A 72,089-nucleotide genomic window follows, 5' to 3' on the forward strand; every position below is an offset into this window, starting at 1 on the left:
CATTCAAATTGGGACCCAACTCAGATTGGGTTCCATTGGATTTGTGCCAACCATATTGACCTTGAAGAATTTCCTGTGATAACATAATCTGGTTTTGATTGGAGTGCAAAGCAATCTTAATTTTGAATAGCCAGTGAGCTATATCTCAACTGGCCCTTCTCCCATAATGGAGTTACGAAATAATCAGTACTTAGAGTGATTCTCACTGAAACCAAGCCTCTAGCCACTATAGCTACTAAGAGCTGTATAAATTGCTTTTGATCTCATGTTAACAATTTACATTACTAAACTATTGTATTATCTTTTCATCTAGGATATATATAAAAAGGGAGACTAACCGCACAAGAAAAGCTAGAAAATAGACACACTTGATGTCATGAGAGGGGCAGACGAAATATTTGGTGAAATGTAAGGAAGAGAATTTGTCCCTAATGCTTCTACTTATGATACTTTGGTTTCTGGACATGGTAAGATTGGAAATAAAAGGAATCAGTAAAATTTTATAGTGAAATGATAACTTAAGGCATTGTTCCCAAAACTAACACCTACAATGTGCCTATTAGTGATTTTGTAAGGTGGGAAAAATGGGCCAGGCTAGTGAGCTTCTAAATGAGATGCGAGTGAGAGGGGTGTCCCCTAATTCATTAACTTACAACAAACTAATCTGTGGCTCTCTGTGACCAGAGTTGGACAGAAAATTGAAAGTATCAAATTGAGCCGAAGCAAAAAAATCATACACAATGAGAAAGGGTTTATCCCTTGTGAAAGTACCCTTTTATATATCAACAATTCTGCTTTTTCTAAACCAGGAAAGGAGGTCAATGCTTGGAGGCTGTTGAAGGAACTGTATAAGAGAAAAGAACATATGAGAGATGGGATGAAAAGCAGAACGCAGGGAATTTCTGTTATGGATAACCAACTGCTCAAGGACCAATGAAAGTATGTTTTACAGCAACATTCCAATTCTCCAGTTGGATGCCTGCCCTGAAGTAGTTCAAATATGGCATGCATTTTTGATACCTTGGTCTTGGCTTGTGTCATTCATATCTCATACCTCACTATTCACTAAACTGATTAGAGTTTGTTTCTATATGAAAATAGCATTAGATTTCAGCCATTAGCCATTATTACTGAGCATCTTTGCCAGATTATTACTGAGAATAAGGTTGAAAGCCTTCTGTTCTGGACTTGCATGTGTAAATCCTCGCTTTGAACTCAGGGGGTTCTAAACTGCATTCATAAGTTTAATCGATATATATGATCTGATAGAGAACCTTTATTTATGCACTGCAACCTATAACTTGTAGATCTTCTGGTAGCATGGGGGGCTCATTTACGTTTCTGGTCTTCTTTTTTGTCAATTTTATCATTCTAGCTCCAGTGAGGTGCCATTACTATGACTATTCTCTTTAAGTCTTGGTGCATGATTTCTTCACCATTCTTTCAACATCTGCAGAAAGTATTCTCTCTCTCTCTCTCTCTCTCTCTCTCTCTCTCTCTCTCTCACATTGTAATTTTATTTTGATACTTCAAGAAAAAACATCAAAATCTCTGTCGTGAGGTGTTTGGTTCGGTTACTAGTTGATTCCTTGATTTTTCCAGCCATTGATATGATCTGTGATTTAATTTAATTTAATTTAATTTTTTTTATAATGTAGATGTTATGTATTACAGTGGAAAGAGCCATGGTTTCTGGAGTTTGGTTCCTTTGAGTTTGGGTCTTGGAGACTTGGTGAATCCTTTCAATTTGTACTACTGAGTTGCAATGCCCAGTTACATTTAAGTAGCAATATTTTTGTAATGTTTACTTTGCAGAAGTTCTTGATCCCTTTTTGGCAATCTATAAACATGATGGCATTTCCATTTTCTGGAGTGTTGGGAAATACAGGAAAGGAAGAAATGTTAAAATACTAGTCAAACCAGAAATAGAGGTTGGTTTTACTCTTATAGGAAAGAATGAAGGCAAAATATTCATTAAGTAGAACATAAATGTCAAATCAAAGGTAATAACTTCTCACACTGTATTCTGTGACCATGCACAAAAATTAAAAGTAAAGAGAAACAGAAAATCAAGGAGCTCCTCTCATGCTCTATTCTGGCCTTGGTCTTATTTTTAGCTCTCTTGGATCCAGTGAATGCCACTTCCCTTTGTAAACTACAAAATATAATATGGAGCTCTTAGTTCCTTGTGAATGTTCTGTGGGCAAATCTTTACTATATTTTTTCTTTTTAGCACTAAGTTTTGTTTTTTCATTTCTTTTGGTCTGCTTTAAGTTATTTGTTGCCTTCCAGCATAAGCTTTACAAACATGCCCTGCTGGTTGAACTATTGGAGTGGAAAGATGGGCCCTGAAACGGAGCCACAGAAAGCCTGATTTGCTGGCATATCTGAAGTTCTGAACATTACTTCTATAATTGTAATCTCCTTGTCTTGAACTTTACAGCATTAGTTCAAAGAACACAAAAAGGGGCCAAGTTGATATAGATGTAGGATGGTGATATTCATTTGATTTTTTTCTTTATTTTGTGTCTATCAACTGGGACATTGCCACTGTTCAGGTAAATAATATTAATGTTCTGCATGACATATCAAAGCATCAAGCAATGCATATTTGTGGAAAGAAGTTTAGCCTTATTACTTCTCTTGCATTTAGTTTATTGCTTTGTTAATGGTAATATCAGGTTTAATATGTTGGAGGCTATCATGTTCTAGACAGTTTGATACTAGATCCTATTATAAAGTCTTCAGAGGAAACTGGGATATTGGGTTTCCATGGAAGAATGTTTGGAAGAAAAGGGTTCCACACAGGATAGGATTTTTTGGTTGGATAGCTGCATCAGGGATCATTCTGACGGGGGACAATCTTCTTGAGAAGGGTATGATTATAGTTAACTGGTGTTGTATGTGCTAGAAGAATGCAGAAACATGTATATTATTGCTTCTTTGTAGTTTGATGGTAAGAGAACTTTGGTCATTAGTCTTCTTCTTCTTCTTTTTGTTTTTTGTGTTTGTTTTTGTTTTTGTTTTTCGAGTTAATGGGGGATGCCAAGGACAGTTTTTGATGCTCTTCTTATTAATAAAATGATTATTTACTTATCAAATTAAAAAAAAAAAAAAAAATCAGGTCTGCCACATTTGAACGTTGATTCTATACATTCTTTCCTTTTAAAGTGTTAGATAAAACACAAAAGATTTAATTTCCATATACTAAACAATTTGTCTAATTTCTCGTTGTGAAGATATGATTTGTGCTCCTTGAATAGTAGAAGTCTGCTGTTGCATTTAGTTGGCTATAATTACCATAAAATGATTTGCATGAACAATGATGATAATTGTTTGGTGTACTATTAAGTTTTCTATTCATAAAAAAGAAAAAAGGAAAAAGAAAAAAGTTTGGTATACTATTTGATTATTGTATATACTGACGGTACATTTTTAAAGATGCTACTGTGGAAATGCATTTTGGACGGTAAGCTATACTTTTTATGTTATGCTTACACTACACAGCTTCAACTGTTTGATATCCTTACTAGGGTGGTCTAATATTTTGCTGGAGGAACATGGATCCTAGAAAGCTGGGATAGCTTTCCAGAATCATGATTCTGCCATTCTGGTAAATTCTTATTTTATTATCATTTATTTATTTTATATAAGTAAATAATCATTCATTTTAAAAGAGGAGAATGCTTGAGTTTTATTTTTCTTTATCACTTGCAGACCTTTATAAAAATATTGTTTTTAGAAACAAAAATCGTCTCCTTCATTTTATTATTTTATTTTTGGTTAACATGAAACATGCTTGATAGATACGTCAGAATCAGCAATTGCCTGCACATCAAAACCTTCAGAAACAGGTGTAAAGTTTAAAACGATGCTTCTGCTGTATCTATTCCAATATGACCAACCCACTCTTACTCTATTTGCATCTTATTACTTAAAATCCATTGAATTTTCTAAACTTGATTGAGGCTTGTAGTTGATGACAACTTATTTCTGCTGTATAATCTCACCCATATTTCTAGTTCAACAGGTAACATTCATGAATCCTCTTTAATTCATGGTTCTTGTGTGCACTTGAAGTCTGGAACACCTGAAGCCAGGGGATAGAGGGGGAAGACAATACAAAATCTCATAGATGGCCTGGGCCAGATGTATTTGACTTAGGCAGTTTCTTTCATTTTTAATCATGTTATAGTGATAGAAGACAATAACTTGTTTTGTGAAACTTTCGTTGTTCCAAATAAAAGATATGTTTTCCTCTAAACTCTTTAGGTACTATTTCTGTTCCATTTAAAATCGGCATAATCAAGAACCACGGTCAATTCTAAAATTTCTTGCTTCTGATGGGACGATAAAGGGTTTTTGAGCTTTCTTGCTATTCATTTAAAACTCCCATACTAAAAAGCATTCCTGATAGTTTATGTTAAAAAAATTTCGATCCGTTTTTGTTTTTCTGTGTATTTGTTGAATGTAAACTTCAAAACAGTGTTGGCTAATTGCACATCAAGGTCCTGAAGGAAACTTCTTGGTTCAGTACTGTGACTAAAGAAAATGAGTTCTGATTCACATAAGAGATTCTGTCCCTCCCAACATATGATACATGAAAAAAATTCCGCTCCAACTTACAGGCTCTTAATCAGTGTTTTCTTTAATTCTTGTTACAGAAAGTTAGGGTCATAAACCCTGACATAATCTTCTATAACTATTTTTGATTAGCAAAACAAATTGAAGATACAGTTTTCTTTTCTGTATATATACAATCCTGGGGTCTTTGATGAAATGCAGCAAATTAGTATTTCACCAGCATAGCCTCCATCTTCCTCGTCCTTGCGGCGTGTTTTAGTTTTTCTAGTGCAACAAGCCCAACTTGCCTGACTCTTTCTCTGGACAAACCTATGCTGAAGAGTAAGCACAATATAATTGTTAAAAAAAAGTAAGATATAAAACTAATTATTTATTACAGTTCTCATGCAAGAAGGATCCTAGAAACATAAAGTCAATAAACACAACCAATACATGATCCAACCTTTAATGTTTAGAGTCAAACATAGCAGTTAGTTAACTTGAGATAACCTTGAAACTTAGCAAAACACATTTTCACTTGAAATACTATCATGACCAAAAATCAGGCTGAAAGTTTTTCTATCAAAGAGTTTACTTTATCTGAAATTAATTGATTTGTATAGAGTTTTGTGTCTGAAACTATTGTTATTTTCTAATGTGTAATATTTTATTTTTTTAAACCAGAAAAAAAAGAAAAAAAAAGAAAAAAAAAAAAGAACCTCAATTTCAAATATATTTAAAGAATATTAATTTAAAGTATAATTACACAACTTACTGAAAGAAATAATTTGTCTTGAATTATATAAAAAAACTTGATGAAATTTTCATGTATTTGAGATAATAACATATACAATAAATCATGTTAAAGACACACACACACACATAAATGTTATTTTGTAGAATAAAAAATTATTCATATATTTAGTTTGATATCCATTAAAAAATATTTCACTGAAGGCACATGAGATATAACATAGGAGCTTACGATTAGTGTAGGTAAACATGTTTATTTTGAAAAACATTCTCATGCATCTAAAGAGTTTATAAGAAAGCATCACATCTGGTTTTACTAAGAAATTAGTACTATGTAGTTTGCAGTTACCGTTTACTAATATCCTCCCAGGTAAGACATTCATTATCTAGACCATGATAAAGACGTATAATCTCCCTTTCCCGTTCCCCAAGGGTCATATTGATGAGCTTGTTTACTTCATCCTGCAAATGTATTACAGGCAACATTTATTATTTCTTCACCATCCCAGAAACATGAATACAGAGTAAAGAGTGGTCAGAAATTCATTATTCAGGAAACAGGTTAAGCACACAAAAATACACAAAAGGTCATGAACTCAGCAGAAGGTCATCTGCGAATGTCCTGATGCTAGATGTAGCACATGATTAGTTGAGAAATGGGTTCCATCATCATTAGCCTATGCTATTTCAAGAGGTCTTTATTGCTAAAAGTCAATCTTGCCATAAACATGAGATATCACATCACAGGTATCATGAGTCCTGTAAAATTCATTGAAAAAAAAATAGCACTAAAAAATTAAAGTAAAAAAGAATAAACTCAGATTACTTAAGAAAAAAATACATAGTACAAAGTGTTTCTTGAAATCCCATAAGAAGCTCCTTAGTAAAAGCATGAGGAATGGGACTCATGGTGTCAAGACCTTGATCCGTTGGGTGACTCATTCTTCAAAATCAAGTCTTAAGATTTGAGGTGAGCCCCAAAGAACTATTTTGGAGCTAACAATAATTAATACAAAATAATTCATTTGATTTGAAGCACTTCCAAGGGAATCATTCAATGGTTTTTGGAAATACTGCCTGCTAACACACATTTGAGTCTTATATTTTCAATTAATTATTTCTTTTACCTTCAGCGCCCACTCATCTACTCCATGCCATGGGTTGTTCTCAAGGCAATTATCTGCAATGTACTGATATAGTAATAAAGAAAAAAAAGTTAACAAATAATATATACAAGAAGTGTCAAATGTTGAGGAAAAAACTTTTCACAAACAGAAATAACTTGCAACAACCAAACTTACACTATGATGAGTTTCTCCTGGAAGTCCGTTCAAAGATGGAAACACTTCCCTATCAAGAGAGAAGACCTTACTGATTGCCTACATAAAATGTCACTATACAATAAGCATGTTTATGCAACTAAACCAAGAAGCATAATGTACTAGACAATTTACAATTTTGAACATGTAGTACCTCTGTAGCATTCTTGACTTTCTTTTTTGACATGTTCAGGCATTCTGCAATTCTCTGAAACAAAGGTGGAAACAAAAAGATGACTCCCAGGCAAGGTGACAAAACTGTAAAACATTCTAGTGTGCCAAAGATTAAATGTAGTGAAAGTTGTTGCTTATCTGATAATGATAATCAACTTACATCAATTGAAGGAGTTATTCCTTTCTCTTTAAGTTTAATTTTTGCATTCTTGATTAAACCCAACCTTTCATGCAAATGAGTAGGCAATCTCAAGGTTCTGGAATTCTCAACTAATGCTCGTGAAACACCCTGGTAAGAATATCAGGTTAGCTTTCCAATAATTATTGAAGGCATTGATTTCAGAGTCATAAGCAGAAAGATATTTTACAGTAGAATGGAATTTATTGCTTTAAAAATCTCAGGTAAGAGATATCCCAGTTCATTTACTCAGTCTAAAATGACATGGGACACTTAAAAAATGAATAAAAATCCAAGCGAAAAATAAAAAAGAAGCCATTCATTTCTTTTCTAGTTCAAGAAGGTGACGTGATTAGCATTTTGCTCTCTACTAGCTCTAATACATCAGTGCCAAACACAATGGCCAGAAGTAAACAACTGGGTCAGTGACACTGAAGTAAGAACACCTCTCAATGTGAACACAGAAAAGTGGATGCAAGGATGACTTTGGATATTTCCTTGTATTTGCAGTGATAAAATGACCCAGGTCCAAAGAAATCTTGAGAAAGATGAAAAATGAGTTACGAAAAATAACCAGAGTTGATTATTCTCACATTGTCAACTTTACTAATATTTATGCTCCTTGTTTCTTTTGTGTGGGTAATTAAAGGATCACCATCTTTAGTAGCTTAATGCTTCACACAATCACACATGGTAAAATTGAACCAAAAACCAAACTTGGTTAAACTATAGTAAGAATTTTAAATACAGGGATGATTAGAAGCTGATGGCAATATGTTTGATTTTTTGCTATAGGCTACATTATTTACTAATCTTAATTGGAAAAATTAGCCTTACCTGACGTATCCACCAATAGACATAAGTTGAAATTTTGTACCCTTTTGAAGAATCAAATTTCTCAATTCCACGCAGTAGTCCAATCAAACCACCCTAAATAAGAAAAAAAAACTTTATTCTAACAGGAATCCACATTGTCAACAGTAGTTTAGTTTATGGATTCACTGATATCTTATATTTGAAATCATGCAAGAAACAGATGATCACCTGAACCAGGTCAGCCATTTCAGCACCCATGTTTTCATATCTGTGAGCAATAGACATGACCAGACGAATGTTACCCATTGCCAGCTTCTCTCTTGCTAAAGTACACTCAATCAGTTTTGACTGTAACTCAGTACGAGGAATCCTCAATGCAGTTGCAAGTTGGTCATCAGAAGGCTCACATCCTAACCTCTCCTTCAGTCTGATTGTCCCATTTCAAAAATTAGAAAGAAAGACAGTAAGAGATTTCTCCTGCCAGAAGAGTCATAAAGTATACTCTAATCTTAAATGACAGCCAGTTATGAAACCAGAAAATTTCAGGAAGGGATATTCTCTCTGTATCTTTCCCCCGACCCTCCTATTTCAAACTAAAAATTTCATAACAATTTTAAGGGGCTTCCATGAAACACACTATTACAATTGCATACTTTTGAATAAAAGGAACAATGTATTGGTATGAAAAATACAGTAAGTACAAAGGAATAATTTGAGTACACTTTGTATTGCAATGCAAATGATATGAGCACAAAAGAAATTAGCCAAATACATACTGTCAGCAGTTGTTTAACTTCTATAAGGGTGAAAGCAAAACATATCCCTAGGGTCAAATCATCATTACTTATAAAGAGGACAAAACAGATCCTTTTGACATTTGTTGATCACTTTTTCTTTTGGTGCTAGATCTCACCCATTTGGGGAGCCAGAGGCACTGCTATGCCTTTGGTTTCAGTTGTTTAACTTTAGATAAGCAAATCAACACTTTCATTATGTATCAACTGGTTGCTCTAAATGTCTTCTTCCAGCAGAATATATATTCATGTATGGAAGAACTATTAGGAATAGAAGGTTAACAGGAGATAAATAAAAACAGTTCAGCATGTTAAAATCCATCAGATTGAGAGAAAATGTTGTCACCTCAATCTGTGCTCCTCTAAGGAGATACCAGTTTTAATTTTCTTTGACAGACATACAACATCTGAATGAGTGAGTGAATATTCACTTAATACACCCTTGACATAACCCTTTGAACGATTCTGAAGCAGCTCTGGACTGATCATGGATCTCATCTGCTTACTTGTACAAGGTTGCATCATATAACCATTTTTGTTCAGATTTTTCTTCCTTGTTGTCATTCTCCTTTGCCGAGCAGATACCCCAGAACAAGTGACGGGTATTTTCTTGAGAATTCTTCCTCTTGGTGAGTCAGTTAGTACTGTCTGCTCAAAAGAAAGATTCCATTGCTTTTCCAGCATAGACTTTTGCAGCAAAAGAAGTGCCTCCACTGAATAATTGAGATCAGAACTTTCCTCTTCAAGGCTAGTGTGTCTCTGAACCCATGGCTCTTCAGCTGAAGGAGAAGAGGTAATATCCACATGTTCTTTGACAGCCTTGATAGACTGTGTTTGCCGGTTAGATGATGTAATACTGGGGCTATAATTAGATGACTTTTTGGAACTTATCACTTTCTTAGTTGAAGTGATTTGATTGTGAGCTAGTGCATGATCATTAACATATGAGAGCTTGTCTGTGAGATCAGAGTAATAGTAGGAGGAACTCAAAAGCCTCTTCCCCGCACTAAGCCCGATGACTGCAGCTGTGGCCATCATATGGCTTCTTTTCGTGTATGTAGAATTACCATCACACGTCTAACAATTTTGGAGAATCAAATATATGTAAACTTTAGTTCTTCAGTGAACTCAAATTAGAAGCCCCAACGAATTGATTATGCTTCTCCCCAAGATGTACCCCAAATAACTTTGATATTCTTCTGGTAAACCAAAATAAAAAAGAAAACAAAAAAATATGAGTATTTTATTTTCTTCTCAAAAGAAATTGTTCGCAAGATTAGTTTGGCACATTATGTAAGGAGTGTATGTGTATCCAATTCAAGCAGACCCAGTAACCAGCAGATACCTTATGCACTAAAAAAAATGTACAAGAATATTACAGCATAGATAACACTTAGTGAATTCTGATGATAAAGGATTTCATCTCCTTTTTCAAAAGAAAAAGACAACAATAACAATCAAACCTTAGTCCCAAAATTTTGGAATTTACTAAGGATTTCCCTTAAGAGACTAAGTTGGTCACATGTATTCTTGTCCATCATTCTATTCTATCTGAAGTAATACTCTTGCTATATCCATCTCTCTCATTTGTTGCAGAATTACAAGTTTCCAAAGCTCAAACATATGCAAATGACAGATTCAATTCTTAACAGAAACCAATTTTTATTTCATAGATTCAGTGAATAACTTGCGTCAGTATCAATGAAGGGTTGTTTCTATATTCAATAAGCATATTATTCCATAATATAATTATATAATAGTTTCTCTATCTGATGTTCTTTACCTCTCAACTTGTTAATGAATGAAAGGTAGGAAATCCAATGACTCATAAGACAATGAAAACAAGAAGAAGAATAAAGGTTGTAAGTTGTATTAGTTTCAAAAGAAAGCTCTATTTGGGTGTTCAAGAATGGCATACCTGAATCCAATACAGAATGAGAAAGAGAGAAACTTCCAGGTAGTTGAGAAGAAGAAGAAGAAGAATGAAGGGAATAAGAGACGGTGAACACAAAAGTAAGTAGTAATAGGAGGACAGCTAGTTATAAGCTTCAACTGACATCTGTTTCTATTTTTCTATGTATGATATGAAAGAGTCTTTGTTTCTGTGTTTTTTTAGGGTGATTTTATTTTCCAATCATATATATATATTTAATAATTTTGATTTATTATGAAAATAGAGAGAAAAATAGAAAAATGGGAGGGGTTGTGAAAGAGAGTTAGAGATATGGGAAGAAGAGATGCTATTGGCTGGAAGAGATATTAGGTCCTGCTTTGGGTGGTGCAAATTCAACCATTTTATATTTTTTTGCTCTTTCTCTCAATCCTTTTCCTCTTTTTGGATGATATTTTCTATTTTTTGGGGTTGAGATGGGGTCACTTTGTTTTACATGTAAATTTGTTTGGTGTTGGGTGAGCCACACAACACCAAACAACATAAAAACTCAATTTATTATACTCCAGAGGAAAGATCGATGAAGTGTGGGCCCCACAACCCCCCCATCTTTCATGGATTTTCAACACATCACAGCTTAACCACCCCAACAAATTTCATGCACGCACACTCTTCTTGAGTCAAGAGTTTTGGATCATCAGCTGCATCAATCCTATGGATTTTCAATAGAAAAACAAAGACACATGACACACAACAGCTTTTGTTTTTAAAAATATATAAATAATTTGATTCGAGGAAGAAATGAAATAAAAAAAGAAAAGGGACGATGGATGATTATTATTTAATTAAACATTAATTGTCGAGGTATTTTTATGCACAAATATAGCTAGGATAAAACAAATTGTTAACCACGTTGAAAGGACATCTCTATATTTGGCTCTTACTTGGCCAAACAAAAAAAATGAACTTCTCTATCCTACAACTTGATTTAGACCAAATCACAGGCATATTTAATGAGATATTTAACCAATGGGCTGTGTCAAAAGCGATGTATGTGAGAACCTATATAAAAATAATATTACTCTAATTACAACATTTTATATTAAAGTTTAAAAATCTATTTTGAGAATTGGTACAACTCTAAACTTATAGAAAGTAGTCCCTAGTCTGTATCATTTTCCAATTCTGACATTTAAAGTTCGAATATATATATATATATATACACATATATATAATTGGCCTCTTCAAACTGGGAATACACATATTTACTACTTAGGTAGACCATTCATAATTTGGATTTACATTATTCTTACAATAAGATTATGATTAGTGGATAAGTCAGACGAATTCATTCTTTATAAACTGTGTATTCTTCTGTACAGATAGTTTTAAAGCATTGTTGTGTGCAAGTAGTTTTATTTATTTTAAAGCATAGTAAACACTTTTGACTTTTATTAAAACATTATTTTCACATGAACTCACCAAATACACTATTTTTATTACAAAACGTAGGATACTATTTTTCACAATTATTGACGTCGCTTAGTGTTCTATAATAAAAATGATATCAGTATGTGATCTTGTGCCCCTCCGACAATTGTTGAGGCTAGTCAATTAAAAATTTGATCTTGATACCACAGGTAACAGAAATCATGTACAGAGCATATTTGATGAAAATAAATATCTCAATGAAACAAAAACAAAACCAGCAGTAATCAGCCATTTCTCCGTTGATGTTGATGTAATTGTTTTCCACCGTTTTGGTCATCAATTCACAGATGAAGCAGTCTTCTGTTTCCAAACTTGTCATCATCATGTAGCAAGGCAGCAAAAAAAAAAAAAAAAAAAAACACTTTTTCCCCTCCAGTTCTCAGTCCAGTTCCCAACTGTAATTCACTCGAACTAAATAAATATCACCAGCATCATCTTATTTCAAGGGATTGAAAAACTTGTTTAATTTACAACAAGAATGGCCTAGTGGATTGGAAACTTTGTAAATAACGGCTTCTCAACCAAACATGACAAATATAACAAATAATAGGGAGAGAAAAAAGGTCTATTACAATTCATACATCTCTTAGCAAGAGAAACTACAAGACCTGTTGGCTATTCCTAGATCAACTCACACCTTGTCGAAATTCTTTTCAGTAGCTGCAATGTAAATACTTCAAAAATCAGGTTAGATTCCCTCAAAAAAAAAAAAAAAAAAAAAACAATTAGTGCAACACTTAAACAACAAAACCAGGTGGTCAAGAAATATATGCAAAAATCACGGCCCTTGATGGGTCATAACTAAATGAATATTGATTGCATGCATTAAGTAACAAGAAGACAATAGAAATCATATTCATAATTATATTGCTGCAACCACAATGAATAAGCATGGTCTGATGGGGATTTTTCTAGCATAAGCCCATTAAGAAGCTGAACTATTGAGTACAACTTTCTTGCCAACTCTCAGACATGACCCCTCACAGTAAAAAGAATAAGTTGACTCAACATTAGGCAATCCTTCCAAGGTCTTTTCTTCCACGGGAAGTTGTCGGAATGCTTGTGACAGGATGATTGGCCCTACGCCCTACAACAAAATGCCAGGATCAGTTTAAATGATCAGTTCATTGCATCCCATCTATTCATCTCAGATATAATTTTGACCTTTGTATTTGTGCAAGTGTGTGTATAAATGGATAGGTAAGTATTCCTTTGTATATTTTGACTCAAATACTTCCGATTAAAACTTATGGAGAAGGAAGGAAAATACAGAATGTTGGTGTGGCTTGACAGAATCAAGTCAGGAAGTACCCCATGACATGCCATTGTTAAATGAGCTATTCCCAGGAGAGCGTGGCCCCCCAGAGTTGAAGCTGGCAGGAGGGGGTTGAACCTTCATATGATTCCATTCACCAATTCGAACATTGGTAGATCTCCCATAATTGAAACGCTGACCAGGTTGCTGCTGTCCCAAACGGCTTGGAGAATTTTGTGAGATATGAGGCATGAAATGAGAGGTCTTTGACATGGAGCGGCCATATCCAGAATGTGGATCATGAGCTGAAGGAGGGCTACCCACCTCTAGATGTGGAAATGCTTGAACAGGTCCATTTTGTCTGAAGCACATCATTGAAAACCATAAATAATATAAACAATAGAAAGGAATTTGAAAGAAAACCACTCATTTGCCCCTTAATCACCATCTCTCCCTATGGGGAGGAGGTATCTAATGTAACAGTGTATGCAAAATCTCTCTCACATACACATGGGTCCATGGATTTGGTTACTTGAGAAAATTAAATCCAAATTAAAGTGTTTTATATTTATGTACAAAATCCTCAAAACTATCAAAAGATTCTATAGTTGTTATGAAGAGTTCAATTCATTTGGTACATTAGTTCAAATCCAACGCCACACAACTAGACATATTTCAGGCTTCAACAATAAATGGAATAAACCTGTAAAGAAATAAGCTGCATTTGGGAAATTTAAAATCTGACCATGCAACCGAATGAATACTTAAACAAAACACAACTTACCTTTGTACGGACAGAATTGAGCTTGTGCTTAAGGCAGGGTTAAATCTTCCAACCCCAACCAATGGTTCTGCAGATCCAAGATGCATACTTTTGCTGAAATCAGTTGTCATTGAGCTCACATCCAAACCATCCTCTTGCAGAAGAAGTTCATCACTGAAACAGAAACATAAAAAAACTGTCAAACCAACAGTTAAACACACTTAAGGTTTTCAAATCACCAGCAAATCCAAAGTAATTAATACTTTAAATCTAGTTGAGCAGCAGGGGAGAAAACCCAATAATTCAATATGATATTGACATTGATACTCAGCTCACTCTTTGCATGCATAAAACAAAATAGTTTTATACGGATTAATACATGGAATGGATGATGATGATGATAATGACAAAACAATTTGCATTTGTCCAAAATCTATTTTTGATTTTTTGATTTTGATAAGTGATAGTTGAGAAGAAATGTGATATTGAAATTCTATCCTATCTATCCGAAAAAATAGAGTCTAGTGTAGAAGAAACCTGTAAGAAGAAATTACAATTACAGCAACAAACAGATTAAAGCCAAGAAATGATGATCGGATTGAAGTTGAAACAATCAATTTCTAGGATCAAAGAGCTCAGGAAATATTCAAAAATGAAAATTTATAACGTAGATAAGAAAAGGCTGCCTACAATGGTCAAAAGAGGATATTTATTATAGCTTTTTAAAACTCTAGAATCCTAACCCTTCATCTTACATATAACAATTAAGTCCTAAGCATCTAACTTCATTAAAAGTCACATGCTGATCACATGACCTTTTAAAATACTATTGACATGATAATAAAAAAATAGCACAAATAAATAAAAGACAAAGACTAATGGGCTTTTTTTTCCTCCCTCCCTTTGGGCTTAAATTCTCCTGATCAGTTCTCCTTGGGTTGACAAAACACTTGTCCTCAAGTTTAGCTTCAATTTTCATGATTTTTTAATCTCAAATGTTTTCCATCCTTTCTTTATTTATCATCTTAAGTACATCGCTAAATAGCTCCTTCACCTTTATATGCCAATCTCATGCATAACTAGCTTGAGATCCTTTCTTTGGTTTATACTATAAACAAGTCACATAAAATAAATTACCATCATCTGTCACCATACAACTTTGTTCCAAAATTATCTCAACTTCTTCACCCTTGCATCTCTTGAATCTTGTTGAATTGAGTCTCGCTCCATAAGTTCTTCCAAACATAATCAAATCTTGTATCTCTATCCTTCTTCTTTTTTGATAAATAATGTAAAAATTTGTATCTCTATCTTCAGAAATATAAAGATTCCTCAAGATTCAGCATTATACTGATAGAAGAATTATTAAGCATCACATCTTTCCAAGTAAAAGTATCCATCTTTACTAAAACTCTAAAAGTTCTCTTTGGAATTCATCGAACACTAGTGGGTTCTCCAAATCAACATGTGTATGCAAATCTTACATGTCCCAAAAACACACTCTTAGGATTTGCACTGAAAATTTGGTGTGCATCAATCTCTTGAATATATATATATATATATATTGAAGTACTCACCTCCAAGTCACCATCATCAAAGTAGACACAATAGATTGGTGGAGAATCCCAGTCTATGATACAAACTCTTTCAAAAATTTCATCCTTCAATTCAACTACACACACCAACTGATCCTCCAATCCGCCTTGTGCCACATGTCCTACAAGTCCATCATCATGAAAGAAGTTTCATCTTCTACATCATCATTCTCGTCCTCAAGACCACGTTCCCTTTGCAGTCACCTCCCGGAATCTCCATATGGCTCCCACTAATTCCTATCATTGAATAGCTTGTACAACTAGCGACACATTATAAGCCTCATCTCAACCATCCATGTCTGCTGGTCTTGATTTCCAATACCACACAGCCAATTATATCTTAAGTTGCAACCTTTGACTCAAATATGAATATTGTGTATTAGATATATGTTCTTTTGCTTTGACATCCCAGGAAGCAAGGACACTGCAGCATGGGTTGCACGTCCATGTTGGACACACTGGACACTGGACACACCTCGGACAATGCTGCCTGTGTGTCCCCAACGTATCCAGCCAAAAAATAATAATAATTATTTTACTAACTTTTAACTTTAATTCTTTGTTTAATATTTTTTGAACGTTAAAAATTATAAGATTTGGTAATTAATAAATGATGTTCTGATTAGTATTTGATGGGGTTAGACTCTTTAAAAAAAAAATAATAATAATTGTATTCTAAACATCATTTAATAGCCACAGATTCATTCTATTATCCACTTGCTCTTAAATTGATATCCGTTTAACAATTTATCAAATATAAATGCTTAACAATATATTAAAAATATAAATAAAAATATATTTAATGATTAATTAATATATGTATCCCCGCCATGTCATATCCTGATTTTTCAGAAATTGCCATATCGCCGGGTTGAACTCGTGCCCATGTCAGTGTTCGTGCTTCCTAGCTGATACCTCTTAATGTGATGACAACTAAGAGCTAGTGTAAAAGAAGAGTTTGATATGAAATTACAGCAAAAAACAAGATTACAACAAAGAAAATGATAATAGGATTGAAGTTGGAATATATATCAATTTCTAGGCTCAAAGAGTTCAAGAAATATTCAAATATGAAATTTCATGTAGTACATAAGGAAAGGAAGCATACAATAACTCAAAAGATGCCAGTTATAATAGCCTTTAGTGACCCTAGAATTCTAGCCCTTCATCTCATATAACAATTAAATCATAACCGTTGAACTTCATTAAAAGTCACATGCTAATCACATGACCTTTTAAAATACTAAAAAACATAATAATAAATAATAAATAACATTAAAGAAATAATAGACAACTAGACTAATGTGCTTTCTTTTAGAGGGGAGGGGGGCTTAAATTCTCCAACATCAATGAGTACATTATTTTTTGATAATAACATAAAAAAGTATCATGTCATTCATACCTTCTACAAGGATTAAATGCATCATAGTAGAAGTATATAATAGATACACAATCAGTGACAAACACCAGTAGCCTAGGCAATGGTGTTTACCCATTGGGCAGTTAGTCGTTCAAGTCTGACTTATCATGATGCTTTATTCTCTATAAGTTTTTAAAAATTATGGATAACTGGTTGTTGTGAATGTGCCCCATGTCCCAATTTTGATTGCAATATATCCCTATGTAAATAAAGCAAGTTTATGTGCAAGAAACGGATATCTCTCTAAAATCTGTAATTTGTGTATGCAAGTTTAGATTGCAATCTGAAATTTCTTTTCTCCTTACCTATAGTTGGGATCCCAATCTCCAGGATCAGGCAGAGAGAGGACAGCCTCAGGCTTGTCATTAGTTGCTCCTGCAGTTTGTGGGAACTGCACATGTGTAGAACATGGCATGCTCTGAATGGAAGAGTAACCAGCAGCAATTCCACCGCCACCTCGATGCTGCTTCCAGCTAGCAGCATTAGAATTTGACTGCAGATGTGATGGTGAACCACCAAATACTTGAGTGTTTCCTTCGGCTTGTGTAGAGATGGAGCCATCAGTAAATTGCCCTTGCCAATGAGAAGATGACGAGCACTCTTGAGATTGGGGATTTCCAGAATATCCCCAACTCTTTCTTCTATTCATCTGGCTAACTGCAGCCATCTTTCCTAAAGGTGATCCATGACTGCCTCTTGCTGGAGATGTTGGACCATAATGCCCAGGAGAGCCAGCAGAAACTTGACTATAGGAGCTTGGTGGAGTAAATTGTGAGGGGCTAGTGCCAAGGGGCAATGGTGCAAAATTTCCTGCTGAGGGACTCACACCAAGTCCATTTCCATGTGGGTATGGCATTACCCTTCTTCTTGCATCAGGACTACTTCCCAGCATTGAGACATTACCCTGTGGATGCATGTTCATCCCAGAAGGACCAACAGGTGAAAAATATTGAAACATATTACTACCATCTCCATAGCTTCCATAGCTACTACCAAGGCCAGTAGTATCACTATAGCTACCATAACTTCCAACACTGCCATAACTGTTGGCATGTGTATATGGCATCATCTGAAAGTGTGGGCTGTTATGAAGAGCAACTCTGTTCCTGCCTGGAATCTACGTGAAAGTACATATACTTCAGAGAGAATATAATGCAGTAATGCTGTATAAGACATAACAATTAGATATGAACAACCTCCAGTAATCAAATAATGGAATAATTAAAGGAACAAGAGGTTTACATTAGGAGAGAGCCCAGCAGCAAACCAATGCCCTCCGCCTGGGTGATGGTCCACATTGATGTTTTGAGCAACAGGCTAAACACACACAGATAAATATATAAACACATGGACAAGAATACTTTTTAGATGCATATTAAGCATGCTATATGAATCAGAATATGTACAAATTGCATGAGATATCCAACAGGATATGCATATTAATATTACCACATATAAATGAAGGAACTTCATAAGTCAAATAGTAAACTGCAATAAAACCTTAATAATGTTGCCAAGAGCCTTGTGACTCAATAGCATTACCTGTTCTTCTATATGAGGAGAACCAGTTTCCCCCTCCCCACTTGTTGAAACAATTGAATTATATATAAATATATATATATATATATATAACCCTTCATAATGTTATAGGAATTAGGTTTTAAATATTTTTTTTAATAAGTAGTTAGTTAGGTGTTAAAGAAGGATCTTACTTATTATTTACGAAAATGGACCAGGACTGTTAGCTCATTAAAAATATATTTAATAATTCATAATACACTAAAACATATTTAATTAATCGATGTTGAAAGTCAAGGGAGGATTCTAGAGTTTAGGAAATTAGGGTTAGGGTTTGTAAAGATTTGGGAACTTTGCTGAAATTGATTGGGGAATTAAGAACTCACAAATGTGATTACACTTGCTGGAAGTAACTACTAGATCATACTAATAGGTTCCTAGGAATCACTCATGGTGAAAGAAAGCATCACAACTTCTAGGGTTTGAGAAACTCAAAGCCAGCAATCAAATTTTGATTATACATCAATAACAAGAGTTATTATAAAGGTCATAGTTAAATTTTATTTATTTTAATAGGTATCATAGTTAAGTTTTCTATTTCCAGAAAGTACAATCACATCTGTGAGTTCTTAATTCCCAATCAATTTCAACAAAATTCCCAAGTATTTACCAACCCTAACCCTAATTTACTAAATGCTAGAATCCCTTCTCATTCTACATCAGTAGTAGACACCTAAAAGAAGAGTATAATAAATAAATGGCTACAGGGCTGGTGCATGTGTAGTTGCAGTGGGGAACACCTACATCAGTAGTAGACACCAAAAAGAAGAGTATAATAAATAAATGGCTACAGGGCTGGTGCATGTGTCGTTGCAGTGGGGAACACTTGTTGCTTTGTTACAAGACTGCTTATGCTTTGTGGAGAGAAGTTTTTAGGGTGTTTGGTGTTCAGTGGTGGTGCCATCAACAGTAGTTAACCTATTGTTTGAGTGGAGGAATTGGTTTGAGAAGTATCCTTCGGATGTTTAGAATATTACTCTGCTAGTGTGGAGACAAAGTAATAGTCCCACTTTTGAGGATAGAGAGAGATCGCTAGATCAGCTGAAATCCATGTTAATCCACACTTTGTTTGATTGGTCTCGCACAGGGGATTTCAAACATTGTGACTCTTATTTAGAGTTCCAACTCTTATTTTGTTTTTTGGCTTGATTTGTTGTAATATTTTATGATGTGTTCATCATAATGAACATGAACTAATCTTCACTTTCAATAAAATTTGAGTACTTAAAAAAAATAAAATAAAATAAAAACTGATATACCATAGCATGAAGGACCTTTCCAACCAATAAAGATCTTAAGATTGAATAATATGGTTTTTTTTCTCTCTTAATTTTTTTTCTCTAAATATCAAATTTGAAAATTAAGGTAGTTAATAATAAGGATTTATTATGATAGTATTTGTATATGGAACTAGATTAAGCATTTATTGATTTTGTATATGTATATCAGTATATGGAACTATAGAATACCATTTAAAGAAAATATGATGCGCTAAGATTCTAATGGATGGTTTAAATATATAATAGAATTTAGTTTCAATTTAAAAATATAGATTAAAATAATGAAGAGTAAAATTGTGAGGCCTCAAAAGTTTATGATGCACAATATTATGAGGTTAACTAAAAGTCAAATGACTTTGGTTTATATATATATATATTATAGGTTACTTCTATTAAATGACCCTATTAAATGACCCAAAAAAAGAAAAGCGCACACTCCAATTTTAATCATATTACTAATTCTTGGTAATGCAATCATCAGTTTGTGTTTGGTGCCACCTCACCTACAAACGAATATCTTTTAATTAAAAAATAAAATATATGCAACTAATATAAAAATGTATTATTTACTTAAATTAAAGGTAGAACATATAAAAAGTTTGAAAAAGGATTTGGAGATCTACTTAAAAATCAGACTTAAGAGAGTAAGAAAGCATATCAAAAGTATATTAACAAGTAAACTACAATAGAAATAATGATTGATAGATTAGTGCACTAATAGTGGTCCACTGTTTCACCATTGCATTGGTAGATCCAACACCACTTAACCAGTATTAAGTCTCTCCTAAAAAGTTTGTCACATGCAAGAATTTTTTCTCACGCTGCAGTCCACGCAAAGAAAACCACTTTTTTTGGAGCCTTAGTACACCCATACACTTTTTCATGGAAAAACCACCCCATTGGAACACCTCTGAATGTCTTTTTATATTATTTTTATAAATGAAAATTTTATTAGAAAATAATGGAATGCACCAAGTACATAGGACATATACTAGATGTACAATGATCAATAAAATCAATTAAGATTGAAAAAGAAAAGAATCCAGAAGCTGTCATCTATTCAAACAAGGTTCTGACAAACTGCAATTTCAAGTCTAAAATAGTCCGTTCACACCACTCAAAGTTAGCAATTCTTTCCCACCAAGGCACCAAACCTCTTGATGCTTCATGGTAAGATCGAACATCAAATTCTCCATTGCTTCTATTATTAAAAAATAAAGAGCAAATAAACCAAAATTCAACAAATGTAATATTGATTTTTTTTTTTTTTTTAATAGGTAATCAAAGCTTTATTGAAAAAGTACACTGGGTTCACGATAGTGAACAAAATGTACTTGAAACAGTTATAAACAGATACAAATGTAATATTGTTTAAAGGGTAAAAGGATTATTCATTCAGAAAAGAAAGCATAGAAGGATATCGAGAGACATCACATAGAAAATCTGAGACTAGAGTCTAGAAAAGTACTACCTCTGTCCCAAACTGTTAAATCCCTATTCCATTTTGGGATGTCCTAAAATATAGGCCTCTTTAAAAAGTTAATAAATATATTCCCTAACTTGCCCTCTACTTTATTTATCAAGTCAACACCATTCTTTCACTAGAGTTTAAATTAATGAGAAGAGTTTTGGAAACTTGTACTTTTTTATTTAAAATAAACTTATGATGTTCCCTTAAAAAAGCTGAATTTTCTAGGACCAACAATTTGAGACGGAGGGAGTGCATGAGTGGGAGGCATCGAAAATAACTTCTTTTGATAATTCAATTTTTACAACAAGTGGAAGGGGAGATCCCTCGTTCTCCTCACAAAGGAGACCAGGCAATGCCATTGAGTAACAAGGCTCTTGGCATACTGAAAATAGTTGTTACATTGATTTACAATCATATCAACTCAGGTTAAAGTTTCATGAACCAATTAACAAACTTTTTAAAGAGACCAACTTACCACGCGGGGGGTCTCAGGGGGAGGCTCATAACGGCATGTGAATGGTTCCCCAGTGACAAAAGGGTGTTTTGAAGCCTGCATGCATATAGATTACAAATTATTCTAATTTCGCAGCTTGAACTTCATATAAGAGATGACAAAATCGAGACAGTTGAAGCAAAATTCAACAACCTGAAAAGGTGACCACCGTTTTGCTGGATCAAACTCAACAAGCCCCCTCAAGAAATCAATTAAAGCTAATCGTATTTGACTTTCTGTTACAAGTTCATGATAAGACAGCCATTAGTGACATATTCTAGAGATGGTAGCAACATTTAGTGAATATATTTAGTGACTGAGAAATATATATATACTTATCAAAAAATCATGCAGTAAAAATACTGGTGTCTGCTACTTCAGACAGAAACAGAAGAGAGTACCTTTCATAACATCTTCCTCAGGCAAGTTCTTTCTGTAAGGGTAGTTTGTGACAATTGTTTCAAGATTCTTATGATTGAAATACTCCTTTCCAATCACAGGCTTTTTCATCTCTCTCTGAAAAGAAATGAGCAACACAACAATGCAACAGAAAAACATCAGAACATAAACAGAATATCTCTCCATGGAGGGGGGGATATAAGAGAAGGATTACTCTTTGTAATTATATACAAGATAAACTGATAAAGAAAGATGAATTATACAGAGATTTGATGAGGTTTTTTCTTTGATATTCATTATTTATTTATTATACCTTTCATAACATCTTCCTCAGGCAAGTTCTTTCTGTAAGGGTAGTTTGTGACAATTGTTTCAAGATTCTTATGATTGAAATACTCCTTTCCAATCACAGGCTTTTTCATCTCTCTCTGAAAAGAAATGAGCAACACAACAATGCAACAGAAAAACATCAGAACATAAACAGAATATCTCTCCATGGAGGGGGGGATATAAGAGAAGGATTACTCTTTGTAATTATATACAAGATAAACTGATAAAGAAAGATGAATTATACAGAGATTTGATGAGGTTTTTTCTTTGATATTCATTATTTATTTATTTTTATTATTATTATTAATTTTCAATTAATTTGATATTATTTTCACTTCTATAAAGATTTTTCTCTTACCTAGATAACTATAATATAAACACTTACAGTTTCATATTCTTCTTCTGTTAATGCTTGGTAAGCACTTCTGCTGTTTGTTGAAACTTCACCATTCTCTAAATTCTGGACACTCCCAATGCACTTAAAAAACTTACTTGTGTTTTTTGCCCCCTTTAATACATAATCCGGGGGTTGCCCTCTACAAAATGTTGACAATATATTAATGGCTGTTTGCTGTTTGAAACAATTGGAAAGAGATACAACAAACTAATGAAAAGTGACTAATGAAACACATTTTTGGTACGTATACACAATCTGAATTTTTTTTTCTTGAAACAGAAAAGAAGAAAATACACTTTTTATTTTTTATTTGTATTTTTTTGGATAAGTAATAAATATCATTAAGATAGCACAATTAAGGGTGCAACCCTAGTACACAGGATAAACACCTGTGCTTTGGGGGAGGGAGGAGGGGAGGAGGGGGGGTTACTTTTGAGAAGGGCCAGTTTATATAATGACAATACAAAAATATATAAGGCAATAGAAGTGCCAATATACAATTCCAAGAAAATAGTGGCCAGAGGAGAAACAGCATATCAATACCTTTCATATCTATGTTATTAAACAATTAACTACCTCAAGGCAGCAGATCCAGAAAAAAAAAAATAATGATAGGAAAAAACTCATTATGTAACTTTAACCCCTATTCTAAACATTATATACCACAGATGGAACTGCTAGTTTGAAGTAAATGATGCATAAATACCAAACTCCGGTTTAATTCTTTGATAAAGCAAATGCTGATTAAACATTTCTTCACATATGGCTCAAATATCGCAATCTTTTGGCGTGGACAGAGAGCAGTACCAAATCAAAGTTTAGCAACCCCCATCCCTTAAGGCTGAACTAGGTATTAATGCTAGTGATGTTACAGATCATCGTCGCTTCACTACTGGCTATTGTGTTCTATTCTTTCACTTAATTTTTTTTACCACACAAACAAATATTATTTATAAGTAATTTACAGAATTGAAAGCAGACAATCCATGACATTGGAGGAGGAAAATTTCCTAGATCAAGTAAAGTAGACTAATGCCTCAACAACAAGAAGCATGCCTTAGTCCAAAATTTGTTTTGGGATCGGCTATGCATCCTCAATAGAATAATAAGGGTTCTTCACTAATATTCTTTTTGCCATTTTATCTATATTTAGTCATACTCTATGTTATCTCATTCATTGACATGTCCATTTTTAGTAATTCTACTAATGTCTTCCTCAGCCTTTTTACATTCCCTCAACTTGAAAAGGTAGACTAATGACTAGATAAATTGTACAGATAATTGCTTTTGAATCACAAAGAAAAAGAAAGGGCATACCCAAGTATTTCAATCATTCGCCTAAGGAGATCAAATTCTGAAGCTCCTGGGAATAATGGCAATCCTAGAAACAATTCAGCAACTATGCACCCAAAGGACCACATGTCAATAGCTGTAGTATATCTGGAAAAAGGGTTAAGAACCAAACAGAACACTCAAAATAATAGGATGAAAGACAATGGAATACATAAGTCACACTTAAGATTTCAAATGCACCAAATACAAAATCTACATCTCTTATAAAATTATTATTAACAAATAATTATTCAATAATTAATGATAAATTATCATTTATTCCCAAAGGTTAAGCTGTCGGAGAAAAGGTGAATTCATTTAACCTTAAAAAAAAGATAATCATTTAACCAGTGTTCTAACAATTACTATCAAAAAACAAATCTTCTAATGGACTGTCAACAGAGCTTCTCAATAGAAGATCCTGTAATATTCCAGTCGACTTGAGAGTACAACCAATTGTATGCGTGGCTCGAAGCAGTCAACTCAAGCTCCAGTTGGATCAACTTGGATCTGCTTTTTGCAAATCATTAATCCAGTAAATCTAGTTGTAAGAAGTTCTACAAAATAATAGATTGCTGGAGGCTTTCCCTGATGCCACAATTTTAGTGGGTTTCCTTTAACTCAATTCCGATCTCAACTGTGGACAGTTTAGCTTAAACCTAACTGATCCAACAGAGTTGCAGCCCAGGAAGAAAGTAAACAGAGGGGTAAAACTTGGCAGAAAGTGAAATCAAACCAAAGAGACAAAACTAAAATAAAAAGTACAGCGGTAACTTCACTGAAAAGGATACTGATACCCAAGAAGAACTTCAGGAGATCTGTAGTAACGACTCTGTAGAATAAATTAAAGGCATGAAATTATAAGATCATCCTCCGCATGTTAATATTGAGGCAAAAGGCTGGGAGTAAGCATACTGTGAACCTGAATGTAGGAGTAAACAGTACGATCCTCCATGCATGCTGATCCAAAGTCAATAATTTTAATCTCTGTTGGCTTCACACTGTTGGTGTTTAATATGCACAAAAAAAAAAATAATAATATAAATATAATAGTTTTTATTTTTTTTATAAAAGAAGTATCAACTACCTAATTTGAAGAATTTAAACTATAATCAAAGGTAACATACCTAGTGCACAATAGAATGTTTTCTGGCTTCAGATCACAATGAATTATCCCAGCATCTTTTAACAGAGCCAGTCCCCGCAAAATCTATTAGAGAAAAAGAGGGGGAAGGGGGGATGCAAGATTGATGAAGAAACTTACAAAATAATCCAAAGAAGATCCATTACAGGACTAGATCCAATCCCAAGCAAGAACTGCTTTACCTGTTTAGAGAACATTTGGACAATGCTCAATGATAATCCCCTAAAATGATTTATTTTGATAAGCTCATACCTGAAAAAACATAGAATATGAAAACTGTGACCCATCAAGACTAAAACAATAATTTTTTGAATGGTGATAAAAGCTGTAGTCACTGTAACTTACAGATTTGTGTCAAGCAGTTCAAAGCAGATGCACAAATGACGCTGATGTACAAAGTAATCATAAATACGAACGATGTGATGCTTATCCTCAGGATCATACTTCTTATTCAGCTGCAAAAAACAAACATTGAGGAAGAAATTTCACTGCTACTTTTCTTTTGAAATTAATACAGAATTTTCACTACTAATGTCACTACACATGGGAAACATAAAACTAATGGAGAAAATATTTACCGTTGTCAATATAGTTACTTCAACCAGTGCCTGTTGATAGTAAGCAGGCTGATTTTTTATGATCTTCACAGCAACAAAACTGTTAGTTTCTGCAAACCAGCATTTAGCAACCTGCCCAAATGTTCCATGGCCAAGAACATCCTTTACAATGTATCTACAAAAGAGAAGGAATCCAATTAAATGGTTAATTCTGGGATGAAAAACCAAATAGATAACAGGCCAAAATTGGATTTGACAAATGCATGACAACATATATTCTATGTACGCCATATTATCTTCTTCCATTAATCTATAATCAATCATATCTGTTTGTTTCCAGCAACTCAAGTGTGGTCCCCCATTGCCTCATTAGGCAGAGACGTTAGTAGAGGAGTGGCACACATACATAAAAACTTGAGGAATTTACAAGTCTACTACAAGTATTAAGATGCCAGAACAAATTTATATTTCACTACATCATTAACAACTTCACAATGGTATCTTTAGAAACTATGCCAGCTCAAGCACTGATAATGATGCAAACAATAGCATTTCTAACTTCTGGGTATAACATTAACCATAGGAACTTGAATTCAGCCTTAGGGATGGAGATCATTCATGCTGAAAGGGCACATCAGATAATCTCAGCAGGTACAATTTCAATCCATATTCATGTCTTTTTCAAATGATATAACAGAACTATAAATAAAGTGCTTCTAGAGTCAATGTTTTACTCCCATAGGTCGTTTCCTCAGAGAGGGTGGAACTCCCAATGATTTTTTTTTTGGGTGGGGGGGAAAAAAAACCTACATAGCAAGTTTACACTTTTTTTTTTGATAGGTAATAATAGCTTTATTGAAAAAAGTACATCGTGTTCATGATAGTGAACATATTGTACTTAAAACAATTACAAACAAATCAGGATGAAGAAATAATAGATTGTAGGAAATCAAAAATGGAAAGACGTTGTGTAAAACCCCAAATCTAAGACCACTCAAACAAAGTCCCAACTAGCAAAGACTTTAAAAGATCAACAGGTCTCTCAGTGACTTCAAATGTGCTGATATTTTGCTCCCTCCAAATGAGCCACATCAAACAAGCTGGTACCATATTCCAAACATCGGAATAATGTTTTCCCAAAAAATTCCTCCATGCAAAAAGACAAGAAGCAACGGTCCTCGACATCACCCATTGAATCCCAAACATTAGAAAAGCTTCACTCCATAAAGCATGAGCAGAAATACAATGGAGCAAAAGTTTACACATTGAATATTTACAAACCAGAAACTGAGAAGACGATATTTATAGCAACAGTATGTAATCCCTGGGTGATTTGTCCTGCTTATAATTAAAGTTGAGATATATCTTGCCTAGATTGAAACTAACATAAGCTGGCATTAGCATAGTTGAACAACTATATTGAGATGCAATAAAACAATCAGCAATGCCTTCAAGCAAACAAAAATTTCAAATGCCCTTTGAAGAAATATGGCAAAAGGACAAAAATATTTCGAAAAGAATAGTTGAAATAAAGTGGATTAAATTTTTTTATTTAAAAAATAAAGGTAAGAATAACAAACCTTCGCTGTTCTGAATTGATTAAGACATAGTTTGCAGTCAAAATAAGATCTGAGTTCACATTATCGTGGCCATCATTTAGGACTCCAATGGATGGGCTAGTTAAGTATCTCTTTGGATTTAGTTCCTCTGAATACTTGAACTGTGGATTGCATAATTGGTATGTTTCAACAATGTCCTTTGTTAGTCTTGCCACCAACTGCACAAGTGAAAGCTACATGTTATCATAATATCTGCTTTGTATATTCAGATCTAGATAATCTTCTAACTATATAAACGTCATTGTGATGCTATATCAATTGAAAAATCCACCTTAAGACTGAAAAATCCACCCTTCCCCAACCCAGGCATTCTGAGTTTGAAAATTCCCTTTGTTATGTATCATAAAGCAAAATATGAATAGAAAATTTGAATTGATTGAAAACTTTGGTGTGAAATAATTTTTTAAAAGCTACAAATTGTGAGCCTTAAGTATCTCATAGACCTCTACCCCTAATATTTAGTAAAGATGAGGTTCAATACACGAATCATTGGAAGTACAGATTACTTTCAGGGTAATTGATTACTCCAATTCCATTTGACCTTTTACAAAGAACCGCTAAAAGAAGCAAGCAGCTGGTCTCCCGAACAATCCATATCCTCAAAAGTTTGCCTATTGCGCTCCCTCCATATACACCACATCTAGCACAGCAGAACTAAATTCGAAATGTCTGATAAGTGTTTCCCCAACCAATTCCACCGACTAAAAAGAATATCTGGTACCATTCTTGGTAAGACCCATGAAACCCCAAAAGATCTAAAGATAAAACACCATAACTAATGAGCCTTTTTTTTTATACAAGATAGAATTCTACTCTAGCCTAATTCTAAGTGTATATGTGTGTGAAGCTCTCTCCTGAAGACTTGAACCCCGGCCCTTGCCCCCCACACTCTACAAACACTTATACTTGTAGAGTGACCATCGCATCAAGGGTGTGCGGTAGTACCATAACTAATGAGCCTTCTCACAATGAAGCATTAAATGATCCACAGTCTCCCCACAACGACACATGACACACCAGTCAACAAAAGAAAAACCCCTACTTCTTCTTCTTTTTTTTTTTTTATTATTTTTTTTTTATATGTAACGAAAAATTTTATTAAGAAAAACAAGAAGAATGCGACAGAGCCATACTCCATACAAGAATAGTATGTAAGAAAAAAGACTTAATTTCTAGCAAGGACCGCTCATATCCCCCAAAGCATCTAGCATTTCTTTTACTCCAAATACACCACATCAAGCAATGCGGCACAAGTCTCCAAAAATCTATATTACAATGCCTCCCGAATTTACCTTGCCAAGACTCAAACGACTCAAACAACTCAATTAACTTATGAGGCATAACCCAATGAAGTCCAAACAAACAAGACTCCAAAGACCATAGCTCAAATGCTATGCGGTCCATAGCAATGAAGCAGAAGATGATCCACAGACTCCCCACACCTCTTACACATGTAACACCAATCAAATTGTCACCTGTGAGAATCTTACCCAAGCTGTGGTCCAATCAAAAAAAATAAACTCGCCAAGAGGCCTTAACTCTCCAAATACCTTTCCAAGGAATGATGGCGAAGAGGGGACCTCGCAACTCATTATAATGTGAACGGATATCAAATTCCTCATTCTTCTTCAATTTCCATCTCATGCAATCCCCATTTTCAGTCAAAGGGGTATTAGATTCCAAAATATGAAGGAAATCCACCACTAAATCCAATTCCCAATCATTCGGATCCCGAATGAAATGTACTCTCTAGTAGTCGATATCATTGACTTACTTGCTGCTTGGAAAAGCAATACTCCGCCCCCCCCCCGCCCCCCCCACCCCCCCCCCCCTCCCCCCCAAAAAAAAAAAATGGTGAGGTCAGTGTGAAGGTAGAGTACAAGGCTATGGCCTATACAGCTAGTGGGAAGTTATGGGTAAAATCTGTTTTTGAAAATAGGATTTTTCAGTAGCAAGCATACTAAGAATCTAAGATTTTTGAATGATAATCAGACAGCCATATATTTTAAGATAGGACTAAATATATTGAGGTTGATAGTCACTTCAAGCAAGAGATAGTTATGAGTAAGTAGACTGTGGCCGGTGGCCCTCAATGGCAAACAATTGGGACAAGTTTTTATCAAAGCCCTTTAGATCTACATAGTAAAATGGACTCATATTATGCATTCCAAGGAATAGCGTTAATGGAAGATGAGGCCACAAGGACCTTAGAATTAGACACCAAGACCCTTTTTTTTTTTTTTCCTAGGCCCAAGTACACAGGGAGTATACCATGAACACTCAAAAGGAGAGAAGAAAGAAAAAAAATTAACCAACAGACAAACTGTCCATAAACTCTATAACAACTGAAATTGGACAGAAAGTTGAATAGTAAATATCTCCCACTACATGCTATCTTTTTTAATGCAATTTAATTTGAAAACCGTGTCTTAGGACCTTGAAAGGACTTCAAATTTGAAAATTTCCAGATGGTAATATGGTTTCCAAAGAGTATATAAAGCCTAATAGTTCCTTTTCATGCAACTTCTCTAGACCCTTAACCAGTTACCCAAAAAAAAGGCATTCCATTAGGATTCCTGCCAACCTATCCCAATGTTTGCAAAAAAGGAGATGGGGGAAGAGGAAAGAAGAAGGGAAGAAGTGAAATAAACTAAGGTGGACAGATATACAATACATTCGCGCCACCTCTTCCCCTTTCCTCTTCTCCTTCCATCTCCCCCTATCCAAGCAAACCATAAGCACTGGTAGCCAGAGAATTTTTATTTTATTTTTTATTATTACAAATAAGTTACACATGCATCCAATGGGTTTAAAATCCACAACCTCACCCTCCATTTGAATCATAGCTCATTGGAAAATCTATAAACTTAGTAACAACAACAAGGAGATGCAACCAAATTAATTGGATATATAAAAAGAAGCACCGGTACCAATTACCAACAGCAGATTTCAAAGATCAAAGGGCAATAAAATCTAAAAAGAAGAAACAACAGAAAAATCAAAATTTATCAATTCCACCATCCTGGGTAAAGACTGTACCAATTGCCTTTTAATTCCAATATTTCATGCCTACCTTCACTAGTCTTGTATCTACAGGTTTGGTTCAAAGGGACTTCTTGCGGGAAGAGGGAAAAGCAATGGTATTTCATATATTCCTAGTGAACACATTTCTATTGAAGTTAGGGAGGTTCCTTGAAATTTCCATACAACTTACCAAGGAAGATATTATGCTACCACATGGGACTTCAGGTAACAAACAATTTCATTATAGAATGGAGGGTACAAATAGGTGTGTTTAATGAAATTTTTGAAGGGAGAAATATACTTTTAATTAGTTTAGCAATTCTTGAAAGGTATTCTTTTGTAAGGAACTGTCTAAGGTACAATTTTTATGAGGAATTATTGGTGTGGATATTCTTTTCTTTAGTTTAGCTTTTCTGTGGACATCATTGATGGAACAGGGGCAGAAGATAATTAAAATTCAAAGTTGGATTTGAAGTGATTGGCAATTGATGATTTTACTGATAAGCTTTGATAGTAAAATCTTCAATTGATTGATGTTGCAAAGGATATAAACTAGCAACAGGTCACTTTAGGATTATTTGCATCCTTTCCAAGACATTGCATGAACTTGCACCAACTGTAAGAATTTACTCTTCCCCCTTTAGTCAATACAGTTGCTCTAAACCCAAGCTGACTACCATCTCAAACCTTCCGTATACTTCTTTCGTCTTTCAAGAATACTTCAATTTAATGAGAAACGCTTGAGATAGGAAGGGCTGGATTGAAAGATCTTTTCTTAAACATCCGTACATGTTGAGGGAATCATGCCAAGTGAAGTGGCCTTTGTTACTAAGCCCTTTTCAGAGTTTTTGAATTTTTTTTTTTTTTTTGCTGGGAGAAATTATTTAAATTAAAATTTTTATTGAACTGCATTCTCAAAAGGAAATGTCTTTAGCTGCATTACATCCTTCTTTCCCCTTTGCCATTTTTGAACAAGTATTTTGTTCCTTAACAACTATTTTAAAGTGGCAGGCAAATATCATTACTCCAACTAAAATTTTGTGAATTGGGACATCTTAAGCCCTCCCCATAAGACTCACTCCTCCAAAATCTAATACCAATGCAGGCTCCAAATTATAACCACATAAAAACTCCAATTTTCCCCCATATTTCAACACCCAAAACTCAAATTTCAACATGCAAATTGCAAACTTAAAAATTGAAGCTAAAATAACTTGCAACAACAGCAGCATAACACAAAAACAAAACAAAACAAAAAAAGAAAAAAAGAAGAAGAAGAAGAAAGCCAAAACACTTACAGGTCTCCGCACAACAACACGCAAAGCTTGGACCTTGTTCACAGTATCATAAGGACTAAACGCCAGCTGCCTCGGCCGCCAACTCAACCCGGCTGCAGCCGCCATCGCCACCGCTGATAAGTCATCGGCACCACCACTTCCGCCACCCAAATCCTTACCCTCATTGCTAGTGCTCACCTCATCCATGACCCAAATTCAGAAGCCCTAAAATCAAACTCCCACCTTCAAATTTACCTCACACAATACCTTCCACATCGATTCTATCACACCCCTTTTTTTCACACACAACACAACAATGAAAGCACAACCAAAAATAGAAATCCCAATTCAATTACCCGATCACCGATCGGACCGACCCAAAAACCCGATTGTTCAATTGGGGCTCGAGCTTTTTTTTCAATTCAACGTTCAAAACCCCAACCGATTCCAATCCCATCCTTCTTCATTCACAGAATCGATCACAGCTTTCCAACTCTCAAATCATCAATGACCCAGATCATAATCTATCAGATTGATTGTAAATTTACTATCTTTTTTCTCTTTTCGAAGCTCTCAAACCCACAATCAAAAATTGCAATAACAACAAGATAATGAATTGGAGATCAATAACACAGATATATATAATAATAATAAAATACAGAAAAACTAAGTAATAGAGAATGATGGGGTTAAGGAAATTTGGATAGAGTGAGAGAGTGTGAGAGAAATTGTCGTTGGAGGAGACAGACAACTTCTTTGTAATTGTTCGTCCAAATAGGAGTTTCACATTTGTTATTTTATGGGAAGTTGGAAACATACATAGTACATACATATGCCTCTCTCTCTCTCTCTGTTTATGTTGTTGTTGTTGGCATAAAAAGCACTTCTTATTAATCTATTCATTTTTTTTTCCTTAAAAATTGTACTACATGTCTTACCTCACGCAATTCTGACCGTCCGATTTTACAATCACAAGGCCATGTCAGCTTTAAAGTAAATATACTAATAATAATTGATGGATAAACTCTTTTACCTTATTTTTTGGGTTTCATTTCTTTATTTTTAATTTTTTGCTGTATTTAATTTAATTTTAATTGGGTAATAACAATGTAAAGTCGTATCTGAAGGGTTGCGTTTAACGTGCTATGTACGACTACAATATAATTAAATTCAGGACAAGTTCACGACAAAAAAAAAAAAAAAATACAAGTTCAAATTGTACACTATAATTTCAGTTCATTATTTCTTGTGGTAATAGTAAACATAATGTCTTCTTGTCTTAAGCAATGATGATTTAAGTGTTCAAGTTACTGATTGTGAGCTTGACCAGATCCTGAAAGTTTTGCTTTTTTCTCTTTCTTTTTTTTAGAGATACCATAAATTTGAATTCTTAAATGTCCTGTATTGATTGCTTTTATTAATAAGTCAATATATTGATTATTGACTTACATGAGAATAGAAAATTGATAATTATATATCTTAAGAACATTGGTTTAAGAAGTATTTTTAAAAACCTTTTATGAAAAAAGAAAAAGTAACACATTGTTTTATACACATTTTTATAGTTCCCATAAGTGGTATTAAAACTTTCTTAAAACAATTTAGTAATAAATGTCTTAATGCATCTGTTAATAAGACTCATACCTACAGTGATATTAATCAACAATTTGCATCGTTTATCATAATGTTCTTTCAAGCATTATCGGACTTATGATATGCATAAGTCAAAAGAATTGAGTTAAAACTAGCATTGAGAAGACATAAACAACATATAGCTTTTTCAGCTTGATGCATGCTAGACGACATGTTGTGCATCTCTACATATATGCCAGAAAGTGCAAGTTGCCGTTACAAGGTTGATTCATTAGTATCAAGAAAAAAAAGCTACATGTTTTGTTTTGAGTAATCATGCGAGTTGACCATGTTTCACTAATGTAAATTTGTCTTAATGTTATTGGTTAGCAGTAAAGTTAATTACTAATTGAAAGTTGTTAACACTATATATAGCGGTAGATTTTGAGTTTGTTAGAGTAGTTTTCATTTTCCTACCTTTGTTTTCAATGCGTATAAACAGAGATCCTCTTGTACAATTATTTGATCAAATTCTACCATTTTTTCCTCTATTCCTTTATTCAACTTTTGTTATGGTTTTCAGAGCTCTTTTGAGCCTCAATTTCTTTTCCATTCATGGCCATCACTTCTGCTCAATGTCTGGACTATGTGCAACACAATCGTTCTCTCGAGGATCTTGAATTCATTCCCCAAGTAGATAGCTGCTAGTGTAATTTACATAAACACAACTAGTGATTTGTGGCTTGATCTTAAAGAAAGGTTTGCTTAAAGCCATAGGCCAAGGATCTTTCAAATCCAAAAGGCCATTTCAACACTCTCTTAAGAGCAATCTACAATCAGTGCATATTTCACAAGGTTGAAAGGCCTATGGGAATGGGATGGTCATTCATCGGTAGGTGACCAAGTCTTTTTATAGCAATAACTCTCTAGACTCTAGCCTCAAGTTCCAAATCTATTGAAACTTTCCCCAAATTCCTCCTAAACACCAAAAAGTAGTGTTGGGATCATCAACCAAACCCTAGTTGATCATCAAGCCTGGTGCATGCATGTGGTATTTTTTGTCCTCATGCTTGTTTGATAAATTCCAATGATAGGAATTTGCTTGTTCCTATCCTAATCAAGAGGAAAGCAATTCTGGTAGTTCTTTGAGAGAGAGTAGTGAATTGTACATTAATCTTCATTAATTCCTACTTCTTAACAGATTACTCCTATATAACAGAATGACCATACTATAGTTACAATGATACAAGACTATAACTACCTCTAACTAACTAACTACCCATTTAATCACATGACACAACTATAACTAACTGCACAATCCACAATTATAACCACTAACTTCCCAACTTATGCCTTGCTACTATCTAGCTTACAACACAGCAGCAGCACAGCTGCACAACAACACATGATCATAGCAACAGCAACTCCTGATCACAGAAGCTCCTAGTCCATTCCTCTCCAATCATAGCAATACTTAAATCCTTCCTATCATTCCATCCCCCTTTAAAAACCTTGTCCACAAGGTAGAATAAAGAAGAAGTTGCAGCAACTAACAGGGTAAAGTGAAGTAAGAGGAGTTAAAGCATCTTGCCCACAAGGTGAGGAAACTAAAGTTGAAGCTTGTCCAAAGATTCCCAAGTAGCACACTCTGGGGACTAACCATGCCACTAGACTACCCCTCAGTGATTGTTCTACTTCTGAGTTGTTTAGACCTGTGTTGCAGAATGGCAGTAGGCTTAAAATTGAGATAGCCTTTAGAATCCATAGCTGGAAGAGTGGGAATGGGAGTAATGTGAGCACCCAATTTAGGCTTAAGGCGAGAGACATAGAGCATTGGGTGAATCAAACAACCAGGGGATAAGGCCAGCTTGTAAGCCACCTGACCAATTCTCTGCAAAATCTAGAAGGAGCCAAAATACCTTGGAGACAACTTGTGAAACCCTTTAGAATTGAGGAACATCTGCTTATATGGTTGAAGCCTAAGAAAGACCCATTCACCAACTTGGAAAGACTTGTCAGACCTATGTTGATCAACTTGAGTTTTCATCCTGACTTGAGCTACAACCAAATTCTGTTTGAGAATGTCCAAAAGAACAGTCCTATCATGAAGCACAACATCCACTGCAGCAACTTTAGTAAGATTAGACACATAATCCAGGACTCGAGGAGGGGGAAAACCATAAAGAGCCTTAAAAGGGGACATTTTAGTAGAGGTATGATAGTTGGTGTTGAACTAAAATTCAGCCAAATACAACCATAAAGCCTAAGTATGAGGCCTGTCACCTACAAAAACCCTCAAATACTGCTTTAAACTTCGATTTCCTACCTTAGTTTGCCTATTAGACTGAGGGTGATAGGCTGAGGACATAGCCAACTCAGTACCTTGGAGCTTGAACAACTCTTTCCAGAAGGTAGAGGTGAAGGCAGCATCCCCATCACTCATAATGGAGCTGGGTAATCCATGCAACTTAAATACACCAGCCATGAAAGCTTGAGCTACCTTAGCAACAGTCTAAGGATGTGACAAGGGCATGAAGTGTACAAATTTAGTAAGCCTGTCAACCACAACCAAGATGACATCATAACCTTGAGATTTTGGGAGACCAATAATGAAATCCATGCTAATATCTAACCATGGTTTGGCAGGAATAGAGAGTGGCTACAATAAACCAGCAGGTTTAATAGTATCTACTTTGATTTTTTAACAAGTCTCACAAGTTCTAATATGCTCCTTGATGTCTTTCTTCATACCGTATGAACAAAAATCTTGCTGTACACGATGCACAGTCTTCAAGTACCCTGAGTGACCTCCCAATGGACTATTATGAGCATGCTGAAGGACAAAAGGTTTCAAAGGTGAGTTGGAACTCAGAAACACTTTATCTTTATAAAGCAATAGGCCATTCTAAAGAGAAAAGTGAGTATTAGATGGGGTAGTAGCTGCTAAGTTAGAGAGTAGCTGTTAGTACTCTGAATCAGTCCTATAACCATCCTTCAAAACATCCAACCAAGTAGGACAAGGAAAAGAAACAACGTACTGCTGAGCATTCTGATTTTCTACCATAGAAAAGTCATCAGACAAATCATCAAGGCCCTCCAATCTTCTAAATAGTGCATTTGTGGCCTTGTTTTCCTTACCCTTCTTATATTCAACCAAAAAATAGTACCCCAAAAGCTTGGTAATCCTTTTTTTTTTTGAGCAAGAGTGCCTACTCTCTGCTCCAAAAGAAACTTCAAGCTCTGCTGGTCTGTTTTGATGATAAAAAACTTGCCAACCAAATATGATCTCCATCTCTTCACTGTAGTGATTGATGCCAGGAATTCCTTTTCATAAGTGGATAAATGCAAACTCCTTCTTTAAGGGCTTGGCTGTGGAAAGCCAAAGGCCTTTGATCCTACATCAAAACAGCTTCACTGTCAAGTCCTGAAGCATCACACTCCACTACAAAGGTCTTAGAAAAATCAGGAAAAGTAAGGACTGGTGGATTAGAAACAACCTGTTTGAGAGCTACAAATGCTTTCTCAGCTTGTGGTGACCAATGAAAAGCATCCTTTTACAACAAAGCAGTCAATGGAGCTGCAATAACACCATAATTTTGAATAAACTTCCTATAGTACCCTGTCAGTCCCAAGAAATCCCTTAAAGCCTAATATGTCCTAGGAATAGGCCATTATTGCATTGCCTTAGTTTTCTTTGGATCAATCCTCACCCCTTAAGCAGAGATAAGATGGCCTAAATACTCCACCTCTCCACAACCAAAGATATACTTAGATTTCTTGGCATACAATGGGTTGGAAAGTAGAACAGATAATACCACCCTTAAGTGAACAATATGATCTTCCAAAGACTTATTGAACACCAAGATGTCATCAAAGAAGACTAGGACAAACTTCCTCAAATAAGGTTTAAAGATATGATTCATCAATGATTGGAATGTTGAAGGGGGCATTGGTCAAACCAAAAAGCATAACAAGAAACTCATAATGCCCCTCATGAGTCCTAAATGCAGTTTTATCAATGTCACTCTCCTTCGTTCTAATTTGATGATATCCTGATCTAAGATCCAACTCAAAGAAAATGGCAGCACCACACAATTCATCTAACAGTTCATCAACCACAGTAATAGGATACTTATCCTTTACAGTAGCTTTGTTTAAAGATCTATAATCAATGCACATACCCCAACTCTCATCTGCCTTTCTAACCAACAAAACAGGAGAAGAGAAAGGACTTTGGCTAACTCTAATAGAACCAGTTTCAAGCAATTCATGCACAGTTTTCTCAACTTCAGATTTGTTAGGGACATATTTTATGTAATTAGCTAATCTTTTGACAAAATGCATTTTACTTGTAATTGGGTAGATCTAGGATGGGTTTAAGATTTCAAGAAACATGTTGTTCAAGTCAAGTGTTAAAGCCATGAAAATTTGACTAAGAAACAAATAAAGAAGAGCTGTTCATTAAAGCTCGACAACAATCTTGACAGAAATACTTTTATCGAGATTTAGTCAAGACTTATGAAATCAAAAATTCCAGATCTGATTTTCAGCCCATGCAGAAATATTTGTATATGGTTTCTTTTCTCACAACCCTAGACATATTTGTATAGACAGAAAGTGACCTAGTGCCTTGTTCTCTAAAAAAGAAGCAACTATGTCTTTGCACCATTGGGTTTTGTAACCAAGGAGCTTCCTGATCTTTATCGTTGATGAATTGAAGAACTTTCCAGCCAGCATGTTCTTCAAGTTGCTAGTGTCAGTGACATACTTAGATCCGTGCATTATTGGTTAGTTACGTATTGGGATTTGTGCATTGAATTGAAAGATTGCCACTACAATACAAGTTCAATTGGGTATTGGGGTAAAAGTTCAACTGTAGGTTGTTATTTTGGGATAGGTCAAAAGGTTTGGTAAGATTCTTTATACTTGTAACTGCTTGTGATTGATAATAGTGGATTATTGGGAGTAGTGACTTGAAAATCACTCGGTGGGGTTTTTACCTTAAAGGTTTTCCCCATTCGTAAACAAATCACCTGTGTCAAATTTATTTTATGTTGCATTTAAATAATTTGGTGATTTGTTTGTGCTGCTACGCTATTGTATGAAATTTGATCTAATTAATTAACTTAGGTAATTAATTAATTAATTGTAAGGGGTCAATTTATTTTAACCCAATAAGATTTTTGATAAAAAGAATACCTGTAAGGCCTTTCACAAATGGGTGAGGTACCTTCCTTCAAAATAATATGATGTTCATGCCCTCTTAGGGATAGTAAGACAACTAGTACCTCACAAACCTTAGCAAACTCTAGGAGTAAATCATTAATGGCTGAACACTGTTGTATAGCTGGAAGTGGAGAAGAACAGGACACAATCTGCAATACCAAACCCTTCTTGATAGTGGGCTTGAAGAATTGATCTCCATTTTGAAGGGTAGGAGCTGAAGGTTTGAGACCTTAGAGTAGAACTGATTTGCCATGGTAAGTAAATTGCATGGTGAGTTTCTTGAAATCCCACTGAATCAAGCCTAAAGAGTACAACCATTGAGTTCCCAATACTACATCACAACCTCCCAAGGGTAATACATTCAAATCAACATTGAAAAGGGTGCCCTGAATCCTGAGTTGAACATCAAGACACGCTCCCTTAGTTTGAAGAACAACTCCATTAGCTACCTTAACCTTAAAGCAATTTTGAATCAAAAGAGGCAACTATAACAACCTCCAAAGTGCAATATCCAAAAAATTATGGGTGCTTCCACTATCAATCAAGATCACCATCTCTTGATGGTTGATTCTTCCCCACACCCACATAGTACCTGGTGATGGACTGTCCAACAAGGCATAAAGAGTTATCTCAGCCACTCCTTCAGGAATTCTATCCACCTCATACTGCAATTCCAACTAAGAAGCTTGTTCATCAATTACTTCCTCCAATTGAAGATCTTGCACACCTTGACGGTCCACTTCTTGTAAACCATCCATATAGAAAATTCCTAGAGTCTTACACTTATGCCCTATAAACCACTTGTCATCATAGTAATAACATAATCCCTTCTTCCTCATTTCTTCCATTTGAGAAGGGGAAATCTTTTGGATTGCCATCTTTGCACTCTTAGGGTCATTCTTGATTACTGGTGGAGGGCCAAGGATTGAATTTTTAGGCCCATCACCCCAAGATTTGATGTTTCTCCTACTAGCCATCAAATATTCTTCTTGAATTTTTGCTAATCCAAATGCTGCATTCAAATATTCTTCTTGATTGGCAACTTGATCTCATCCTTCAAACCACTCAAAAACAGCTCATTTTGTGCTTCTTTGATAATTTCTTGATTCTATTTGATAAAGCTACACACCATCCCTTATACACAGCCACACTACCTACTTTTCTAAGCTTGGCTAGGGTCTCCATTGGATCATCATATACTGATGTTCCAAACCTCACATGTAAGGATCCCACAAAGGCTTCCCAATTGGTAAACTGACTAGCCTCTTCTACTTCTTGAAACCAAATTAGGGCCTCTTCTTCCACATGATAAGAAGCTAGAAGAATCTTTTGATTAGGGGGAGTGCCATACAATTGGAAAAATTGATGAGCCTTATAGACCCAACTCGAGGGGTTTTCACCCTTAAACCTTGGAAATTCCAACTTCATTGCTTTGGGAATGGTTGCCAAGGTTGTTTCTGGATGGCTTGGAGACAAAGGTCTTTTTGGTGAGGCTGATTTTTGTCGCCATTGATTGCCAGCCTTAGTTAATCCTTGCACAGTCTGAGATAGGGTCTGCAACATGCTAGTGACAACATCTAATTTCTGGTGAATTGCATGTAATTCTTGATCATGTAGATCTGAAGTTTGATAGAGAGTATTGATCTTATCATTAAGAACAGAAAAGGATTAAGTCTTTGCCATGGTGACAGAGGTAAGCTCTGATACCAATTGATAGAAATTTACTTGTTCCTATCCTAATCAAGAGGAAAGCAATTCTAGTAGTTCTTTGAAGGAACTGGCCTCCTTAGAGAATGAATGGAACAGTGAAGGAAATAGAGAGTGAGAGATAGAGAATAGAGAGAGTAAGGGTAGTGAATTGTACATCAATCTTCATTAATTCCTACTCCTTAACAGATTACTCCTTTATAACAAAATGACCATGCTATGGTTACTATGATACAAGACTATAACTACCTCTAACTAATTAACTGCCCATCCCATCGCTTAACACAGCTATAACTAAATGCACAATTATAACTACTAACTTCCCGACTTATGCCCTGCTACTATCTAGCTTACAACACAGCAGCAGCACAACAGCATAGCAACACCTGATCACAACCACAGCAACTCCTAATCATAGCAATAGCAAATCCTGATCAAAGCAGTTCCTAGTCCACTCCTCTCCAATCATAGCAATACTTAAATCATTCCTATCATCCAAATAGTTGAAAACATGTTTGTCTATAAATGATAGAGGTTGATTTAGGATCAAAGCACGCTAGATTTGTTTTTTCAATTTGAATGTTTAAACCTTTTAAAAAAAAAAAAATTTAACCCCAAATGCTAGATCTATTTTTCTACGAATGAAATTTTGTTTTTAAGTTTCTTTTGACATGTTGGTTGAATATGACATGACATGATGATAGCCACCAATACTCTAGAAGATCAGTTTATTGGGCGAGATGGATACCTAACACATTTCCACTTTGTAACTTAGCCTCTAATCTTAGATCAATAGTTCATACACTAGGTCATGTCTAATGTAATATTCAAATGTTACTAGGACTTTAATCCATGTAATTAGCTTAAATTGTATATAGGATCAAAGCCATGTAATGTTCTTATTATATTTAAATCAATGTAAATTACACATTTGTTATCATTAAAATGATGAATTTCTTTTATTATATGGCTTTTTTTTTTCTAAGAATTAAAATAAGTGGCGCCTCTATATGTACAACTCTTGATTTAGGGGATATAATGTTCATAGTCAGGCCAGCATTTTGAAAGACAATTAAACACAGTCTAACCCATTCACATGTGTTTGGTCCAAACACTCTAAACGAATAATGGACAGGGGGATTCTCACATTAGTACATGTGATTTGGCCTCACGTGATAGAATTAAGCATAATCAAGACAATCAAATTTTCATTTTGAATTTGAATTTGAATATATATATATATATATATTTATTTATTTATTTATGAAAGAGTTATCTTGAAGACTTGAACCCCAACCTTTGTCTTCCGCACCTCACAAGCACTTATACTTATGGAGTGACCATTGCACCAAGGATGCGTGGTGGTTGAATTTATTTTTCTATCACATGGAAAATTGAATATAATTAAAGGCTAAAGATTTATTTATTTATATTTATTTCCTCTTTTAATTATATCACATGCTTTTAACTTTACTACATGCATGATGTTGGTTACTAAAAAATGGTTTGATGAGATATATTTTCATTAATACTTTGTTTCGATGGAAAACATTGTGTAAAGATAGTTTTTTTTTTTTTTTTTGTATTTTCCAATATTAGGTGGCATCAGAAAAAATGAGTCAAAAGAAAACTATCTTTAGTTAACATAAGAAGTATAGTTTATTTTTAGAGATTGCTTTCCACTATTTTTTTTTTTTTTTGGATAACAACTCTATCTCACAGTAAGCTAAATAAAGAAAGTTGAGAGACTATTTTTTAACTTATTTAAGGTCTCTACTAAACATATGAAAATAAGATAGTTTTATAGAAAATGATTTTTGAAAAATAACTCATTTTCTAGAAAACATCATTGCTGAAACAGACAAAGCGTAAATATTAATTTGATTTTCTTTTAGGGAAAAAAGGGGCTTGCATGTGTAATCTTTGTGTGCATACTTAATGTAATAAATAAATTATGTGATTGGGTTAGGATTTCCTTAGTAAAATTTTGTCAAATATGGGTCAACATGAGTGAAGGCCAACCATACGGTTGGATGAGTTTGAGTGTTTAATATACCCATAACTCTGGACTTAAGTCCAGACAAGTAGTCCTTCGGGTTCAAATTTGATTTTTGGACATATATCTATAACCAAGTGACAACTTTTTCCACCTGACCCACGAAATTTGTGACATCCTCCTAGGCCCATCTATAGGATGAGTCCACATTGAACACCACTCCACCCAAGGGAACTATTGTTTCTTTTTTTTTTTTTGGTGGCAGAAACCCAAGATAACTATTCAGTTGGCAGTCATGGTGGCCATGCCTCAAGGTGCTCACAGTTATTCCTTGAATTTTATTTGTTCATAAAGTCATCAAACTCCTGCCATATTTGAATTTCCAAACCATTTAACTTACTTGTACCACATATTCTCAAAAAAATTGTCAAGTTTTTTGTTTAATATCTTAAGCCTATGATATAAAGCTATGAATTACCCACTTTATCATTCACATACTTGTCATGTGGCATTATTTTATTTGTAAACACTCGATGTATCAATTTGATTCCCCAACAGGGCCACCACCAACCAAAATTAAGAGAAAGGAAAGTAAATACGATTAGGGCCTAGTAGATATAATTTTAGGCTTAAGGCATTATATATAACTTTAGGCAAGCCATTTTCTTATTCATTTGATATTTTCACATTTAAGTGTTTGTTGTATTTTGTTTATCGCTACAAAAAAGAAAAAAAAAAAAATTAACAATAGAAATGTAGAATTTCTAGTAACCAATTAACCTTAAAATTTACTAGTAAAGAAAAACTCACTTAAAATCAAATTCATGTGTTGGTTATTTTACGTTTGGTTAGAACCTTAATTTTAGAAGCAAAAGTTTCGTTTGAACATTTTGTATAACTTGTAACTACATCGTCATCCTTTCGGCCAACTATAACGTAAATACAAACTCAACATCTGTAGTAATTTCTTGACTAAAAAACTCCATAGTAGAAAATATACTAATTCTCACTTTTCGCTTTACTTTATATACTATTCTCTAAACTATCTAAAGTCCTAGGCCTAAGGGCCACCAAAAAACAAAATTCCCCTTAGGAAAAAAGACACCACTTTCAATGGTTAAAGACCTAAATTTTTATAAAAATATATTTTAAAAGTTGTGCATTTTTTTTTATCAGTGATGTTAAGAATACTACAAATTTTATTATTGGTTTACAAATTACCATGTTATTAATCACAAAAAAGTATTTAAACATTCATTAGTTAAATTGATGAAGTTCATCAATGAGAGTTAATGCCACATTATATTTTGAACATTTTATAGCGTTTTTAGCGGATTTTTCATTTTCATTTCTATTAAGATTCTTAAAGTATGAGACCAATAGAAACCCTAACCCAATTGAAACCTTAAAATGTTTCAAAAAAAAATGTTGCAAATATGTTAAAAAACATCAATTATAGATTAATCTTTCCTAATAGTTTGAGACTTTAATTTTTGTAAATTGATATCCTACAAAACCACATAAAATCTATCTCTCTCTTATAAATGAGATATAAAATCAAAAATTAGATTACAACTTTACTTAACTACTAGTTAAGGCAGCATGTGTAAGGCGCGTGCTTGCCATGAAAAAAAAGTACTGTAGTAATTAAGGTCAATTTTAGATTTTATTTGTATTATAAAATAAAGATATGAATCATTTGATTTTTAAAGTATATAGAGATTTACATTAATTAAAAGAGACATTAATTTTAAGAATTTTGATAATTATGTTGAAAAAAGTTAATCTCATTCGTTTAATAATTTTAATCAATCACAAAGTTAGGGTAGTTATTTAACATATAAATATTTATTTAACTATAATAGTTTTTTAGTATCTACTTGCTAAAGACAATGTATCTATTCTTTAAAAACTTCTAAGAATGATAACGAATATCATCATCTTCCAACAATAAATAACTGAGTTTTGCTAAGAAATTTAAAATAAAAAATAAAATAAAAAAAAGATAACAAAAGGCTTGTGTCATTGAATATCATCATTCTATCTTTTTAAGAATTTTTTATCATTTAAAACTCAAAATACGTAAAGAAAATTTTTGAGATGTTAAAATTTAGCAGGAGTAATTTAGACATTACACAATAAAACATTTTAAGAATTATAAGATTTCATTAGGGTTTAACTGAGAGAATAACAATATGACATATTGCTATTTTCCAAAATATTAAGAGAAAAATTGCATAATTTTAAAGTTTAAGGAAGAATTGTAAACTACCCCAAACATAAAAGATGAAAAATATTTTTTTCCTAAGTTTTTGTTTTTGTTTTTGCGTGCAAAATTATGTGTTTTTACTTAAAATGGTGTGTAAAGAAAAAAGTATACAAAAAGTCAACTCAAAAAAATTGTATGTGGAATAGTGAATTTTGGCTCAACAAAATTGATTAAACCAACAAAAAATTTCTAAAAACACAATAGAATGACACAACATTTTCATAATACCTTTATAATTTTGTTATATTTTATTTTAACTTGTAAAAATTAACAGTTCAGTAGTTTTGAAAATATTGCAATGACATCAAGATGTCTTAACATTTTTCACACAAAAAAATGTTATGTCTGTGATATTTTCACAACAAATCATAAGTAATAGGTTACTACAAGTTGTTATGGTGGGCAAAAAAGTAGTTTCATTGGTAAGTTTAAATTAGAACCAATAACAATTTACCATATTTGATTTGTTATGAAAGTATTGTGAAAATTATTGTGGACAAACCAAAAATATAATATAGCAAATATACTATAACTTTATGCATTCACACAAAAAAAAAAAAGGCCAGAAAGTTAAACAAACCATAATTACTGTAACGAAATTATTGTAACTTTTCTCATTTACTCTTTTTATGTATAATATATATATATATATACACACACATTGCATTTACAATGTAAATTTATATTGTAAACACATAAAATTTGGTAAATGTTGTACACATTTGCAAAATTTGTACAATTTTTTTTTTTTTTGCAAATATATATAATATTTGCTACTTTTTGTGTGTATACAATGTAAGTTTACATTACAAGTAGAAAGTAAACATATAAAGATCCTTTAAAAGGAAAAAAAAAAGCTCAAACCAAGTTTGTGAACTTGAAGGAAAAAAAAAAAGAGAAAAAAGGCAAGTCACTAAACCAAAAATATTGTTTATAACACTATTCATGAGCTTATTCGCTCTTTTTATATATAGGGAAAAAGAGCACAAATGGGAAAAAAAAAAAAAGCGATGAACAATACATATTGAACAAACCAAAAGTACTGTAGCTTTTACACATTCACCCAACGAGTGTCACAAAATTTTTCACAAAACATTTATTTTCAATTGTAGTTGGTCATAGTTTTATATTTTATTATTTTATTTTGATTTATAAGAAATTGACACATTAAAAATTATGAAAATATTGTAAAATTTGTTGTGTCAGTATAACAATATACATGTGGGTTCTTATAAATATTTAAAAGGGGAAAAAAGTACAAATGGAAGATTGAAGAAAAAAAAAAAAAAAAAAAACTCTGTAGCTACAGTGCCACTTAAACAAACCAAAGTGGCATTGTAGCAACTGTTCAAAACTTGGGGAAAAAAAATGACTCACTACACCAAAAGGGGCACTGTAGATGATTGGAGAAAAAAGAGCCACTTTGGTTTAGTTTGTTCAACTCTTCTTATATAGTTTGTTCAATATGTGCTCTTTTTTTCTACTTGCCTCTTCTTATATAGTTAGTAGAAAAAAGAGTACAAATTGATAATTGGAGAAAAAAAGAGAGTACATATTGAACAGACCAAAAGTACTGTAACTTTTACATATTCATTTAAACAAGTTTTATAATATTTTCACAAAATATTTTTTTTCAATTGTAGTTGGTCATAGTTTCATATTTTATTATTTTATTTTGACTTATAAGAAATTGATACCTCAATAATTGTGAAAATATTGTGAAATTTGTTGTATTAGTCTAACAATATATATATATATATATATAAAAGAAAAAAAAGTACAAATGAAAGACTAAAAAAAAAAATGTAGCTACTGTAGCTACAGTGCTGCTTGGTACTATAGTTACTGTTCAAAANTAATCGATGACTGAAAAATTAAAAAAAATAAAAATAAAAATAAAAATAAAAATAAAAAAATTGAACAGTACATATTGAATAAACCAAAAGTACTGTAGCTTTTACACATTTACTCAACAAGTGTCATAATATTTTCACAAAACATTTATTTTCAGTTATATTTGGTCATAATTTTATATTTTATTATTTTATTTTGACTTATAAAAATTAACATTTCAATAATTATGAAAATATTGTGAAATTTGTTGTGTCAGTATAACAATATATATATGCGGGTTCTTATAAATATTTAAAAGAAAAAAAAGTACAAAAGGAAAACTGAAGAAAAAAATGTTGTAGCTATTGTAGCTACAGTTTCACTTAAACAAACCAAAAGTATTGTAACTTTTACACATTCACCTAATAAGTATCACAACATTTTTACAAAATATTTATTTTCAGTAGTGGTTGGTCACAGTTTCATATTTTATTATTTTATTTTAACTTATAAAAAATTGACACTTTAATAATTGTAAAAATATTGTGAAATTTGTTATGTCAGTATAATAATATATAAAAGGAAAAAAGTACGAACGAAAGAAAAAAAAAAAAAAAAATGTAACTACTGCACAGTGCCTCTAGAACTGTAGCTACTGTTCGAAACTAAGAAAAAGGAGGCAAAGTGCCTCACCAAATTTCCACTGTAGAGAAACATTGGGATACATTAAATGAACAATATATAAATTCTGTAGCGGCATAACAGCTTTTTATGTAGTTAATAGAAATGCTCGTGCGCACTATGCACTCATTAAAGAGCCTTCAAATGAGTTTTGATTATATTGAAAAGTAGAAAAAGCAAATAAGCAAATGTCCATTTAGCCTGAGGGTTGGATAGTTTAATTTTACCAAATAATTTTATTATTTAATTTATTTTTATTACTATTTATAAGTTTTATTACACTTTTTAACATAATTTATGGGTCTTATTATATTATTTTAGTTAACTTTTATACTACGTATTTATTTACAATGCATTTAGTAAAAAAATTTAATTTTAACAATTGGCTGATGAGAGAGCCATTTTAAAACACGTCTCTTTATTAAAAACTTTAAAATTCATAACTTCAGCTAAAAATAATTTATGTGGTTAAGAATACTATAATTCAACTAAAATATTCAAATTCAAATCTCTCACTCCTTTTCTAACAATTGAATTTAGAAATAATAATAATAATAATAATAATCACAATCACGTGCTTCACGGAATAAGGGAATATTAGATATAGATTATGTCCTGTCATTCTGAATACAATTTATGAGAAATTTATTAGTTATTCCGAATGCATTACTTCCTCCCTCTATATGTGTAAGAAGAGGGGTAATTGCTTGCAGAGAATGTAAAAATTTTGTATTCTGTCTATAATATAGAGTCAAAAAGAAAATCCTAAACCCCTACGGCCTAAAGTAATGGGCCCTGGGGTTAGCTGTGTGGATTTGACAAGCATTGGTGGGTGAAATTACGAGCCTTTCACTTTTTTTTAACTTTCTTACAGTGGCCCAAAACAGGCTTTTGGCAGAAGCCCTGAGCCTGCCACGTGGTCCATTGGATGGGATGGGTCCAAAAGCAGAAGGATGTGGTTGGTAATTGGTATTGGTAATGCCTCGTTCGTTGAGCACAATCACAACGAAGCCACCTGCATTTTGATACCTCAATAGTTTCGACTTTCGAGCTGACACATGTCCACTCTGTGGGAAGCATATGTGCGTAAGGACTGTACCAGTTCCGCATCCAAATCCAAATAAATCAAACCGTCCTCTTATTATATAAGTTCATCCATGTTTACTTAATTGATAAACAAGCTTGTCAATAAAGAGTAACTATTATATAAATATGTGGTAAGATTATAATATATGGAGTAACATATGCAATTATGACTTTATTAGGTTGGAAATATAAAACTAGTCATTTTTGTCACTAAAAAAGTATATTTATGAATGTGAAGCTGGTTAATTTAAAAATAATGCTATGATCATATAATACACAATTTTTGTCATATTTAGTTATGTGCGGAATTGTAAGTAATAGAAATATGGTGATGAATTTATATAAGTTCACCCATCTACTATTTACAACTCGCTATGTGATAAGTTGAAATAAAAATAATGTTAAATTACATTTTAAGGACCATATTTGAGTCTTTAGTCCCAAAGGTAGATGAACTTAAGCCCAAAAATCTCAAAATAATAAATTTTTGGAGAGTGTGTTGGAAAAACTGAGACTTAATGAATTAGACAAACACTAAGGTAGATTCAAATGATGAGAGAATGAAAATAGACAGTTTTATATTGAAGAAAATCGTCATCGGCAAAGTGTGAGGAGATCCATTCTTATATATTTATTTTAGGTTTGATTACAAAGTTAGTTCTTACTTCTTACTGCTATAGTGTTTTTCTCTTAGTTTCTCAATTCTCTTCTCTCATTGCTTCATTTTTCTTTTGTACTCTCTTCTCCTTTCATTTCTACCTTCCACGTGCTGGCCAAATGGTTGGTATTGATACTTATTCCATCAGCACATTTTCAAAGTCTTCATATAGTAGTTGTAAGACTGAAAACTACTGTTCAGGTATCACCTCCACATTAATGCGGTCAGAGAGTTAGTTGCAGAGTATTTAATGCGGAGGTAACAACTTTCTTTTTAGATATTTTAGGATTCCCCTCTGTCCTATGTTTCTGCAATGCTAACCCGTACCAATAGAGCTCATTGGAATGTTCCCCTAGATGGCAGACCCCCTATTCAGACCTCGGCTTTGGTTAGCTGAGGTGACATTTGCCCTCGGCCTACTCTCTCATGCCATCATGACTAAAACTGACATTTTCATCTACTAATACGGACTCTTTGATAATGTTTACTCATTCTAGGACGACCTTTAGTTCTCAGCTTGGGCTTTAGGCTCAATATATACATGGGTAATAAGCTCCTGAGCCCAATACCCCCACATACATACTCCTAGCATTTTTATAATTGGAAAATGTTAAGTAACATTTTTATAATTTAAGTTTTATAAACTAGTTTATAGATTTAAGTAACACTTGCAAATTTCGAAAAAGAATTTTGAGTTTTGACCTCTAGAATGAACCCATTTTAATAGTTTTGTAAGAGTTGATTGATTCTACAAAACAACTCCCATGCATAAATATGCTTATGGTTATAGATAAGATTGCTTCTTTTAAAAATCACACGCAATTCACACCATTGAATAAATGAATACTGCCATTGTTACTGGATAGGAGTCTGAGAATGTTCAGAACTCCTTTTTTCACGTGGAACTTGACCCCAAAATTAGCTGTGTGGATTTGACAAGCATTGGTGGGTGAAATTACGAGCCTTTCACTTTTTTTTAACTTTCTTACAGTGGCCCAAAACAGGCTTTTGGCAGAAGCCCTGAGCCTGCCACGTGGTCCATTGGATGGGATGGGTCCAAAAGCAGAAGGATGTGGTTGGTAATTGGTATTGGTAATGCCTCGTTCGTTGAGCACAATCACAACGAAGCTACCTGCATTTTGATACCTCAATAGTTTCGACTTTCGAGCTGACACATGTCCACTCTGTGGGAAGCATATGTGCGTAAGGACTGTACCAGTTCCGCATCCAAATCCAAATAAATCAAACCGTCCTCTTATTATATAAGTTCATCCATGTTTACTTAATTGATAAACAAGCTTGTCAATAAAGAGTAACTATTATATAAATATGTGGTAAGATTATAATATATGGAGTAACATATGCAATTATGACTTTATTAGGTTGGAAATATAAAACTAGTTATTTTTGTCACTAAAAAAGTATATTTATGAATGTGAAGCTGGTTAATTTAAAAATAATGCTATGATCATATAATACACAATTATTGTCATATTTAGTTATGTGTGGAATTGTAAGTAATAGAAATATGGTGATGAATTTATATAAGTTCACCCATCTACTATTTACAACTCGCTATGTGATAAGTTGAAATAAAAATAATATTAAATTACATTTTAAGGACCATATTTGAGTCTTTAGTCCCAAAGGTAGATGAACTTAAGCCCAAAAATCTCAAAATAATAAATTTTTGGAGAGTGTGTTGGAAAAACTGAGCCTTAATGAATTAGACAAACACTAAGGTAGATTCAGATGACGAGAGAATGAAAATAGACAGTTTTATATTGAAGAAAATCGTCATCGGCAAAGTGTGAGGAGATCCATTCTTATATATTTATTTTAGGTTTGATTACAAAGTTAGTCCTTACTTCTTATTGCTATAGTGTTTTTCTCTTAGTTTCTCAATTCTCTTCTCTCATTGCTTCATTTTTCTTTTGTACTCTCTTCTCCTTTTATTTCTACCTTCCACGTGCTGGCCAAATGGTTGGTATTGATACTTATTCCATCAGCACCTTTTCAAAGTCTTCATTTAGTAGTTGTAAGACTGAAAACCACTGTTCAGGTATCACCTCCACATTAATGCGGTCAGAGAGTTAGTTGCAAAGTATTTAATGCGGAGGTAACAACTTTCTTTTTAGATATTTTAGGATTCCCCTCTGTCCTATGATTTTGCAATGCTAACCCGTACCAATAGAACTCATTGGAATGTTCCCCTAGATGGCAGACCCCCTATTCAGACCTCGGCTTTGGTTAGCTGAGGTGACATTTGCCCTCGGCCTACTCTCTTATGCCATCATGACCAAAACTGACATTTTCATCTACTAATACGGACTCTTTGATAATGTTTACTCATTCTAGGACGACCTTTAGTTCTCAGCTTGGGCTTTAGGCTCAATATATACATGAGTAATAAGCTCCTGAGCTCAATACCCCTACATACATACTCCTAGCATTTTTATAATTGGAAAATGTTAAGTAACATTTTTATAATTTAAGTTTTATAAACTAGTTTATAGATTTAAGTAACACTTGCAAATTTCGAAAAAGAATTTTGAGTTTTGACCTCTAGAATGAACCCATTTTAATAGTTTTGTAAGAGTTGATTGATTCTACAAAACAACTCCCATGCATAAATATGCTTATGGTTATAGATAAGATTGCTTCTTTTAAAAATCACACGCAATTCACACCATTGAATAAATGAATACTGCCATTGTTACTGGATAGGAGTCTGAGAATGTTCAGAACTCCTTTTTTCACGTGGAACTTGACCCCAAAAAAAAAAAAAAAAGGGTACAATTATTTTTATGGTGAGGGTAATTTGATTGCAGAACAGGGTTGACCTTGAATTATCGATGACGTGAGTGTGAGTGGGGAAGGGTTTTTGTGTGAGAATGCGAGTCCAACCCAACTCAGCTCAGATAAGTATAAGTAAAAGTTAAAAAAAAAAAAAAAAACAAAGGAAGATGACGTGGGTAGTGGATACCCACCAAAACATAAATTGATGCTGCTGGTGTACGGTTAAAAAAAAAGTGCATACACTACACGCCTGACCACGTGATACAACCCCACCACACCTGACACACAAAAACACTTTTGGCAGCTGTATTTTTGGGAGGGGCCCACACGCTTATTGACGTCATTTACTCTCACACTTCCCCATGCCGTGCCCACGCATGCTGGCCGACAATCAACAACTTGTTTGTTTTTTTTTTTTTTGGAAAAAAGTTAAAATGGATTGACTTTTTGGAGTGTTTACTTCGTGATTAAAGGTATATAAAAACAATGAAATTTTTTTGACATGATTTGTCTGTGTTTACGTTTTTTTTTCTTCTTCTTCTTATCTTTATAGGGTTGTCGTGAATCTCGTGATTTCATTTCAAATTGTTATTAAAAAAAAAAAAGTTAATTGTTTTTAGATTTCGTAATTTTTTAGTTTAAAATTTTAAATAAATAATATAGATAACATAAATCACATATGTTAACTTGAAAAATAAGTATTATTTAAGTTATTGTTTATATCAAAATATTTGTTCTTGGAATAAAAATAATTGCTTGAAACAAGAATCTATATTTTTAAATTAAAATTTGACTATCAAAAATTTTGGGGAAAGGGTGGAGAAGAAAGAGAGAGAGAGGGGGGGGGGTGTTAAGGATGACAATTAGGAGAGATCAAATTCAATCATTAATGTCATATTCTCTTTTCCTAATGGAAAAACTAATGTAAGGTCAGGTAAGTTGCAGGCAAGATAAAACAAACATGTTATCACTTATCATCCTTAAGAAGATAACATCAATATAAATGAGAGAGAGAGAGATGTTTTACGGGAATGGTATTAGGATATGTATATAAACAAAATTCATTCTCAACTTATCCTTTGATAAGTTTGAACAATGTAAGAGGAGGCATTTTGCCCAATTTTTTTTATTAATTTTTTATTAATTTTCTACATGTGAATCTCTTTTTAAGTACAATTTGAACAACAATTCATTTCTCCAAAAAACAAATTCGTTAATCTTTGTTGTTGTACAATATTTCTACAAATTTACTTTGTCATTATTTTTATAAATTTTCATTTATTTATAATCTGAATAAAATCGATGATATTTGACTTTTGGTTGGCCTCTTAGTATTGTGTTATGTAAGCTTTTGAGGCTTCGGGTGCGTTTATATAAGCTATTGAAACACGATGTTTTGAGTTTAAAATGAATGTTTGTAAAAAATGTTATGAGAAGTTATTATTGTAAAACAAAGTTTTGAGTTTTGAAAACACTCTCTTAAGCTCCCACCAAATGGATCCTTCACAAATTTACAAGTCATTATTCTAATATATAATTATTAATTAATTTTAAATTATATTATATATTCAAACCCTTCATTAGAATTGTACAATGTCATATTCTCTTTAAATGGTAGAACAAATAGGCTAGGATCATAATAAATTATTTTTTATAAGCTAACAAAGGCCTATTAATATATATATATTTTTTTTTTGACTGAAGCCTATTAATAATTATCATAACTATCATCTTCATATTTAGGCAAAAAAAAAAAAAGGGAAAAAAAATTTCATTAAACTTTTTCCTCCATTAGATGGGTTATCAACTAGTTATCGATTTTACTTAAGGTCTTGTTCAATTGAATTCCGATTTGATTTCAAAGCCTTCAACCTTTGCGGTTTTTTTCTTCCAGTTATTTTAACGATTTGGTTTTAAAAACAATGGTTTTAACTTCACATTTCCTCCAAGGTATACATATGAAATGGAAAAATTGATGGAAAATTACATAAAAGGCATAGATTTTAACCATGTTTCATATAAAATTATAGTTTTTTTTTTTTTTGGTTGGGAAACTAAAGTTCCAAACTTATGAAACCCTTTCAATTTGAAACTCATGCTCATCTCAGTTATTCTAAATAGTAATAGATTGAGAAAAATGGAAGATCATTACAAAACTTTGTATTTTTCTGAAGTTACCAACTTTGATTTTTTGGCAATCAATTTATAACTCAAATTGAAAGTTTCTCCTCTACCCTCTCTACTCAATGGTGTAAAATTGATTTTGTTAGGTTTCTAAACTCCGGTAGTTAAATTACAAGCGAGTTAGTAAAGTTGATTAATTAATTTAATTATGCCAAATATCATTTTTGAAGTTGCAAAATATAAGCATATAATTATCCAAGGGAAAAACCACTACGAGGAAAACCTTCCCCAATGAAGCAAATTTCCTATGATAAGATAAGTTTTACAATAAAGGAAAGACTTTCTCCTAGATTCTATCGACATGTAGACAACTTACTGGGGGGAAAAAAAAACTTTCATTGCATAAGGACGTCTGGACTTTTCAACCATATGAATTGCTTCCACGGAACCTGTGATCATAACCAGAACCTCCGTTTGACTCCAAAAACCTCTTGAAGGTTTATTTCACAACAGCAAGTTTGTGGTAGGCATTGTGGCTTCAACTTCTTCAGCAACTAATTTTTAGATCTATTTTGATATCTTCGGTATGGTGAAATTGAGAGAATGTTGGTCATAGAACCCTAAGCTCATAAATGTAGTTTTCTCTCCCTTTGAAAAACCTTTCTTAGGTAAACTTATAATGTCTCGTGTATATTCCAACATGCAAGGCAAGAATTGGGGTTAAAATAGACAAGTTATTGGGTTTTTTTTTTTTTGTATGCTGGTTAGTGCAGTCTTGACCTATTGAGGTAGAGTCAAGGTTGTTATCGAGGTAATTTGTTTGATCTAAGTGACAAAAAAATTGCTTTCTTAAGCTAATCTTGAGTATTCATTTTGATATTAAATTATAACTCGAAATCACAACAAAACTCACACTTTGATATAGTTTGCCAACACTACTACATTCTACATATAAACTTAATAGATATATAAACAAGTCCTAAGTGATGCAAAGTTTAATAAATGGTTCCCTTTTTTTATCTATTCCACTTTCCAAAATAATGGAAATAAATAACAAGGCATGGGAAAAAAAGTTTCAAATTAAAATGATTTCATAAATTTGAGAATTTAATTAACATTTCTAAGAAGATCAAAATATGAAATAAGGTTCGGTTAATTTATACCCTTAGGCCATTGTAGGGTTAGGATTTGTGGCCCAAGGCCAAAACAATAAATTTGTAGAGTGTGGATAATAGAACTATGTTGACTGTGGAGCTCACAACGGTTAATCACAACATCCAAGTATAAACCAACATAAAAATACACGTAAAGATCAAATAAACTGAAGTCCGAAGAGACTTATGATAAATTGAATACTGATTACAATTCTTAGGGCTACAGTAAAACCTTTCTTTTTTTTCTCTTCTCTTCCTCCCCTTTCATCAGGAGCCTCTCTTCTTTATATAGTATCCTTCCCCCTCATCCCCATCGTCCATTTGTTCTTCATCTGAGTACCTACTTGAGTATCTGTCATGTCATGTATCTTTTTTAGCTTTTTGTGAGTGACAATAGCTGAGATTACACTGTTCAAGGGTCTTCTTCACATAAATGCAGTTAGAAAAGTTGCTGCAGTGCATTTAATACGGTGGTAGCAGCTTTTCCTTTAGATATTTCTTTATTCTTATCGTCTCCAGATATACTCAGAACCTATCTTGATCATTGGGGTTGCTAATTAGATCATTCGGACCTTCTACACGTTTGATTAATCAATACTATTCGTATCCGAGGAGTAGGACCTCTTTGGATTGCTGGTGACCTCTTCGGATTGTACTCCTCCTTCGTTTCCAGGTATCCTTCTTCCAGATGGACTTTACCTTAATCGGTTCTTTCTCTTTGGACACATAATAATTCTCAAACAGAGCCCTAGGCTCATTACGTTAGATTGAGTTTTTCCCCCCACAGCCATATATTAACAAATTCGTTTTTAAAATTTTTTTATCAAAAATTGAAAAAATTGTCAAAACTTTTTCAATCCCAATAAATATTTTTCTAAAAATAGTATATTTATGATGACTTCAGTAAAATCCTTAATCTATAACTTCACATTTCCTTTTAGTGGAAAATGTACTGTGACAGTTGTGCTGCTCACCTGCTCAGTAGAGCTATTCCAATCATTTTCACCAACACATCCGGAGCTCAAACGTTCCCGGTCCACAAATTTATCACCTAGTCAAGCCAACTTTAATAGCTATGCTTAAGCAACCTCCTCTTACCTTCCGGCTGAGGTGAAAGGCAAAAATGTAAGTGATGTGATGCTTGAAATACTGATTGGTTAACATTTTATTAAATGTACTAACTTATTATACACGGTCTGAAAGTAAAAAGTCAGGTAACATACATACATTTTATTAAATGTACTAACTTATTATACACGGTCTGAAAGTAAAAAGTCAGGTAACATACATACCACATGATTTCCTAGCACAGTCAAAGTCCAACTTTTGACTTTATACTGCTTCTAGTCATCTGTGCATTACAGACCAAACTATTGCTTAAAGTTCTAAGCAACAGTCTAATCAGAAGTCGTCATCCCTTGTATTGTATCTTTTGTTTTTGTTTTTTGGGGAATTAATGAATCCACTTCCATGAATTTTCTTAAATTCTTGAAACATAACTAATTTGCAGGAAAACATTCCTCTACACATTTTTTTTTTCCTGTGCTTTGCCAGTCCCATATTAATGAATAAAATAGAGTTAACAGTCATATAAATATTTCCAAGAACTACATTTCATGAAAATTGAGCAACTTTATTTCAAAAAAATGAGGAAGCAAGTAATTAAACCCAAGCCAAAATTTGTTGCTCTTTCATCTAACACAACCACAATGTTCTGGGTTTCCCAAATTCCTGACAAAGTTTTTATCTTATTCAGGCCTTAAAATTTAAGCTTGCAAATGTAGAATTTATACAAACAGCCTTGCAGAAAACCCACAACCATAAAGCTATCAAGGAAAATGAAAAATACTTCATAGGGAGTCTTTGAGCATGCACAAGTTAACATGCTAGAACATGTCCAGCTCTCAAATGATGCGGCTGCAGAAAATTTCTAAACCATTGCTCCTCTCAATTATCTGTAATGCAGGTCCAAGAAAGATTTCAGATTATAGCATATTAGATAGAGATTAGAAGAAAATTTTTCCCATAAATTAAAACTCACCATGTGGAGATCGGGAACTTGTTGCAGAGAAGTCAGATGTAGTCATTGGAATAGATATTGAGAGCTGAGTAGTGGAGAATGAGGTCTGATTGGATCTTTCATCCTCAAGACCAGACCAAGACTCCCTGGTTTTAGGCCACTCGTCAAAGAAAGGTCGAAGAGACTGACCCTCCTGTTTCACAGGTTCTCCAGAGGCAAAATCACTATTGAAAAATGAATGCTGGGGATAATCATTCTGCAACATGGAATTGTCACTGGATTTTGATGCAGGAAATGAGGCAACTCTGGATGGCATCAGAGGCCATGTACCATCTAGCTGTGAGTCCATCTGGAGATTCCTATTGCTTCCTGAAGCATCAGAGAAGAAACTATGCTCACCAACCTCAGGTTTAAGTCCTGGAAGGTACCTGTACATTCACATTGATATAAAGATCATCAAAATTAATTAATCTTCCTTTGGAGATTATATTTAAAAAAATATATCTTGTATTGTACTGAAAAATAAATACAAAATAAAAAAGAAAAATACATTCTATAGGTGCAGCATATAAAATCAGGAAACAGGTGAAAATGCTGTTAAAGTGACTATCATTTACTTTGTAATGATGGTAAGATGTTGACATCTCGTCAAAACCTCGCTGCAAATTTTAAAACTCCCAAGTAATGATTCCTTCCTATTTACCTTTCACAACAATGGTGATCTTCCCAGAAAGAACTAACACAACGTGCCCAGTATAGGTATGGCGCATAAGATGAAATGAACAAGGTTCGCCTTACCAGCTTATTGAAGGAAATCAACATACAACATGATTGCTAATGATAATTAGCAGAAATGAACAAGGCTGAGATAGCAGAAAGGTTTTGAGGGAGTACTGCATTGAAGAACAGCCCAAAATTGTATACAAAATTTAAAAATAATGATACCAGTGAAATATCCACCTTAACTCCTTAAGAGGAAAAAGAAATGCAATAGATAAAAATTTACAAGGTTTGAGGGATATTCCCCACGGGAGTGCAAAGACATGGATATAGATCCAAACTGATACTCTCCATGTGAGGTGCAGAGACTTTGGATATAGATCCAACTTAGGAACCAGTATCGAATGTATAGATTACTAAGCATTTCAAATTTCAAACCATTTACACTTACTATTCTTGGAACAATTGCAGCTAAGCAGAATAATTTGGTTAATTGAAAAGTAAACAGAAGCAAGACTACCACCACAGCTCAGAATGCTCTTGAAGTCCTCTTCCAATGTAGAACAACTTGCACATAAAGCATTGTGATGGCCAGCCTTTTCGTAGCTCTTTAACAAGCTAAAAGGAACATGTATCAGACCAAAAAAAGTGCATGCCTTTAACAACACTGATTTGGTCAGAGATATAGTAATCTGCGAGGGTCAACAAGGTTGAGCATTAAGATGCTAAGAAGAGTAATGTGGTGGGTACAGCCCAATGTTTTTTAACACCTCATGGCCAACATTAGAACCTAAAATTTAGCATATTTTTCTTTTGATGGCGACTGCAGAGGGTCAATAAGCTGCCACTAATTGGCATGCTCAAGACAATTCAGAATGCTTGTCAGATTTCTGCAATGAATTTAACAGAGAAAAACAGAAAGCAAGGAAGCAGTCCTAAAAGATCACTGCCAAAGGAAAATAAACAAATAAATAAATACACTGCAAAAACAGCAGATTTCAACAGACTATTCTTATGGACATCAGGGCCCAGAAGCCTGAGCCTTGCAGAAAATCTGAAGTTTATGCAACATGTCCATTACCCAGATAGCATGGAATTTCCATATTGCTCCTACCACACAATTTCATGAATGGGCCCAGCAAACACTAGACACAACACAATTTCACGAACGGGCCCAACAAACACTAGACCCAACAGCAAATTCAAAAGTTTCCCTGCAGACCAATATGTTTAGGCACCACCAAAAAATTAAAAAAAAAGAAAAATATATATATATATATATATATGAAATAGCAGGTAATCGCATTTATGAATAAACCATAGGCTTTGACTATCAAGATATAAAAGTGAGTTCTATGTCCTCAACTCTTTAACAGTAATCAACACTACCAAAATCCAGGAAGAGGCCAACACATTCTTTCCTTCCACAGATATGAGGCAATATTTGGAAATTAAAATTCTGCAAAATCAGTAGGCCTATCGTTCCCCTAATTCCCTTAAAGCAACTGAAGACAGCAGAATTCTTCTCAGTTATAACAAGGCTGGGGAGCATTTCTAATGGGGGTCAGATCTCTACTATGAATTTTGCAGAGGAAACAGAAAGCAGAGAACCAGACCGAAAATAACACTGTACAACCACCATCTCCATCAGTAAAAACATATGAAATCCTAGAGAAGTATTCTTATGGACATCAGGGCCCAGAACCCAGGATCTGACAGAAAATTGAAAGGTTACTGTAACATCTCCATTACCCAGATGGCAAGAGCCCACAATTTTATTTCCACCACAAAATTTCAACAATATGGGCCCAAATTACACTTGGATCATGTGACATTTCTAACAGCTAAGGAATTCCACTGTTCATATCACAAAGTGATTGGTCTAAAATTCAGCAAAAATCGTAACAATGCAGAGATATTCAACAACAACAACACACAAACACAAACACAATTACCATTTCTTCTTTTAGTAGAACTAAAATTTAAAACCGTTATCAAAGCAACAGTAAAATTGAATGGTTTGTCTTCTGTTGTAGCTCTCTGCTTCCAAAGTACCGAAATCTCAACTTGATATCCATGTGGTCCTATGGGCTCAGTTGTATAATTTTTCCTTCTCAGGTAATCAATGACTCAAAACTTTTTACTTTCATTTATGTTTCTACATTTTCTAAGCAACCAGATGGAGTACAAGTAAAATACAGGGAATGCTATACCTGTAATCTTTGTTTGGGATTCCATATGGAATGGAATCCAGATGATACTGGGACTGGCTGGCTCCAGAACTAGCACCTTGGGGATTACCGAAGGCACTCAATGGTAGGTTCTGTAAGCTCCCATTCCCACTGCTGCCTCCAGTGACAGTCAGTGATGTCACAGTGGACGATGTTGACTGCGTCATAGTTTGTGATTCCACAGGCTTTCTTGAACGGTTGCGGCCACGGTGCATGTGGCGCTCACAGTACTTAGAGTCCGGGTAGGCGTCTTTGGAGCACCTCCACTTCTTGCCATCGGTTCTCCTGCATCGTCCCGGCTCTGGGTCCACCTTCTTCCCATAGAAGGAGCAATAGCCCACTACAAAATCATACAGGGTTTATACATATATACTACTTGCTACTAGCAGCATTATCAAAGACACTGAAAGTGATATAATATGTATTATATCACCAGCAATAATGACACCAGGATAATATATTATGATAAAAGTGACATAACACTTTATTATCCACACCTGGACAATATCAAGAGACTGATTAAAAAATTGCTGAAGAAAAGGGATATGATTAGCCAGAAAATTCTTCTGATCTCAACAAATTAACAAAACCAATAAAGAATGGAGGATATAGTAAATGGCCTTAGGAAGAATATTTTTTAATAGCAAAAATCACAGAACAAAAAGAACAGGTAAAAAGTAATACTGAAATCTTCTGATCAAGCTACAGAATCTTTGAAAAATAAACAGCAATGACCTCAGCTAGAAGTCTTTTTTTTTTTTCTTCCTGATTACATTAACTGAAAAACCAGATGAATAGAAATAATTAATTTCAAAGAAATTCAAAGAAATTGCCAAAATAATTTAAAAGTAAAGCCCTTTACCCTGAATATGACTTGATTGGCTTCTCGGGAAAAAAAAAAACAAAGACTTTATTGGTTTACAACCCCCAACTGACATTCAAGTCAATGAATTTCATGTGCTCAAGGGTGCTTCTCAATCTCTATCAATTAATTTTTAATACTCTAAAAAGGAATAAAAATAGATTGCAAAACCAAAAAAGAAATGAAAACACTACTACATATATCCCGCACATGAATAATTACTTCACTATTTATTACCATCACCAACTTTTCCTTTTTCAAAAAGGAAAAACCCCATCTGAAACATTTCTGTACGCTTACAAAAACAAGCAAAGAAGAAGAGGAAAAAGTAAAGCACTGGTTTTTATTGTTAAAAACAAAGTGGAAAAAAGAAAAAAAGAAAAAGATTCCTCAAATCAAATCACAAACCCAGAAACCAAATCAACCCAATAAATCCGGAGAGAGATACTTACTTGTGGGATGGTGGAAGAACCTATGAGAAATAGACTCAAAGCTTCTCTGAATAGGTAGCATAAGATCAGGTGGTACAGGCAGACCTGCCACCATATACTTAAAGATCAAAGCTTGGTGCTCTAGCTCCTGCCATTGTGACACTGTAAAAGGTGACCTCATACCTGTGCCTATTCCTGTCCCACTAACACTACCTCCACCCGCACCACCTCCACCAGTACTATTCATCTCCACCACAATAAACCAGTACTCAGTACTCTCACTTCTATTTACACTCTCCTATATGAGTCCTATGACAGACCCAGAAAGCTCAAAACTGGCCCCCTGAGACAGAGAAAAGCATGGGACAGAGATCAGCTTCTGTCTCAACCATTTGGATTTTGCTATCTCAGTGTGTCACACACAGTCTCTGTTGGTTGTTTTTTGAGTTTTTGTGGGTGTTGTTGGGTGTCTGAAAGTGTGGGTTTGAGCGTGTGCTGTGAAAGGGGGGCAGTGACTGTGTGGAGGAACCCCAAGGGACAAGGTTTGGTCTCATTTTATTGGGTGAGGCATTCAAGTCTTTGACCTCCTAAGTAATCCTACTAGAATTAAGTTTTGTGTTTAAGTAACTGATATGTTCATTTAAAAGGGTGGGCTGTCTGAACAAAGTTCTTATTAATGTTTGGTTGAACCACACTCGAGAGCCTTTATGTTTTTTGTTTTCTTTTAGCGTATCTTAGTTGGCTTTTAATTTTTGTGTTGTTATCACAGTTGTGATAGTTTGAGTGAGTGTGAATAAAACCATGGCTTATTCTATAAATTTTGTTTGGCAGTGTGTAGTTGAGTTTTGATTTAATTTAATGTTCTAAAACTTGGTTAAAGTTTTCAAGGCTGTATTAATAACCTTAAACGAAGTGTCGCTTTCATCTTGATTTTAATGACTTTAAAAATTATATGATTTTTCATGTGTCTAGAACTGTACAGTTACACCAATCATCCCACCCACATGTACTAGGTTTGGCCATGATTTAATGTTTTATAACTTGGATCCCCTACCATTTTAAAAAGATTTTTTTTTTTAAATAAACTTATAATATATTACATAATCAAAGTACTATTACAAAAATGTCTAACTTTTATAGTAATAGCCTGAGCTTATTCTATAAATTTTGTTTGGCAGTGTGTAGTTGAGTTTTGATTTAATTTAATGTTCTAAAACTTGGTTAAAGTTTTCAAGGCTGTATTAATAACCTTAAACGAAGTGTCGCTTTCATCTTGATTTTAACGACTTTAAAAATTATATGATTTTTCATGTGTCTAGAACTGTACAGTTACACCAATCATCCCACCTACATGTACTAGGTTCAGCCATGATTTAATGTTTTATAACTTGGATCCCCTACCATTTTAAAAGGATTTTTTTTTTAAAACAGACTTATAATAAGTACATAATCAAAGTACTACTACAAAAATGTCTAATTTTTATATTAGTAGCTTGGGTTTATTTTATAAATTTTGTTTGGTAGTGTGTAGTTGAGTTTTGATTTAATTTAATGTTCTAAAACTTGTTAAAGTTTTCAAGGCTGTATTAATAACCTTAAACGAAGTGTTGCTTTCATCTTGATTTTAATGACTTTAAAAATTATATGATTTTTCATGTGTCTAGAACTGTACAGAATTTTGTAGGCGTTACACCAATCATCCCACCTACATGTACTAGGTTCGGCCATGATTTAATGTTTTATAACTTGGATCCCCTACCATTTTAAAAGGGTTTTTTTAAAAAAACAAACTTATAATACATTACATAATTAGGGTACCACTATAAAATGGTCTAATTTTTATAGTAGTAGTATGGGGTTATAAGAACTGAAATTCTAATACACACAACCAATGTGGAATAAACATCCTTATATATTTTTTTTTGAGGAAACAATAATACTTATTAGAACACACAAACATGAAAGTAATATATAGAGTTTTTTAAATAGGCTTATAATACATTATATAACATGAATACCACTACAAAAAAGCCTAACATTTGTAGTAGTAACCTAAAGTTAGAAGGACTGATCATTCTTTAATTGTTTGGATTTACTATAAGGGATCTTTTTCCCTATGTCTCACTCCTTAACGGTTAAGGTGATTATTAGGCTCTTTTTCTTTTTCTTTTTTTTTTTGATAGGATTATTAGGCTCCTAGAATTAGGACATCTAATTACATAAATTTTACTTTAAAAAAAAATTTATACAAGATAAAAATTATATTCTAATATAGTTTAAGTGTATATATGTGTGAAGGTCCTTCTTGAAAACTTGAATTCTAGCATTTGCCTCCTACACCTCACAAACATTTATAATTGTGGAATGACCATTGTACCAAGAGTGCGCGGTAATATGACATAAATATTACTAATTGGTTAGTGTTTGTTCTTAAAAATTAAAAATATTTATTTGAAACTAGAGAGGTAAATCTTTATTTGCTTAGGACCAATAGACCTAGCAAATCCAGTTCAATTAGGATCGACCTAAAACCACAGCCCATGGATGACCTCAAGGTGTCCTACTACCTCAATTCTAGCCGAGCAAATGCGTTACTTGAAGTAATAGTTGAACTATCGTTACCCCTTTCTTTTTCTTTTTTTTTTTCTTTTTTGACTTTTTTCATATCCCATTATTAAAATCCGAGACAATAAAAAATGTTTTTTTAAAACCAAATGAGTCTTGAAATTGACTTAAAGATCATTATTGCCTATCGAGTTGAGAAATTTTTTTTTACAACAAATTATAGATGGTAAGTTATTATTGATTTTAATTTGAATTTTTAATTTAAATTATTTTTTGTCCTCCTGTAACAACCAATAATAACCTGTCATTTAAAATTTGTTTTGAAAATATTGTGAATATATTATGAACATAACTGAAGAGGGAAAAATAAGTTAACGGAGTCCGAGTGAAGCTGGAGGACAGGCCCATTATGTGCAAGACCTGTTGAGTACGGACTCAACTTGGATGGACCTATTTGTCACATGTCATATAGAACCCCTAGATGGGAGTACTTGCAGCACACACCACAGAATCCCAAGGTAAATAGAATCCTAGCACATGTAGGGTTCTAGAAGTCGCATGCATCAACGAGGATCTTCTCTATATGGAAAAGACTTGTCCATCACGTTTGGGACTCCTCAAGAGGATTTCTACAAGGAAAAGACTTCGACTCCAAGAAAAAGAGGTCGACTGTCGACTACTATAAAAACTATAATATCCTCACAAATCGAGGTACGCATAATTGACATTCTTTAGCACTCTGGAGTTGAAAAAGATTCTAACTTGACATTCGGAGGGTATTCGGCCGGCACCACACCGGTGCACTCTGTTTAGGTCTTTTCTCCTTTCTCGTGTTGTGTAGGTTGGGTTCTGAGTGTGCAAGGACGTGTGGCTTACTGGTGATTTTTTCGGCATCATCAGTTGGTGTCGTTTATGGGGAACGCGATTCTTTGCGATTCACAAGCAGTAGTGCAGGAGGTGAATTTTGAGAACAATTGGACTACACCATTAATAGCATACCTAAAGACGGGCACACTACCAGACGGAAAAGACGCAGCCAGGAAACTGAAAGTTCAAGCCTCACGATTTGTGCTGATCAATGATGTCTTATACAAAAGGGGATTCTCACGACCATACCTAAGGTGTTTGGGTCACGAGGAAGCAAACTACGTAATGAGAGAAGTCCACGAGGGTATTTGTGGAAGCCATTCAGGGGCACGGTCCTTAGCGCACAAATTGATTCGAGCAGGATACTATTGGCCTACAATGCAAAAGGAAGCACAAGCTTATGTCAAGACTTGTGACAAATGTCAGAGGTTCAGTAATCTGATAAGGCAACCAACCGAGGAGCTGACACCCATGACGGCCCCTTGGCCATTCGCCCAATGGGGACTAGACATCATGGGCCCCTTTCCGACGGCGGTAAGACAGCTAAAATTTCTGGTAGTTGGTATCGACTACTTCACTGAGTGGGTGGAGGCAGAGGCCCTAGCCACTATCACAGAGAAAAACATCCAAAATTTTGTATGGAAAAATATCATATGTAGGTATGGGATACCCAGAGTGCTCGTCTCCGACAACGGAAAGCAGTTTGACAACAGTGCGTTCAGGGACTTCTGTTCGGAACCGGGTATTAGGAATCACTACTTGTCACTTGCACACCCACAGGCCAATGGGCAAGTCGAAGTCATGAACCGGTCCTTACTTAAGATCATCCAGACCCGGCTTGAGGGGGCTAAGGGCATCTGGCCTGAAGAGCTACCAAGCGTCTTATGGGCATATCATACTATGACAAGAACACCCATTGGAGAAACACCGTTTAGACTAGCATACGGAAGTGAGGTTGTCATTCCAGCGGAGGTAGGGCTTACGAGTTATCGAGTGGAGAACTACAATGAGGATAAGAACGAAGAGGCCTTGTGGCTTCAACTAAACCTGTTGGATGAGGTCTGGGCTACAACAGAGCAGAGGTTGACGCGATACCAGAACCTCATGGCAAAATACTACAACTCCAATGTCAGACATAGAGACTTTCAAATCGGAGATCTTGTGCTATGAAAGGTAATGGGAGCTGCTAAAGATCCTTCACAGAGAAAACTCGGCCCAACTAGGAGGGACCATACAGGATCTCATCATGGCAGAGGAAAGAGACCTACCACCTCGAAACTGTGGACGGACGAAAGTTGCAACACCCATGGAATACGGAGCACCTACGAAGATACTACCAGTAGATACGACATGAAGAGATTTGACGTTTCCCAGTTTCCAGTTAATATTGAATTTTATTAGTTTTCACTTTAAACAATTTTTTAGTTTTGCTATCGCTAGTTTTTACTTCGAACAATTCTTTTTACAAGTGCCTTTTTAAGCCCAAGGGGGCAGGTACTTTTCAACATGGTTTTCTTTCAATAAGCGAAATATTCAGACACGACTGTGTTGTTCCCACTTAATTTACAAAGTCCAAAAAATGGACGGATATAAACTTAGTCCACAAACTAGATGGATCATCCTAAGAGGATGAAAATCCCAAAGTCCAAAAAATGGACGGATATAAACTAAGTCCACAAAATGGACGGATCATTTCAAAAGGATGATGACTCTAAGTTCAAAAGTGGACGGGCATAGGTCCGCTAGAGGGACGGATCATTCCCCCCCAAAGTCCAAAAACGGACAAATATAATCCAAGTCCACAATCTGGACAGATCATCTTAAGAGGATGAAAATTCTAAAAGTCCAAAAATGGACGAATATAAACTAAGTCCACAAGTTGGACAGATCATCCTAGGAGGATGAAAATCCCTAAGTCCTAAAAAATGGACGAATATATAAATTAAGTCGACAAGCTGGACGGATCATCCCACGAGGATGAAAATTCTACCTCCAAAAAATGGACGGATATCAATTAAATCCACAAGCTGGACAAACCAAAAGTGGACGGACCTATTCCATAAAGCGGGCAGATCATCCTAAGTGGAATTCTTTATAAAAGTCCAAATATGGACGAATATCACAAACTGGACGGACTAACTAAAAGTTATAACATGGATAGAGTATATCAAAGAAATAAATAAAAAGTCCATAAAAAACTAAAGCATCTGTAAATAAAGTAGACGGATGCATCACACAAACAAAAAAGGTGGACCTAGCAAATTTTAACAAATAAAGCCCATAAAGGGAATGTCTACATAGCCCCGAAACATGATAGGGAATCATAAAACTGTTCTCCAAATATTCTTACAAAAATGATAAAAACATAACAAAACTACTCTATTGTGCGGCCGGGGCAAGGGATCCGTCCTTGTTTTCAGCCAAAGCATCAGCTTGGTGACAGGCTTGATCCTTTTGTGTTTCAATATTGACTCCTTCATCTTGGACATTGACGATGGGTGCGTTCTCTCCAAATAACTCTTCTGTATTTTCAGAATGAACGGGATGAACTGAAGACTGGTCCTGAGCATTAATGTTGACGGCAGACAAATCAAGCTCGAGAAATAGAGATTTTACTTGACGGATGGCGTCATCAAAACCATAGCCATAGGAGACCCCTAGCTCCGTCAGAAGGGCATCAGAGTCACGATACTCACGCATCGCGACCTCCTTCGCCCGACGGACTTCATCCTCCTTCTTCTCAAGCAACTTTTTTAGCCCCTCTGTCATCTGGTAAAACTCATCCCTTGCCTTCTCTGCCATGGAAAGTTTCTGCAATTGGACGACTTTCCAGGCTTTCAGTTCTTCCAGCTCCTCCTTTGTCAGCCTCATTTTATCTCGTAAACGGTCCAAAGTGGTCTCACGGTTCAGGCATCGTCCTATGAGCCCTTTCATCATGATCATGGCCTGAGAGATGGGGAGAAACAATTAGCTACAAAGTAAGAAAAGATGATGGACGCAGAATGCATGGAATAATACTTGGGCAATGTTGAACAGTCTCGTCTCGCCCATAGCCTCTGTTGAGTGATTGCTCAAATCCTCGTAGACTTCAGAAGTTATGATGGACGATAACTTCTTTAGAGCATATTTGGAGTCCTCTCGCAAAAGGGGGACGGGTGGGTTCTCTTGTTGAGAAGACAGACCTTTCATCAAGCCCTTGCCTGCCCCATGTTTGGCTGGAGTAACCGTCTTCGAACCCTCAGCCATTAAACCTATGACGGGCTCCAAAGGGATTTTTGGCCTTTTTGGAAGACGGTCCCGCTTTGGCAGATATTTCCTTTTCTAGGCTTGATTACTTGACCCCGGCTTTGTAGGATCCACATCGCCAACCTCTTTCTTCTTAGCAGCATTTTCCCTTATCAAAGCCCTCCTCTTAGCATCGTCCATCTCTAAAACAGACGGAGGTTAGGTAATATTAATAGTTAAATCAGAGCCGTCAAAGCAAAAGGTGAACAACGGACTTACGTTTGCGAATGCGGACGTCGTACTTTCTGGCTACTGATGAAAGTTTAGGACTGTCATAATACCAGTGGATGGTATCAAGTGTGGCCAGTTTTGCCCAAGTCCTTTCCTCCGGCGTAGTCTTGTCAAAAATTTTCTCAAGAAAGTGGAATTCCTCGAGTTCGATTTGTGGGCGTCATCTAACTACAAAGACAAGAGGACGGTTAAAAATATTTGAAGAATGAATTAAAATGTTATAACCAACTGGACGGGTACTAAGCTGATACTCTAGGACGGGCCTATACTGGACGGATGCAACACACCCCATATTGTGTCGACGAGCATGTGTTCCGTGTCCCCTGGACGACTCATCCATTCGTCACCCTCTAGGAAGAAGTATATACTCTTCCAGTCCTTATTGGAGTCTGGAGTATCGTATATTACTCTCAACAAAGGGGTCCTAGCCACAAAACTATACATCCCCCGTGATCTGTCAATTTCATCTAGATGGTAGCAGTGGAGGAATTCCCACACTATCAGTCTTCTAGCACCATCCGTCATAGCACCGTAAAGGACCTCCATGGCTATGAAGACCCTTCAGGCATTTGGGGATATTTGGTTGACGAATAGGCCCAAATAACTAAGGAGTTCACGTTTAAGGGAGTTTAATGGAAATCTCAACCCTGCTTTTAACATCTGTTCATATACCCCGAGACCTACCACCCCGTCATAATAGCATTTCTCTAACACGTAAGGTAGACGAATGAGGATATTGTCTGGAATCTGATAGTTGGCTCTGATAGTATTAAAATGTTTTTCCTTGATTTTGGACGTAAAGGCATGAATCGTCCACTCTGGTAGCATGATAAACTCCCTAGGTCCATCAGCACCCACGACGGGTTGAACAATTTGATCTTCACCGTCATCAGAACCATCCTCTAACGCAGCCATCTCCGTATCCTCATTTGTTGAGGATGGGGAAGATGCAGACAGACTCTTCTCCTCGCTCAAGCCGTCTTGGTCTTTGTGACCTGACGGGTATACCTCATCGTAGTCCGCCCCATCACGGACGACTGACTGGTTGCTCGACGCACTACACATTTCCTACATGTAACGGCACAACCTAAGACTCTGACGGGTTTTGGAAAAGGTGACGGAGGAAAATAAGATCTAGGAAATTGAAATATGCATTTGATGGATGAGAAAACACATGCAGAAAAATAATGAGTACTTACCTAGTCAGCGATATAACGGAGTGATGTTGATGACGGATGTAAAAATAGGTCGGAATAATCTCTGACAAGGATGACGGATGCGCTCTGACAAGATTCTCTCAGTAAAAGATGGAAAAATGAGGGAAGATGGGTGAGACATATATATAAGAGGTGCACGGAAGACGAAGCGACGCTTCGGTCCGAGACAACAGCCTATAGAAGAATGACACGTGTCATGGGTAATAAATACGTTCCTGACAATCTGTCCCGATACAAGTACAGTTCATAGGCATTCAACCGTCATCCAAACTTCTGAACCATCACCCCACGGGTCCATTTGCTCATAGACAACGGACCCATGGGGTGAGGGGGCAACTGAAGAGGGAAAAATAAGTTGACGGAGTTCGAGTGAAGCTGGAGGACAGGCCCATTATGTGCAAGACCTGTTGAGTACGGACTCGTCATGTACGGACTCAACCTGGACGGACCTGTTTGTCATGTGTCATACAGAACCCCTAGATGGGAGTACTTGCAGCACACACCACAGAATCCCAAGATAAATAGAATCCTAGCACAGGTAGGGTTCTAGAAGTCGCACGCATCAACGGGGATCTTCTCTATTTGGAAAAGACTTGTCCATCACGTTTGGGACTCTTTAAGAGGATTTCTACAAGGAAAATACTTCGACTCCAAGAAAAAGAGGTCGACTTTTGACTACTATAAAAACCCCAATACCCTTACAAATCGAGGTACGCATAATTGACCCTCTCTAGCATTCTGGAGTTGAAAAAGATTCTAACTTGACCTTTGGAGGGTATTCGGCCGGCACCACACCGGTGCTCTTTGTTTAGGTCTTTTCTCCTTTCTCGTGTTGTGTAGGTTGGGTTCTAAGCGTGCAAGGACGTGTGGCTTACTGATGGTTTTTTCGGCATCATTAATAACATTTCTTCTTTTAAAGCCCAAACTAAAGGTCAATCAAGGTCAAAATGCATTTTTTTTCCTTTTTTTTTTGGGTAATGAATGCTTAAAAATGTTGAACTTCGGCAAATGATAAGGTCTCATACTCTCATCCACCTTTCACCTAAAGCTGCACTTCTCGACCAATCAAGGCACAAAGGAAAACAAGTCGTGGCCAAGCAATGCTTTATGGTTGCAATCAAATTATCTCCTAACTCTTCATTATATGCATGTGTGCTCATCCATTCTTTGAGTTGTACAAATAATTTTTTTTTATGTCTAATTAATTATAATTGTCCTTATTTAAGGACCAATTAAAATCTATATTTAAATAATATTTAGTTAAAATGTTCTATATTATAATATTTTTTATTTAAAATTCATTATTTTTTTACTCGTTAATATGGTTAATTCACTTAATGGTGATTGGGTTGAATTTCATTTAATCCATAATTTTTTTGGAAAAATGCTAAACTAAATATATCAAACTAGCTTCTCAAATATATATATATATATATAGAGAGAGAGAGAGAGAGAGAGAGAGAGAGAGAGAGAGAGAGAGAGAGAGAGGGATTCTTTAAACCATATTAATACACTGAAATAAATGCATCAACCAATTATTTAATATTTTTGACATAAATGAAAAACCTTAATGAGGTAGGATGCTAAAAGAAAAGAATCTCATAGAATGTGACATGTGGCATAACCTCAAATTACTATAGGATTGAGTTTAAATTATATCTAGTGTAGCTTTAATCAATGTCATGTCACCAATTTTTTTTTTTATTTGATGCAAATTTTGACAAATTTACAATTAGATTATTATTTTTCCTATACTATCCATGCTTACAAAATTTTAAGAAGATTTAAGATCAATTACTATTGCATCTATAAAATGTTAAAGTTTCAAATTTTTGTATTTGAAAACTATGCATTAAAGATGACTTTATTGATTAAATAATAAATAATATTCAATTTGCATGAAATTTGGCATGCGTGGTAAAAACATATATAATATGTAATCAAATGATGAGATTTTTAAAATATTAATTCAGTAAAAAAAAAAAAAAGTGGTATAATATTAAAGGAAGTTAATATCATACCGTATCAGCCGTACTAGCAGTATATTCTAGATTGGCCATAAATGATAACGGTACCCATTTAAAATGTATCGAATAAATTATATTTGACATTTTTCGGGTATTTTGATTGAAACTGATGTTTCTACAAGCACAATAAAAAAAAAAAGGTTAAACAGTTTAAAAAATTTTCTTTAAAAAAAAAGCTAGTTAAACTAATACATCATGTTAATGTATCTAGCCTAATATATAGGCTTACAAAATATGTGAATTTTAAATAATATATTTATAAAAATATAAAAATAAATACATACAAAAAATATGTGTGTGTATGTATTGAGTGAGAATTAAGTACATTTAATGTAACTTTAAGCAATATTATTAAGAGAGTCAATATCGTACTAGATGTCGTTTTAGTTTGGTCAGAAGAATGAAATATTTTGATATTATTGATATTGATATACTGTTTTGGGATTATTGCTATTTATATACTTGCATGTGCGTATATATATACCCACTACAAATTCTATCCTTTTTTTTATATGAAATTTGCCTTTAGACTTTAAAAAATAAATAATAAGAGAATGGAAACAACATATGGTTCCCCCATCGACCATCTTACAATATTCACTAACCATACCTGAA

The 72,089-nt window shown here is 34.3% G+C and overlaps 3 protein-coding genes across 3 annotated transcripts; all 3 read right to left on the minus strand.

Annotated features, from left to right (window-relative positions):
- Positions 1–4,512: 4,512 nt before the first annotated feature.
- On the minus strand, positions 4,513–10,695 carry LOC111989490 (RNA polymerase sigma factor sigA). Its single transcript, XM_024021276.2, has 10 exons — positions 10,516–10,695; positions 8,944–9,796; positions 8,032–8,230; positions 7,825–7,917; positions 6,970–7,098; positions 6,790–6,843; positions 6,618–6,695; positions 6,444–6,506; positions 5,666–5,778; positions 4,513–4,898 (listed from the first exon to the last, which is right to left on the minus strand). Exons 2-10 carry the CDS (start codon positions 9,633–9,635, stop codon positions 4,790–4,792), a joined length of 1,530 nt encoding a protein of 509 aa, XP_023877044.2. The 5' UTR covers positions 9,636–9,796; positions 10,516–10,695; the 3' UTR covers positions 4,513–4,789.
- A 2,052-nt stretch (positions 10,696–12,747) lies between these two features.
- Positions 12,748–32,762, minus strand: LOC111989451 (dual specificity protein kinase YAK1 homolog). The gene is made up of 18 exons (XM_065763963.1): positions 31,935–32,762; positions 27,574–27,770; positions 26,015–26,168; positions 25,782–25,891; positions 25,619–25,688; positions 25,420–25,502; positions 25,215–25,293; positions 25,084–25,124; positions 24,278–24,400; positions 22,949–23,099; positions 22,547–22,661; positions 21,988–22,070; positions 21,817–21,891; positions 18,255–18,329; positions 17,318–18,129; positions 14,019–14,171; positions 13,291–13,595; positions 12,748–13,066 (listed from the first exon to the last, which is right to left on the minus strand). Exons 1-18 carry the CDS (start codon positions 32,118–32,120, stop codon positions 12,990–12,992), a joined length of 2,889 nt encoding a protein of 962 aa, XP_065620035.1. The 5' UTR covers positions 32,121–32,762; the 3' UTR covers positions 12,748–12,989.
- A 23,918-nt stretch (positions 32,763–56,680) lies between these two features.
- LOC112037398 (growth-regulating factor 4) lies at positions 56,681–62,060 on the minus strand. Its single transcript, XM_024070209.2, has 4 exons — positions 61,304–62,060; positions 59,972–60,329; positions 57,060–57,466; positions 56,681–56,973 (listed from the first exon to the last, which is right to left on the minus strand). The coding sequence occupies exons 1-4, from the start codon at positions 61,527–61,529 to the stop codon at positions 56,966–56,968; spliced, it is 999 nt and encodes a 332-aa protein (XP_023925977.2). The 5' UTR covers positions 61,530–62,060; the 3' UTR covers positions 56,681–56,965.
- Positions 62,061–72,089: the final 10,029 nt, after the last annotated feature.

The sequence above is a fragment of the Quercus suber genome, unplaced genomic scaffold (genome assembly GCF_002906115.3).
Source record: "Quercus suber isolate HL8 unplaced genomic scaffold, Cork oak 2.0 scaffold_21, whole genome shotgun sequence".
In the NCBI taxonomy this organism is placed as follows: Eukaryota; Viridiplantae; Streptophyta; class Magnoliopsida; order Fagales; family Fagaceae; genus Quercus; species Quercus suber.

Bases quoted from the DNA above. Each gene is read 5' to 3' on its own strand.
- LOC112037398 (XM_024070209.2), bottom strand. From the start codon at position 61,529: ATGAATAGTACTGGTGGAGGTGGTGCGGGTGGAGGTAGTGTTAGTGGG. The intron at 60,330-61,303 runs GTAAGTATCTCT...ATGATTTTGTAG, and splicing joins GTTCTTCCACCATCCCACAA to TGGGCTATTGCTCCTTCTAT. The intron at 57,467-59,971 runs GTATAGCATTCC...GTGAATGTACAG, and splicing joins ATCCCAAACAAAGATTACAG to GTACCTTCCAGGACTTAAAC.
- LOC111989451 (XM_065763963.1), bottom strand. From the start codon at position 32,120: ATGGATGAGGTGAGCACTAGCAATGAGGGTAAGGATTTGGGTGGCGGA. The intron at 25,892-26,014 runs GTAAATATTTTC...TGTTTTTTGCAG, and splicing joins AAGTAACTATATTGACAACG to CTGAATAAGAAGTATGATCC. The intron at 18,330-21,816 runs GTAAGTTGGTCT...GTGTGTGTTTAG, and splicing joins CCCCTGAGACCCCCCGCGTG to CCTGTTGCTCAAAACATCAA.
- LOC111989490 (XM_024021276.2), bottom strand. From the start codon at position 9,635: ATGATGGCCACAGCTGCAGTCATCGGGCTTAGTGCGGGGAAGAGGCTT. The intron at 8,231-8,943 runs GTGACAACATTT...TGGGACAATCAG, and splicing joins TTAGAGGAGCACAGATTGAG to ACTGAAGGAGAGGTTAGGAT. The intron at 7,918-8,031 runs GTGATCATCTGT...TTTCTTATTTAG, and splicing joins AAATGGCTGACCTGGTTCAG to GGTGGTTTGATTGGACTACT.